General features: G+C 40.9%; 2 protein-coding genes across 2 annotated transcripts in view; both read right to left on the bottom strand.

Moving 5' to 3' along the window:
• Window positions 1-4,864, bottom strand: part of LOC107222691 (homeobox protein Hmx) — a 19,798-nt gene extending 14,934 nt beyond the window's left edge. The window contains exon 1 of the mRNA XM_015662156.2: window positions 3,594-4,864. Coding sequence (XP_015517642.1) covers window positions 3,594-4,087 — 494 coding nt within the window. The 5' untranslated portion in view covers window positions 4,088-4,864. The remainder of the gene's footprint in view (window positions 1-3,593) is intronic.
• A 32,513-nt stretch (window positions 4,865-37,377) lies between these two features.
• On the bottom strand, window positions 37,378-45,614 carry LOC107222688 (homeobox protein DLX-2). The gene is made up of 2 exons (XM_015662154.2): window positions 44,214-45,614; window positions 37,378-38,583 (listed from the first exon to the last, which is right to left on the bottom strand). The coding sequence occupies exons 1-2, from the start codon at window positions 45,166-45,168 to the stop codon at window positions 37,958-37,960; spliced, it is 1,581 nt and encodes a 526-aa protein (XP_015517640.1). The 5' UTR covers window positions 45,169-45,614; the 3' UTR covers window positions 37,378-37,957.
• Between the last annotated feature and the right edge of the window lie 26,475 nt (window positions 45,615-72,089).

Here is a 72,089-nt window from a genome sequence, read left to right as displayed (position 1 = left end):
ATGCAGGATTTGTTTAGAAAGACACATTTTTTGTAAAATTTGTAAATGCATAATTGTGCAAATCCAACACATTATTAATCACTTACATACTTTCTGTATCACTGGAAAAATTAATTTCCTAATGTTTTTCGTGATGATTTAGACAACTTTATAAACTTGAATAACACAAGCAAATTGAATAAAGCGCTGGAAGGTGCTAAAAGCCACAGGAAAGTTTTCATTTAAGTTCCGTTTTTGATAAACCGTCATTTAGCGAAGGGACCGGAAAGTTAAAGAGGTTTTTCCCCATCAGCTCGTACGTTTCGAATGGAAAGCCCCATGTGTATACGTCACAGATGTGCCGAAGAGGGAGCGAGTCGTCGCGAATATTACTTTGACGATTTCAGCTTTCTATTCATCGCGCACCGCTAATTATGTATCTGCGAACACCGAGGAACAGATTGCAAGCGTATATGCAAGTAGGTACGTGTAGAGTATTCCGTCCTTTAGCTAGTTGTATAAGAGCGTATAATCCGCATCGTGCAGGATGCGAACGTAGCTAGAGGATTTGAAGCGACGTTGATGAAGTCTGGAAAAGACGAGCCAACAACAGCGGGAGAACAATTGTTTCACTTCGCTCTCGACACACGTTAAACTCAATATATATGTACAGCATGATGCGATGTAACGTTGGGAATATTGCGATAATTAGTAGCGCCTCGATTATAATGAGTTTCAAATTTCCCGCCACTCACAGTCCGCACGCATTCACGTTTCCCGTATGCGTTCCACATGTACGCGAATTAAACATTGTGGTTTGTGTAGGTATATAATCTGCAAATATTTCCGCTTATAGTGGGTTAGAGTGAAATATACACATCGTTGCCAACGATAGATTATCACAGATTTACAAGAGAGTGAATCAATTTGAACATATTTTCATTCCCAGTTTCAGTATCACTGCAGTATCACTACATAATCCATGTTCGTGAAAGGTTATCATTCGATTCGTATGTTTTATCTAGCAGTCGTGTGTACTGCAGCAATTCACATTTCACTTCTTATTCCAAAGGTTCGACAGAGTTTTATTACAATTAAGTATGGAAATTGTACTCACAGTTCCAAGTAATTATATAAAAGAGAAGTATATTTAATAAAATTTTAGCGTGTGCAGTTCGATGCCAGTCTGTGTGATTGACACGAGTAATTTGGATGCGGCAAATTTCATGAAGAATTTATACTATTGCATGGTAATACATTGATGAGGCTCTAAGAATAAAAAACTGTAGCTAATGTTTACGATTGTAGTAGAAAGAATGTAAAACAAGTGTAGTTATTATAAACCCATGTAATACGTGTTTGACAAATTTTACAGACGCGTTTGAAAGGATCGGTAAAGTTGATTCTTTTAATTTAAAATATCATTTCGTAAGCAAGCATGCCAATTTGCACCGCGCAGTCTGCTCAAGCACTCTACTTAAAATACAAAATAGTGAATAATAACTCTGTTCATATATGTATATAACGAACCTTACCACGAGACATCGTACACTCACTTTGCTCGGATTTTTTACACCAATAAGCTGTCCGCTAACAGCCTTGCACATGAGTCTGTCAAAGAGCGGGCGTGAAGTTTTCAGGTTCGTTCATGTCAGCAGTGAATACTTAATCGCGTTGATAATATGTATGGAAATGTAATATTGTCCGATGTCAGATGTCTCGCCCTCGAGGTGCGTACAGCGGGAGTGAGTTTGAGGCCTAATCAAATGGTAAACGCCTGGAAAACAAGCAATTGGAACCATTAGGGCTTTGCTTGGGGCTAGAGGGTGCAAATCTGATAAAATCATCTCGAACCCTCTCGACGCAGCGCTCTCTTCCGCGAACCCCTCTCACCCGAGTTTTGGTCTTCCCCTCTCTCCTAGTAGACCTATCTAATGCCACCCGATGTAAGTAATGCAATGCGAGGGAAGCCGGATTCGTTGTTATTAAATGAGACAGCCTAATAGACCCATTACCGTCCGCAGTATCTCCCCCTATTCGGATCCGAGTGTCGCGTTATACGTGTCATCCGCAAATACATACGGGTGCAGTACGCTTCTTGGTTATACCAACTATTATTCCAGGGTGGTACTCGATACCCCTCCACCTCATCGATCATGCGAAATCTCTAGGGCGGCTGGTTGGCTGGTGCTTTTATTTGTCACTCGTTTGGGCATTTGGCTAGTGCCAATACGGACCACTAGTACACACAGTGGAGTCGATGGAGGCTGTATCTAGGTTGTGGTTTCTTTTGTCGTCTATTGGAAAAACGAAGCTGCATTCAGCCCCGGGGTAAAGGAACGGTGTAAGAATAAAATCATTTTGTCCGGTACATCGCACCGGCTAGTCACCACTGGCTCCATGGCGCGAAATAGTTTGTTCGAAAACTGTTACGGCTCCGACGTTTATTGTATAGTTATTTCAGCTATTTCGGTTCCTTGGCACGAGATTTTTGTGCTGCAAATACCGAGCGGACGAATATTAATATGCTCACTCGATGAATCGAAGACACCGGTACAGTATTTGAACAGATATAATTTTATGTGATATTATATCGTGTTCAAGAACTCTTTAATTAGGGTGAAATATCTAAGAATTTAATTTCAAACAATTTTTTTGTTCAGTTCTTATTGCTTCATATTTATAATTAGCTTTTGGTCACTCAACTTGTAGGCCTCAGTGTAATTTTTTTCGTTCCTAATCTCATGTGCTCCTACCGTTGAAACCATGGTCTGATTTTGGATGCAGGAATTTTTTATGGTTGCTGCTAGTGGTACGTCCGAAACTGAAAATAGTGTAACTTGTTCGATTGATTGAATAAAACGATTAATGGGTATCAGCTTCTTGAAACGTCCGCTGTATTTACGTTCGATTGGCTCTTAATTTCTGTCTAAGCTACCATTCCAATAACTGCGATCATTTGATTCTTCAATTTAATCCAGATAAGGAATTGATTAGTTCTCCATTACATTATTAAGGCACCTTGTGCAAAACAAGCCATCAATTTTTAACAGTGTAGGATAACTTCAACTTTTCAACTAGAAATCAAATTTGAATGAATTGATATTTCACCGAATACGTTGTCGTTTGGTTTACATATATAGTCAATATTCGTTCTTCTCAAATCATATGATAATCCAGTTGTATCAACGGGAATGACGAAGACCGTGACATGATGAAATGTGGCTCAGTTTTCACCAATTAATATATTTTGCAGATCGTGCTCAACAGGGTGAAATACCGGCATCTTAGAATAACAAGCTGCTATGAATATAGGATTCAGAATCAGCGAATGGTACCCCACTGTTTTTAAGCCATATTTTAACGAGATTTGGAAGTTAATTTACATTTTTGTAATGGAATATGTAAGTACAGGTAACTAAACAGAAGTTCAAAGTATAAAGTTATTTACTAAATCGTATCTTGTCGGGTCAAAAGTTTTTGGACAGCATTTTCGAACAAGAAACTCCTTGATTCTTTATGTTTAAGAAATTCTGAACGATTGTCTGGAGCCAATGGCTGTTATTACTACTTGATTGCTATCAGAACGAAGGGAACAAATGAGACGAACCTACCTAGAGAGCATTGCAAGATCCGTCGTTGCATGGCCCATCAAAGGGTTGCCTTCGGCAGACCCAAAACTCGAACTGTTCCCGTTGACGCCATGAGCCGAGCTGCCGGTGGTGAGACTTCCAAGCCTTGGCAGACCAAGAAGATGCGACGATTCGCTGGGCGAGGCCGAGGCAGTTTGTGGCAAAGTCTGCGGTGGTGTGCTAGCCTGGAGGACCTGACGAGGCGGCTGATCTTTCGGGGTAGGAGACGAGGCCGCGACGGCTATCGGAGACTCGGACCGTCCAAGGATGCTGGATATGCTGAACGAGGTGTATTGCGGGGTACAAGCAGGTCTCAGGGGAGCTTTGCCGCCGTTAATTGTACAAGAATTGCTTATGCTACAATTATTTTTGTCCTGAATGAGGAGTTCGGCCGGTGCCGAGCTACTCCGTGAACCCTCAAGCTCCAAGTCCTCCTCGGACACAACCGACACCTCGATTTCCGTCTCACCAGACATTTTATCACTCGTTTAGCAGCCGAATTATGTGGTAGTAACACACGGAGACACCAACTCTATTGTACTAAAAAATTGTTATACCGTTTCCTCATCAAACGCGGCGGCATTTTTACCTCTCGAATAGATTACGTCGGTTGACGAGTCGCAGACATTTGATTCGAACACATTGCACAGTAACTCACAACTAGAGATGTTTTTGAATCAATCAAAGTTCCAGAATCATCTGGACGGCCGATTGTCACGCGTTTCTTGATGTCACTCAACACGAGAACTTTGCGATTTGATCGTCACTTGTTTACACATAGAAAGGGATTAGCATCACTTCTGAAGAAAATACCATCACCGCACTCGTAGATCGGCAGATTTGATTTAGTGCTGATTCACCGTTTCCTGGGCCTCTTCGCACTATGATTCAACAACGTGCAACGCATATGGACAAGGGGTCGAGTCATGTAGTCCTGTACTACAGCTTCGTAAGCGATCAGGTTTCGGGGGTGCAAACCGTACCTGCGGTCAAAAGCGATCGAAGTGCTTCCTTCTCAGATTATCACCGACCGACCCCAAGAATCCGTGGTCCGGAATATTCAACTCGCGATGAACAGCGCGCTCTCAGAGCCTGCCTCCTCACGGGTTCGGAATCGCTTTAAGTGACCGACGATAGATACTGTTTGCGACTACCGGCGGAACTCGAGTATAACACATCGTGGTGAAAATCACGCACAAACACAAACCCCTCAACGCAGTAGTGTCCTGGTCGTGTTGTCGTCGTCTCGTGCTTCAGCGTCCCTCGTCGGGTGCTCATCCACGGGGATGCTAAGCTCAGGTCGAGCGAGGAGGATGCCGGGGGCGTGGCCATCCTTAGGGGATGGATTCGCCTCACCGCGATTCGACGCAAGGGCGATCGATGCTCCGCGTCTCGGCACCGGTTCGGGGGTAGGTTTCCGAGTCCGCCAATCACTGAAGGGAGGTTTCCTCCACGGCGCGGAGCCTCTCGTCGACTACGTGCAACGGTGTGCCGTGTGTTACTTATCCATTATAACACTCCAAGATCTTGATTCAAGCCTGTAGCGCGGCAGGCTTTTAACCAATTAGCCTTTATAGCCGCTGCCTGCGCCCCTGCCGCCCCTCTCGCTCACCCAAAGTCCCGTAGTATATATCCACCCGCACCCAACCAACCATCCACCTAATCTACCTTGGGTATTTGGCTATACCGTCGCCCGGCGCTCTGCAGGCTGCCTGTGTGTCCATGCACACCGCCACACGAGCCTCGTCTCCTGGTGTCGACCTAATACCTACCCAGTCTTGGGCGACGAACGCGTTACCAGATGATATTGAGACCCTCTCTCTCACTCTCTTCTCTACAATGGCTCTCGAGATTTACATCTCGGTCTAGGTGTTCCCGACAGTATCGTAAACCGCTGCTGGTTATACGGGGAATCCCCCCGATGTTGTTCCAAAATTATTTGCCTCCACGCGCACCTGGGACCCAATGCAGCGGACCGAATCCCGGGCTTCTCTGCAGTAGCGGAGATTGTTCTAAATACGATTGCTGGTAGTCCGTTTGCAGTGGCTCTAGCCTCGCGATATCCTCGCGACGTGGGTAGATACATAACGTGGGCGTGCGCCGAGTGTCATCGATCTTTTGCCGACCTTTTTCCTCACGGGCGAGGTAAATCAAAAACTTTAACGTATTACCTACCCCTGCTTTGACGCTGCGGGATGAAACGTTGTGATATCTGACCGTCTACGAACTCACTGTCGAAGGATCGATGCTCGGGAACTTCAGACTGAAGAGTAGCCTGCAAAATGAATTTTTTGCTATAGTCCAAAAGCGGGATTATTGTATTGTATGGAAAAAATATAATTTCATATACCTCTTGCAATGCGTTGAATTAATATTGCCAGATGGAACAGACGCGTAAGGTCTTTATGTTTTAACTCAAACGAATTATTATCCGCACCATTTTCTTTCTAGGCTGCCTCTGCAACGAGGGAGAGGCTTTCGGTTAATTTTTGGATTCACGAAATCCTGATATAGTAGAAGGTGCCCTCTGAAGTAATCGTATGGGATTAATAACGTCTGCGTTGCATGGATTTTCTCGTTAAGCCTTATAATTTCAGTCCATAAGGTAAATCTGGTTCACGCATTACGAAACACTGCCCGGGCTTACATGAATTTACGTTATTCATGCAGGCGATGCAATAATCAGTTTTTACCGACTGCGTTAAATGTCTTCTATTTTGGCTATTATTACAGGCTATATATCGCAACGTAAACTAGGGTATAACAACCGTATACATGAATTTTTTAACAAAAACACAACAATTCATTTTGATTTTAGGCAAAAATAAGAAAATGACTAGTTATATCTTTATTTTTGCACAAACTCAATATACATCGGTGCGTTTTCGTTCAGAATCGCTTGTAAAATCCGGCTGTTATTCCTTTTTTGCGTTTATGATCCGTGGGCTTGAATATTCAGACGACGTCCAAATCCATACCGAGTTAGTATTGCCACATTTACTAATTCAAACTTCAAGTACAGTCATAACTGCTGAAAACAAAGGATCGAACGTCTTATGATAAAAACGATATCTAGGTATAGTGACTGACAATTGAGGTGTTAGTAAAACTGAAAGTAATACTTAGCCAGGAAGACGATTTAGTTTTTATCCATTTACTTCGACCCATTTCATAATTTTATATCTCAGTTGGACAGAAGATTATTACTTGCAGTAGCATTCCAAGCGAATAAGGATTTGTTGCAAACAGCATGTGTTATGAATATAGCTCGAGCAGTATTTCACATTCGTACACTATAACATACCAAACAACGTGCACACTGCGGAGTGGGTAGAGTAACCTACGACTGTATTGTAAATTTTTATAATATTAAAAAAAAAAAAAAAACTTGCGGGGAGTCTACAGTCAATCCAAATCTCGCATCGGTGAGCAATTTTTCCTGGAAAATTCATCGACGACTGATGTTTTTATTAGTTTTTTTTTCATTTTACTCACCGAATAAATAAAAATCGGAATATTGGTAAAAAAAAGATATAGCACGAGGGAAAGAGAGGAAATAGAAAAGGATGGAGAGATTCGAAAGAGAGAGAGAGAGAGAGAGAGAAAGAGAGTCAAATGTTAACCAAAGCTCCGCAGGCCGCTTCGCTCTCGCACTCGCCCCGCTGATAAAGTATAGGGATATTGCCTTTGATCCTTCTACCATCGGCCAATACATTAAGCGCAATCACAATCGACGAAGCTAGGGCTCACTTTATTCAAAGACGTCACAGTTAGCCGGGAGTCTGTGATCAAACACGCGACTTTTGTCAGAGCACTAGGCATTTTGCCCCGGAGTATAAGGATGAGAAGCCGTTACCAGCTATAACGCACAATGTTGCGCAGCGGTTCCGTAGGAGCGGCCGGGAAGCAATGCGATGCGGGGTGTGTATCGTGTATACTATCGGCGATGGTTGCAGCGCTAGCGAAGAAGGCACACACCGAGTGCCAAACAAAGGAGCATCGCGCCCCGCGTACCGCGTATTTCGAACATATTTGTACCCTGCACAAAGCGCAGCCTCAGTGAGCCGCCGCTGTTGCTACCGACGACTAAACTTTTTCCCATTATTTTCATCCCCGTATAACGTTGAATTCCGGGGTTGGGTACCCTGTTCTCGTCACGTATCATGTAGCGCCTATTTATCTGCACTCCCGAAACGTATGCCCATGCACACAACGTCGATAGTGTAGCATTCCTTCGTTATGGTTATAATTCGCACAAGTACATAGAATCCCGTTCTCCCGTTACCTTCTGTTTCAAAACTATTCCAATTAAAATTTTTCAGGAATTTTCTCATACGTATGTTCATGTGTAACTACGATCCGTTGATAAACCCGTTGTAGACAATGCCTTCGTGTAGTCGAAATTGAACAAAAGTTACGTATTACTGTTTTCACCTAACCTGCGATTTTGTCGAAGTCTATACAGACCGATCAACCGACTGGATTTCAAGTGAAGTTACTCAATTATAAATTACGTATAAATTACATAAGATTCATTTTGCAAAGAAAGAAAAAGAATTATGATTGATTTAAATTCAATCTAATATTTAGAGTATTTTCAAAACGCATGACAATGTGCACATACCTAGATATTCTGTACGTCTAGTCTGGTAGTTCGGTACTCACCCACTAGGCGCGAGCTTCTCTCACAATAGAAACGCGGGGTCCCACAGCAATTAGATGAACTGTAGCCTCATTGGTACCTCTGTTTGTGTCGTTTGGAACTACTGACGAGTAGCTTGAGAGCACTCGTTTTACAATTAGATAAATTTTTTTCAATTAATGGAAATCATTGTACGATAATAAAAATATTTTAAGAATCATTTGCTGACTCGATGAAAAGTACGTTTTATTGAAATACTTCATTTTCGAGTTCACTGTAACCTGTAATTTTCACTACTCTAATATAATACTACATTCTGTGTACCACACTACCACTAATTTCAAACGAACACCCATTTGAAAAAGAATATGCGGCCGGTAGATTTAGAGAGTGTAGGTGAATCACTGTTACAGGCCAATTTGTATTGGGGCCTTAGCTTCTGGTGAGCCAGAAGCGTTTTCTTTAAGAAGAACCAAACACGGTTTGGTCTTCTCAAGTTATTGTATTACACACAATAAACACGCTGTCATCGAGCGTTGTAACTAGGTGGTGGAAGAATCGAGGAAACCGCACCAATTCACAGAGTATATAGGCATACAGATTTGGGTCAATTTGTTCGGGCGCTTAAGAGATTTCGCAAATTCTGTACATAATAGCTACTTGTACACTCGACTGTTGGCTATACGACACCACCCGATACACAGCACGTATAGAAATATAGACCAAGGTATTATTCTTCCAAAAGTATACCTGGTGTTTCGGAAACACTAATATGCACTGTCTTTTTAGAACTCGAATCATTTTCACATCTGAACGGAGCGGTATCAATTGGTAGAAAATATATCAGATTCATTTAAGAAACAATCGTAATGCAAGATTAGACGACGTCCAATTGCTCTGGGTAGAACTCGAAAACGGTGATCATAAGCCTTAGTATTCCACTTTTTGTAGTTCGTTTTATTTTGATCAGTATAATAAAACTTCACTGGGTGACGAATTAACTAATCTGAAAACCGATTAGACGGATTATAAAGAGCTTGGCTCTGATTATTCTCTCGAAGCGCTTTGTAGAGGCTCTGCACCGGTAAATAAATAGAAACTTGCATACCCGAATTTGCCGCTACTTTTCAGCCCACTTTGCCACATAGTGCGAACTACATACATAGCGAAAACATCGATACGTTGATGTTTCTACCAAGCGTGCAGTCGGTCAGCACCCTATATGATAGGACAACTTATACCTATAGGTATATCGAATGGCTGGATCTCGTCACTGTACGGGTGCATAATCGTCCGTGTACACACAGACACGCACACAAGTCTGTTGGATGATGTATAAGTGCGGTGGTATAGCGGAACGAAGAAGAGGATATACCTCTATTTTACTTTGTGTTCGGGGCGTAAGAGGATTATCTGCTCTCAAGAGAAGTAAGTGGTAGGTATGCTTCACTTTTCACAGGGGTTGCATTATTCCCTATTATACGATGTGATTAGTAAATGCAGGTAAGCTGCCGCGGGGGGTCTCTATTATGCCGACAGAGATGTGCACTCGTCCGCGAGCACACCCGACTCTTGGTGGCTTTTCTCATCTCTTTTCGCCCGGCTCTCGCGCGCCGCCGTTACCGCCGCTCTTGATGCTTGGTTCACTTCTCATGCTCTACAAGCCGTCTAAGTTACCGGCATCGGGACTCTGCGTAGGAAGGATACCTAGGTTATAGCTATGGCTAACCACGAGTGGCAAGCTTTTGCTTGAGTTGAAGTGTTTTCGAATAATGTTGATCGACTCTCGACGACCTAAAGTCCGATGGCGAGCACGTACGTCAAAGTCACCAGAAAGCACTCACGAAGCTTTGAAGAAACACTATTATATTTCTACAATAGAAAAAAAAACCGCTGTATATCACCGCTAGATACAAAGACAACAACACTGTATTTGGTACCATATATTACGTTTTGTCACGAAATTAAGTTCAGATTTTAATTGAGTGACTTTACGTACGTATAAATTTGGTTAGGTTTATTGTATGTATTTATTGCTCGTAAAGGTACGAAAATAAAAATCTGATAAAATTAAAGAGTGTTTAAATATTGTAATTAATGAAGTGTTAGGAATAATTTATGTCCAATTGTTTAAATTATTAACCTTACTTGTCCAAAATCAAGTCCTAAAGATACCAGATCTGGTAGTAAAAGTGCTTAAGCTCTTAGCTAAGTTGGTCACCCTGTCTCGGTCAAGCAGCTACTTATCGAGAAGGTGTTCAGGGAGTTTCTACCCTACAGACTCGATTCTCACATTTTTTGGGGTTACGTCTTCGTTTTTTTTCTCGCTCCATTGTTGGTCCACGATTATTGCCTTTCCAAATTTCTTTCACGGTGCTTCAGATTACGCGCTCGAGGATTTCCAGCACATTTAGTTATCCCTCGCCTCATCGGTCGGACAATCGAGACCTGCTCGGTATACGTTTCCTCATACCGTTCATCCAATTATAACCTTCCAGCCTGATACACAACTCGCGTAGAACGTGGTGCTCGATACCATGTGACCGACCATCATCGTACACCAAACGTTCTCGTCTTGTAGTTCCTGGTGTTGTTGCCGCCGTCGCTTCTCTTCTGTTATTATAATTACTGCTATCGCTACCCCGCTGCGTAGGCCTCCTCCTCTCCTAGAGGTTGGTAGGTAACACGACACTTTGCTAATGCCCATTACCCGAGGCTCGTACGAATACCGGTCATGGTTTGGGGTGCCTGCTACCCTTTGCTGCTGCTGCGTTTGCATCGATACCATAGATCTTATTGTTGTGCAACGCTCGAGCGCCCGACTGGCTCTCGATGGGATCACGTGTCGCGCTAATTTCTGAAGGACCCTTCACGCTCGGGGGGCACTTTTATAACAAGTATACTTAATACTGGCCGATCGTCGCCCCGCACTTGTTTATTTCGTTGAATTTCTTCCATTGTCCTATGCTTTCTTTTTCCCTCGCGCCCGTTATTACTTAATGTTCCATTTCTTTAACTTATTTTTTTGTGTTCCTATCGTACGTAGCAAACTCGTTATCAAATATTCATTTTTATCGTACTTTACACCGGAATTCACGCGCCGATTATCAATTGTAATTATTCTATCTTAACATCTTTCTCCGTAGGTATTTAAATTTACGGTTAATTGCCTTGGGCTAATTGTTCTAAATTCCTTTGTAAGAATTTAAAGATGAAACGGTAGGTAAAAAAATTTCAACACAACCCTCACCTCGGCCAAATTTGTAATACCTAATTACTCAACTGAATTCGTGAACAACTCAAGTTTTCACATTTCTCATATATCTTTTTGGTACATCGCAAGAAAAGAGACGATAGTCACTTTACGATCGGACCGATTGTCTTTTCTTAAGTGTATATGTACAATTTGAATACTTTTCCACAATCCAGCCGCAAAGAGAACGCCCTAAATTTATGATTTATCTCGTAAATACGTGTGTCGATCATTACAGTCATTTCAGAAATAGCCCCTCAAATAGTACCTAAAAATTCAATCACTTCGTTGTGGGGTGGACATTTTGCACCACGCTATTGTTTGCGCGGATTAGGTTACGGAACGATGTGATTTGGGAAACCGGTAGCTTCAATTTCTGCTGCATTCACGACCGAATTAGTGACTAGATCGATACAGGATCACGTGCCACTCTAATAACTAACGAGATTTTCCGTCGCGATTCGGAAACATCACTTGCCTATTTCGTCGTTGTTCATCGAGAATAAAAAAAACCCACACCAGCTATTGACAAATATGCGATTCGCATCTATTACCCTTTTTTTTTGGGATGCCTGTACAGATTGATAGTCGACCGATAAAATTATTCCCATGCAGATTTTTATCAAAGCAATTGAAGATCGCTATTATAATTACGATGCCGAAAAGCTGAGGATGTATTACATAAATAGAGATTAGTGTTTTTAATATTATTTCTCTTACACTAGCTGTGGTTCTCTTGTATTTGTTGATTACTATGATAGGCTGTCGTTGTATGTGACTGTATTGGTTGACACTCGTTGTACTTCAAATAGGTGATTTAAAAGAGTGACATAATTTTATGAATTTTTTAGCCTGCGGCGTACGCTGTAAACGTAATTACCGCTCCTTTGTTGTCCCGATTTGTCGGGGAATTGTAAGTACTTTCAGAGAGATTACTTTGTAATTTTTGAAATTGTATCCACGTACATTTCTTCTTTAATTTCAGTTGGTAAATTCAAGTTCTTGATTGCATGTGTTCAACTGATCGCTGGTTAGGTGTACAAATTAATTGGTACCATGAATATATTTGCCGTTGCTGATATTTATAGTTGTTTTCTCGAAAAAACTATTTTCAGTTGTTTTTGATATCAGCTTTGTTAATTATATTCGTTGGCTCAATTCGCAGTTCTAAGTGATAATCCGATATCACATCATCAGTAAATTGATTTAGAGATGATTAGACTTCCCTGAATTACATTGGAACATTATGGCGAATATAATTTTCAACATCAAGTTTTATTATGCAAGTTTCAAATAATTGGCAAGACTCAATTCAAAGGGAATGAAAATACGATCGTAAGCTGTGCAATTAGCGTTTCAGGTACATAAACTAGGATGGTACCAAATATTAATACCTCAAGTACTTGACTTTTTGTTGGAGAATATCGTCTTGAATATTTTGACTAATAACACAAACTCAACTTAACGGATTTACCTACCCTCGCAAGTAGCTTTGCAGAAGAAACAATTTAATGTCTTCCCCTCCCAGCGCTCATCCGAGCCGTAGTATCCGGTTACGTGGTGTTTTAAAAATCGAGAAGAAAACTCCCAAGGCTTAGAGGTAATTCCTGCATTGTTCAAGTTCTCTTCGGGACCACATGATTTTCTATGGTGCGTGGAAAGATAAAGGAAAAAACATTGAGAAAAAACGGCGAACAAGCGAAACAATCCAAACAAGTCAACAAGCGTAAAATTGCATCGAACGGAGCTAACGGATGGTTAGCGGTTCGTAAATTCATGCGCCAATAAATTTGACCACCCCTATGGGTCAACTGAGCTGGTAGTAATTAAAAAATCTTGCCAATGCTGAACGAAAAAAAACGAAAAAAATATCCATATTTTCCAACGATAAGTATTGTTCAATAATTTTTTCAGTCAACACAAATTTCGGGTCAGGGAAAAACCTTTTCAGACAACGGAGTTATGCAACGTATTTTCAGTTATTTTGAAATTTTTATCAAAACGGGTAAAAATTGTTGGCAGATAATAATTTAAAGTAAAAATTTGTGCAGTAATTAATTAGAACGGTTTCCTCGAAGCACTTTCGCGTGATTTAAAATGAGTGCCTTCATGGGCTAAAAAATTTAGTGAGAATATCGTTAGACTGTGGCAAAAAATAGAAGACGATAAGACACCATTAAAATCAACTTGTGATCAAGCTTGAAGTTAAACTTATGGTATTTTTTTATGGACTAAGAAAAGTAATGTAGCAAATGTTTTTCTATTCCACGATTGCATGATTTTTACATTTATTTGGAAACGTCGAAAAGTGATAGTACAATTCCTTGACGGGTATTAAAGACGGAGAAGAAAACGAAAATGTCGAGTAAGAATATTAAAGTCTAAAAGAAAATCTCTTGTAATCTTTATAAACATGCTTGTAACGATGGAAAGATACGCAGAAGTTAAATCTTATGCAGATCCCAGTTTTTTGGCCACTCATCCGACCATCTAATAACGCTCGAACGAATCACGGGAAATAAATAAGATATCCCATTCTCTTTTTTGTATACTATAGCATATAACAATCTCGATCTTAGTTTTTTATGATTTTGTCGGAATATACTGCATACTAAATAATTTTCAACTATACGAAATAGGGGTAAAATTTTTTGATAAATCGATTGCCGCTAATAATTTTGTAGGATTATTCTCACATTGTGGGAAATACGCATATTAAAAAAAAAAAAAAAATCAATTTCTGAAACATATCCACATCTCATAATCGGCCAAAAAGTGTTTCTTTACTCAAATGAGGGCATTTTAAGTTAATATTTTAATTTTAAAGTGAACAGGATATTTGAAACGATTGTTCTTCTCGGTTCATGTACAGTAATTTAAAGAATTAGTGAAAAAATTGAAATGCTAAATTTCCTGTGGCTCATTTAGCTTAGTAATAGCCCCGCACACTATGCATAATCTCGAGCCCCAAGCACAATGGTTTAGCGGAACGATACGACAGTCTAGTCTGTAGCTTCGTGTAGGGTAATTATTACAAAAGACAGCTGCGAAGAACCTGGAAGATACTCTGGCGTGACAAAATCCTTTCTGCATGAATTTCAATGGGTTGGGATCTAAGATTTCGATTTAGACTAAGTTCTTAATACTGCAGACTGAGGGGTCGGCGGATGGGCGAGACGTATTAAGGTGGATGACAACTTGCTAATCAGAAAATGTTGAAACGAGAGTCTAATAGAGAGGGAAAAGGCATCAAATAAACACACAGCGGGTTGGGCCGGCACCGCGTAGGAATAAGGTGGTGGCGGTGATGGCGGTGAGTCGAGTTGGAAAGGCGGCGGTAGAGGCAAGGGCGAGATAGGGCTATTAGGGTTTCGGTGTAGGCGCCGCCCCGGCTATTAGAGGGTTGTTTCACCCCGGGTAACCATGGTTACGCCAGAGCTTCGCGAAGAGATGCCTTTAATAGGTATCTTCTGCGACGATGTGAGTATTCCGGCGGATATACGCAAGCACCTACCGCGCTCCGATATAGCTATATCACAGCGTTCACATCGTCACATGAAAACGCATACTCTCGTCCCACACCACTGCACATCCACGCTACCAATATGTACCTCAAAACACATATGGGCTATTCCGACATGGGTGAGTGTACATTTTTTCACCCTTGGCTCGCCTTCTTTATGGCTAATAATCATCTTCCTCAATGATCCCATTCGCTGTTTCAATATTTCAAACAGAGGCTTGCGTAGTACAAAAAAAAAGAAAAAAAAAAAAAACCTAAAACGTTGACGTTCTTCGTAAAAATTCTATCGTATACCTGCTGAATTAACACCACAGGGTGTCGACTGATAATAGAAATCAGAAGAATAAACTGTTAACGTCCTTCTACAAACAGGGTCAGGGTGGTAATCACACTCTGAGATGATGCATTAATAGTTTAAGTTAGGCAATATTTACTTAGCTGTATATTGTAAATTATACATAGGATTTTTGAATGGAATAATGTAGCTCCATAGAGACACGAAAACATCTATTCGCGGATTCCAATCACTAATAGTCAATAATTTTTCTATATGCATGTACTATTCGCTTTAAGGAACAAACGTGTTTTCAACATTTACACACCTCAGTGGAAGAGGCTCTGCCACGACCGTAAATAAATCGGCTAACCTGACGAGTGGTTGCAGCTCATATATATGTTTGAAAATATCGAAAACTAACACTTGAATAATCAGGTCCAAAAATACACCTTACACTGCCGTCGGTAGAGAAACTTTGATGCACGATGCGGCGTGTGAAATACTGGTATACAAAGGTAAAAGCAGCCCATCCAGTGCAGAACCGTACGATTATCAGAGCAGGAACAGCAGCAGCAGCACATGTGCTCTCTTGTACACAGTAAATACCCACACCTACATATTTGTTCTCTGATTTTGACCTTTCGAGAGTCACACTAACAGTAGAGGAATTGCCCATATACACGAAACCGAAAGCTCACGGCTAGAGCACACAGACGCATGTTGTCTTTTCGTGTACAGCCATTCGTAGAAACGCGTAAGTGGATAACCAGTAAAGGTACGCGGGGTAGGTGTGCACAATTGCTCACATATCGACGGCGTATAGTTACACGAGGGGACGTAAGCGTGTGCGCGCGCAGCGTCCAAGCCCTCGAAGGCACCCACATCGGTATGCATTCCAACCGCCAACGTCAGGAAAAACCAAAAGTTGCGACAGCCAGTCTAAATGCTAATAGCCTTGTCGGATGGAAGTTGGCGGGAGCTGGTCTGGATTCGCATGCATACCTATAAACCGCGGGTTTAATCCGGTATAATCAGGAAGCACGTATAGAACCATCCCGGCGTGGGTGGAATCGGTCGATATCTTCCCGGCGAAGCATCGACAAGCCGCAGCCAGTCGTTCAGTAGGAATAATCCCGCCAGGTAAAACGCATCAAATCCCAACCAGCCACGTATGATTTGACATTGTATCCGCCTTACCGGGCTGGTCCTCGTCTAATTATTACAAATATAACAATCGGCTTTGAAGAGCCTCCCTTTCACCGCTGCCGTCATGCACGCGCCGACTCTTCTTCTGCAGTGGCTTCAAGAGCCTCTTCTCGAGCTCTTGAGCTCTTCGGCTCTCAGCCGAGAGAGGAAAGACCCCAGGCGATAATTTGCCGGAGCTTGAAGCACCCGATGCTTACAATTACGGTCAAGAAAGCGAGCCTGTAGGCTCTCCGCAGTGGACCTGGAACGGGGCCGATGACGTTGCCGGGGACGTACGTGCGGCCCGCTTTGGTCCCTGCAGAGATATTACGGGCCGTATGCCATCCCTGGTACCGACCTTCCCGGGTTTCTCCCGGGCAACGCTGAGCCGGTGGACATGTCGCGTTGGGGTGGCAGGGTAATTCGAGGCAACCACGCACTGGTTGCGCTCCGGCGAGTGCACATGTCGTACTGGCGCCGGCTTGTCCTGGATGGATGGCACTAAGTATCTTGTTGTGTCGGTGCGCGGGAGGACATTAGGCGTGAGCCCCAATCTCCATTCACAGCCATCCCATTCATCACCGGCATAACAACGGCTCCTCTTCTCTCTAGTCACTAGAGAATAGCTCGCGACTTTGCTTGAATGCTGATACCCACAGCGTAGAGTTGATAGAGGTGATCGCAGTTGTCGAAATGGACCGGGCATCGCTAATGTTATACCGATAATGTTCGATCGTTCGTCAACGGACATGTTATCGCCGTCATTAGTGGTTTTGGATACATGTGAGATGATACATGAAATCTTCGACCACATAAGTGATCGGTTTGTCATGAAACAGCAATGAGGTAATGTTGAATTTTCCGACAGTGAGACAGGAAATTTTATACCGTGAAAACGTTAACGAGTTTGCGAATATCATCCTTCGTCAATGAATATTCACAGGGTGTACACACGTTATAACTACGTGTCGTGTTCCCGCACGATACAGCAGTTTGCATGATTATACAATCTCTTTTCAAGTTGTGGTTCCATTGTATGAAATAATGCCTTTGAAAGGCGTTGTACAAAAAAATCCCAATTTTGCAGGGTCTCGTTGAACATGATTTCCAACAGTTGTGACGGCTGTTACGTGTATTCTAGTGTTTTGCTTGTTTGTACAATGAAATACTTTCAGGGATATCATCTTTGTTTAGTAATTATAATATCGAATCTTCTATTTTTGTAAACAAAACACGATCTGGTGTAACAATAGAGTGAAACGGAGCCCGTGTCAGTTATAGTGTGGAGGGTCATTCGGTATAATCTGTTGAATTTTTAAGACAAAATCGAAATTTGAAATTTGAAATGTCAATTGGGTCACGTGGGTACTGATGTGAAAATGACCTCTCTATAGATACATATATATATTCGTTACATCGTTTTCACTCTTCATAAACACTTTGCGCCACCTTTGGTGAGGTGGACACGATAAGATAGGAATATACTCGAGGTTTCGTTAGTCGCCTGATCTTTTTGTACGTTTACGTTTTAAATTCGCTTTGTCAAGGAGACACTTGTCGATAACCTCATTGTGATGGTTTACAATCTGAAAGTAATCTGTTCTGATTACAGTCTTGCACAAATATTGGAAGATGATGGTTCAGCAGGAACGGACGGAACACTCGAAAACTGATGTCGTACCCAAAAATGCATATTAATAGAATTTGTGGTGGTGAAAAAGTGCTGGAGACTTGACGGCGTGGTCTTTGCACGGTGAGACGTTCGAGAAAATCGTAACGATCTCAAGGAGAATTTTCGAAAGAATCAAGCGACCGGATGATCGCTTTACGGCACGCTGCAGTGAACGATTAAAGGATGTTCTTACCTACACCGGATTACGTACAAGGCTCTCTGCATTACGTGGGCTTGACCTGCGGTGGTCAGCTGCAACAAGGCTGCTTTCGCAAGTCTGTGCAGAATACAGAATTGCATCAATAGTCACAGTCTCACAAAGAATACCTTTCAGATTTACCGATTTTTTCTTTGTGAATCTATGCGCGCACTCCGTACGTACTCGGTTTGCATTTTTTGAATGCACCCGATTTTAGTGCTCGAAATACCTTCTAAGCGGTCCTTATAATGGGATATTTTGATGATCTTCACGCGGTGAAATCCGCGCGTCCGCCTCAATCGCGAGTAAAACGTGCACCCGGTTCGGTCCTGTACATTTTCTTTTGTATCTGGTGAAATCAGTCGAGTGTCTCGTTTGTGATATTTACGGTGACGGCTCTCAGTTTGTTACGGCTATAGAGTTCAGGCCCGGCGGCTCTTGTGCACTGTGGGAGGATTTGGCAAAAAATATTAGCCTTAAGCTCGAGGAGAAAACCGACCGCCCCCCCAGCCTTAAAGATACGAGCTGTTGGACACGCTGTAGCCTTCAGAACTGAATTAGAATGAATCGACCCCTCTTACTGCGGTCCCTTTCCTTATCATCTTTCTTCCGTCCTCTTTGCTCGGCTTATTTTCCAACTTCAGCCCCTCTGTCCTCCTATCTTTCGAGATATAAAATTTCCACAGTATTTTATCATCCCGGGTTTCCAGCTTTCCCGTCTCCGTCGCTGAGAGGGATGAGGGATAATCTTGGGGATTATTAGAAAAAAGAATGGTGTATACACCAACATCTTGTTTGCATAATCTGTTTCTCGTCGCCGCGTCGCGTCGGGGATGATATTGCTGCGAATCTTCCCCCTACCAATTTCCAGTGATACATGGCAGGCAGGGTTTATGAGGACTCCAATTTTCAGGTCATTTAATGCACGCAAACGTGCGTTGCTCCACCCAACAAAGCCAACTGTCAACATTTTTCTCGTGAAAAAAGTTAATGATTTTTTACTCCTTCCGAATCACATTCAGCCATTAAAATTGTCGTGATCCGAAATCATTGTCGCAGATTACGGACGTTCACTCTGGATGTATATTGTGTGTATACCTTGTTGTTATTTTGGCCTTACGCCACTAAATGGAGGGAAAATATTTTGACAGTTCCTGATAGGGACGGTCTGACGTTATATGAGGTATGTGCTGAATAATGTTACGGGGTGATGAATATACCCATTGTCTGATGCGAATACATAAATAAAATACTTATGATAAAGATGCAGTGTACTTGTCGTCTCGTCGCTATTGAATTCAGTGTAATATATGTATACGTCCGAAATAAATGTGTCAGAGAAAAATGCAAACACAACAGACATTAAGGGATTTTTATTACACAAAATAACGTATATATATACAATATATAGGCACATTCAGAAGATCACGTTTAGCGGGAATTGTTCAAGAAAGAAGAGCTTGAAGTACTGATTCGGTGTCTAGACTATCTTCATTGAATTTTTCAACGGTAATTGCAGAACCTACCTTCGATTTTCCTCCAAGGTACGCGGTATCTGCCTATCTTATCTGTCATCGCGGCACGCATCCTTTTTATCCAAACACATTTATTCTTTGTAGTTCGTGTGTTCATTTTTTGTTCGTACTCCATTCTTTAAACACCCTTTATACTTGCTTGTTGATATCTTGTAGGAATCTAACTTGAAAGAAGTTGGTTAACAGGCTACTTTCAGCGGAGGAGTTTTTTAAGTGGGAGCCCTGATAGTTATCCTTAAATTGATTAGAATTTTTTTTTGTATGCTATATTCTTCGTATGCTTTTATGAGACAGAGATCCATCGTTTCTGTGGATCCAATTTCAAGTTTGATGCGGTTTTTACACGCTGTATCCTTATAGTTGATAATCATCAGTTAAAAAACATCGGCGAAACAGTAAATTTTACCATTTTTACCAGAAGTTAGTAAACAATTTACCCAATCACAGCAATAGATGAACTTGAGTAAAGCTGTTCAGTGATAAGACGTTCGCTAATCTCTGATTACTCCAACGTTTTTCCGATGCGGTAGTTTAGGTTGCTGATTTCAACTATAGACTGCCAGATGTTGAAATCATGTTTCATAAATGATGGTTTTAGCGATTGCATCGTGTCAAATATGCAACTCCCAGGGACAAGTAACATATTTTTAATCCTTTTCAATGGGTAGGTTTGCAAACGGTTTAAGTACAGTTAATCAGGTAATTTTTTTGGCGCCTTTAGAATATTTATAAAAATCCTACATTTCAATTCAGGATAGGTGTAAGAAATCGATCACACAATTTGAAGCCAATGAGAGTCGGTTTGTTTATAAAACATTCGTCAAACACATCGGTATACAATTCTCAGAAGACTTTCAGATGCTCTAAATTTGGGGCTTGAGGACATTCCTGATGGACACCATGGTGTCAACGATTTTCCAACGACTGTTTTACTGTATGGCGAAATGATTTCATTCGCATTTTTCTACACATCTAATCGTACAAAATAATGTACTGCCACAAAATGTTTGCGTCTAAAGTGAAATGTAGCATGGTAACTTAAGGAGCTCTGATTCATACAGGCCGGTTTGTTAACACGTTTCTTTGTGTAATTCGTAAGACTGAGACTATGATTTGAAGTGATTATCTAAAAAATTGTTCATAAATTCAGTAAAAAATTGCATAAGGTAATATAAACATTGTAAAGACACTGTTCAAATATCGAGATTTAATTTTACGAAGCTTATATTTGGAAATTGTAAACGTTTAACAATACTCTGACTGTTTATTCTTACGGAGGAAGATCTTTTTTGATTCCCTTACGGCAATGTTTCAATTTGATTGAGTCAATTAATCGTAATATAATTTTGATGATAAGTTGCTATTATCTGCATTTCAAACTTTACATTTTGCGCGTCGATAATCTCGATACGTGTTTCAGTTTTAAATTTTGTAAAGTAAGTACAACTATTATAATTCCAAAAAATTGCAACAGCATTTTCGATTTGTTATTTTTGTTGAAGTTTTTCGACAATGAACCACCTTCTGCACATTATTTCGAATTGTCACGCAACACTATCTGTGTCTAACAGCACTCACTATTAGCCGATTGTCTCGCAATTATTACCTGAAAAAGATTCTCGAAAAAATGTCTATTGGCGGCTTTAAAACTACAGGTTTGGCAACTGTTAGTTTGGTACCTACGATAGCTCCATCTGTTGAGCTCATATAGGTTCGTCACTTCTTACGGGTTGAGGGTTAAAAAATCGATAAGCTACTCCGCTACCTTCGGTTAATTCGCTCCCCCATTTCCTCCGCCAGTGTAGGTTTTTAACTCTATCGATAGCTTTTACCCAAGTATTTTGTATATCATATTAGTTTGCCATGAAGGAGTGCGTATGTCCGATTATGTTGACGTCCATAGTTCTTCATTTTACTCTTGGATTGTAAGGTTTTTGTAGATATCGTGAATACACCAGTTTTCAATTCAGTTCAAAGAATAAAACAATTGCATATTTTTCTAATCTCACTTATTCATCTATTATTACTTTTACGTTATTGGGCTGCAGTCGTGACTTCAATTTCTTGGATTAATTCAATAAGCTACGTTTAACTTCAAAATAATTGTCGATATTTGAAATTTAACGGTTATTCCCTGCACCAGATATCTACATAATTATGCAAATATTCTAATTCCAATTACCTTATCACCGGCGGGTATCAATAACGCTTTGGATTAGCTGTCGGAATTACCATCATTTCGATGTCAATTGCCTTGCCCCAGAATATCGCAACAAAATTTTCAAGTCAACCTCCTACTTATCCAGATATCAGGCAACAATATTGTATCGTTTGCCGATTCGTCATCCACCCACGCACAAAATTATCATACCAATTGTTGATCTTTAGTCTATCGTACCTATGGCAATAGTTGGAATAATACTTAGCAGCAGAGCGTTAAGTGCCTTCTGTTTTCTTACCGACAGGTATTGATAACTCGTCAGGCTTATCGCCAGTCGGTAAAGAAGAAACAGCTTCAATTCCACGCTACTTGTTTGGACGCAGCAACATATGAAGTAGCTCTGCATTGCCCGACGAAATTTCATAAGAGTTGTCACGAAAGCTTTCAATTTGTGCTTTTCAGTATCTGGGCAGAATACAAAAATACTTGTCTACTATTGATAAGGGTTTTATCAAATTATCGTGCTTGCTAATTGTTTCGGAGAAAATAATTTCTAACAATCATTCTATGCGTATACTGCAAAAGAAACTCAATTACGAGTCTATCATCTAAGAAAAGATTGTTCTCAGTGATCGAACATAAACTATTTGTATTGCTCATTTTATTCTACTTACTGAAGAGAAATTGTTTTTATTTGTTTAATCAAATAAAACAGTGTTAACCCCTATTGCATTATCGCCAAATAGGGTAATCGATGGTATATATCTTGAGCTTTATACGAATTTTAAGTATATCAAGAATTGACGTTTCACCGCGTTGCTACACTCGTTGCAACTGTTTGCCAAACTGTAACTTCAATTTCAATAAAACTATCGCCATAATATTGTCGTGTGACTGACTTCCCTTATGTATTATAGGGATTATACGTGTGATTTGAAAAAGAGCATGATCGGAAGAATTATAATCCAAATTGCTTCAATTCGTTTTCATATCTATCGTAACAGTAAGTAACTGAATCCCTGATAAAGTCAAGATTATAAATTTTTATCAGCGACAACAACGGCGATAGATTTGGAGAATAATTCTGGAGTCAAGAGTCATTGAACAACAGCCGATTTTAATAAGTGTAAAATTGAGTTTATAGTGAACAGATATAATTATCACCCTTGGTGTCTGTTGCCTGGATGAGCTAGATTTTATTTACTATAGTTTTCTTGCTCAAGATGAAGTACTCGAAGAACCTCAATTTATAATCTTATTTTAGCAACACGTTATTCTCTTGAAATCCTTTTCGGAGCGGTTCTACTCGCTGTTCGTCTTCAGCCCGTCTCCAATCCTGTTTTATAAAGGATTACGAACTAAGCTGAGCATCTTAAGAGTTCGCGACAAGCCGAATCTGTAGTTAAGAGACTAAAGAAGCAAAAGAGAAGAGATTTGGATGGAGTGACTCTGCATTTGGCTCGAAATTTAACTAGATACGTATAAGTACCTGAAACCAATTTTACATGTTAATACAAATGGGATCGCATAACGATTTTATTACGCTTGTAAATTCCGTTACGTAAAAGCAGAAAAAATGCATTCTTACGCAAAGACGTTTGAGGCGAATATTTGATAAAAAAATTTGAAGTCCGTAATAGTGTCACAATTACCATTCAAGTTATAGAGAAGGTACAACGTATAATTTTTTTCGTATATCTAGAACACGTTCGTAAGGTATGCAAAGGACAAAGCGGTTTCTTACAGTAGAATTAGTTCCCGTTTCGACTCTTACTAATCACGAAATAATTCGGCTCATTTATGAAAATATGGATCCCAGCAAATTGGCAAGTGTAGGGAGTGAATCGGAGCTTGTAATGGATATCTGCAGGGTGTCGAAGTAACGACCTATCTCTTGTTGCAGATTGGTTTGTTCATCCCTACTTTACTTTTCCGTCGAGTTGCAATTGTATGGCAGTGAATTGTTGTCATGATCCCTGCGACGTGGGGATGAACGAGTGCCGATAGCGACTAGACGGAAGCCGACGAGGGGTGCTGAATAAAGGAATAAAGAGTCGGAAATAGATTAGATAAAAAAGAAGAAAAAAAAAAGAAACACAAGTGACTGGCGGAATATCGATAATTCTTGCGACATAAGCAGGTTATCCACTTACGTCGTTAACGAATAAATGCTTGGGGCATTCTCCAACTTCCTTCTGTTGCCTTTTCAACTTTCCCCGGATTTTGTCTGCGGGCGAAATTTCCCTGGATTTTGTCATGTTCAAATATTAATTGACTGTTCGCCGAGGTAGGCAAGTTAATTCGTTAAAGTCGTAAAAGGATGATTACTTTGGGATTGATGTTGGAATCAAGCCGGGTTTCGCGGCTTCCCATGGCTCGTTCACCCTGCACCCCTCGTAACCCTTTCGGTTCGAAAAGTGTAAAGCCGACGAGAATCCCTTGAAAATGGCGAGTTCAGCGCTAAGGCTGACGGCGAAACCGCGGAGACGGGAAAACCCTCACACCTCTCTCTTGCCCTCTTATTCTCTCCCTAGTTCCGATCCGCTCTCCGCGTAGCTGCTTCGTCGTTGTTCCCTTCATCTCAAAGCCACAGCTCACCGCTCCTCACCCCTATCCCAGAATTCGTAACTCTTCACCGAGGTGTTTATAGTGCTTTCCCTGTTCTCCAGCCCCCGTGTCTTCCTTCCATTGTACTTGCGTATGTAAAAAGGTGTCGTTTAATTCCAGCATGTGACATCAATTTTGAAAGATTTCAGTCGAACCTTAACCAGGTAGGCACAGCGTGCGCAGAGTCCATTTTTCGACAAGTCTTGAATAAAAACTTTAAAAAGGAGTCGAGGCTGCAGAGCGAAGAGCTTGCGGGGAGGGAGAAAGAGGGAGAGAAAATCGTGCGGGCGAGTGTGATAGTCGAGGCAATTAGCCGAACTCTATACGAAGGTCTAACGAATAGTCGCAAGCGTGTAATTAAGTGGTCTTACTTCCCGGAGAGTAATGCTCGTCGTTATTCCGTCGGAGAGGATAGAGCGAGGCTAGGAGATGCTAGAACTGTGGGTGGAGGAGAGGCGACGTGAGGTGAGGCGCTGCGGAACCGCACCTACTTTGTCGACCCTTCGTTCTCACGAAACCTTGGATCAATCTTAGCCCGAGCTTTTGGAAAAACAACGCGATTCACCCGCTGCTCTCCCTTCCCAACTTCTTGCTTTTTTTAACCCCCGCCCGCTTCGCCAATGCGAATAAAAAATAAACCGATTTGAAGCTAACTGCGGGGTGGCTTCGAGATGAGACGGTATTACGGTCAGAAGTTTTGCCATGCAATATGCATGTGTATGATACCGAACTTTATTCAACGATGTTTGGCGAATCTAACATCCGGTATACAGGAATTACACAGAATTCGTTCGAAAAGGTTCGTTTTTCGTTTATTTTTTATCATTTGTTTTTGTTGCATATCCCGCAAGATCGTATCCAGTTTCTATTACCACATTTTTTCACACTTTTGACATCTGAAATTACAAAAATTATGTCTTGTTTTAACGAATATAGTGACTCAAAAAGCAGTCAATATTATATTTCCAAGTATATTGTTAGGAAGTGAAAGAGTGACTATCGAAAACAACGTATTACGTATTAATTCTGATGACAACTGACGAAGCTTTTCTGACAGATTGCTCAATCCAGCATAATTACCCTCCGATCATTGAGATACCTCGTATGGATCTAGTTTTGTATTAAGATCATTATACGCATTAGGGAATTTGATCAGAACCACAAAACAAAACCTCAGGTGATTGTATGAACTTTGATAATGAGGGATATTGTTGAAAAATTATAAGTTCGCAAGGGATTTGATAACAAATGAAGTAAAAGTTGATCACTCTTGCGAAGTATGGGTTTTGATGTCCAAGAAAGCATGCGTCCTTTACATAATCGTGGATCTTTTTCGATACGCAACAATCTATGTAAGGAAAATGTATTCAATATTACGTGCATTACGAAATTACAGACGGGCTATCCAAGATTCAAAATTGTTCAATTCCAGACATCTCAAATCGAACCTTGACTTTTTTAGGTTTCCGTGATCCAACTTGAACGTGAATTTAATCCATAACGTGTGGGTAGGATACATGTACAACAATTTTCTAACTAATTGCAACAGTTTACTCATTTCTACGAAACGATGCCACTTGTACTCTACAAAGACGAATAGAAAATGCAGTGTACGGGAAATCAAGTTTTATGATTGGGGTGACGGTTTGAGAGACTGAATCCACGCGTGTCCTCTTGATGGGATCCCGACACATCTAAGAATGTAAGAAAGATGAAGGAACTTATAACTTGGCAAAAGGTTGTTGCGCCAGAGGTGCTTTTTGGGAGGATAGTGAAATAGCGATAAACTAAAACGGTAAAGATTGTTAGAAAACAAATGATAATAAATCGTTGAACGATAAGATAATATTATTCTTGATTTGACAGAGTGATTGAAGGTCTTCTCTTATTGTCGCATGAAGAGATACGCTTTATCTGATTTCACTGAGAAAAATTTCATTTGTTATATAGTAACTACAAGAATTCAGTAAAACAGGTATCGTTAAAAAAAACTATTTAAATATTGTTGAAATTACGAAAAATGAGGTGCATGTAACAATTTTGCGCTATTGTCGATCCTTTTTTGGTAATTGCAACGCAAAATCAGTTTGTGATGTTTACTCTACTTTTTTAGTTAAATAAGGCTTTGACATCAATTTATTGTTGCACAAGCATTAAATTTTCGCAACAGTTACAAGAAACTGTAGTAAGTGTGATCGTAATGAGAAAAAATAGTAACGGATACTTGACTTTCTGGTAACAGCTAGAAAACTAATTTTCATTTTGTACCTAGAACTATATTTTTCGATCGTGGTAAAAAATGAAATTAGTTAAGGACTGAGCGGTATCTGGAACTTAAAATTTCTCTCAGTGTTCAAACGCTAATATATTATAATATCATCAATAGACGATGTCTCATTCGCTCGATCGTTGGGAGAGTTTGTAAATAATAAAATACAAATTGCAATTTTTGTTCATAATTGAAAACGAAGTCGATTACATATTCCAATAGTTATTGGTTTGATTTAAATTACGAAAGTAATTTTGAATTTAAATGTAGTTAATTGAGGAATGTAATTGGATGCTGCCCAACATTGCTTTAATCCTCTCATTGTTCGTATTTTCGTGAATTTCTGCACGTGCATTATCACCGTCAATAATTCTTATTGCCTTGAGCTATTGGTTAAAAAAGTTATACGGAAAAACTTTTCGGAAAGAACTGCGGAACTTTTGGCAACACATGTCATCTGTGAATTTTACAATTTGTAAAAGACATAAACTGCTTCGTATGTAAATTTATTTCCAAGCGATATCCTTTTCTTTGACATACGTGGACTTTTCTGTTCGATGAATCTGGGAATTACGGGAAATATGTTGATTTCAACTTCTGGCCAGATTTGAGCAAGGAGCGTTGCATGTTACGAATAAGGCGTCTAAATGATTGGTAACGAAATAATTGGTATTGTAATATTGTCGTTATTTTGTTTCTCCTATATTAGCTTCATCTTCTTATTATTTAATTCACCACTGCTCCAGTGATAAAGTCAGAAATTCGTCTGTCGAACTTTCATGTTTTCAGCAGTGCGTAATTACTTGTATCTAATCGCTTGAAATTCATTGGACACTTTTCTTTTCGATTAAATGATTGTGTAACAATCGCGGAAGGTGGGCGGCTTAGGATGAGAATGAAGTTTGCAGCGTAAGCTGCAGCGCTGTAATCACACGTGAACACATGGTATTTTTTCTGACACTTGTGAAGAAAAGTTTAATTTGGTTAAGCAACGAAGGTGCCACTGACATCGCCTAAAATTGCAATAGGGTTAGGTAACTTACGCTTAATAACATAGTGCACAAAATTGAGTTGTTTGAAAGTGGACACGCAACAAAGAAAGCTCTAGCGTGTCAACGTTGAGCATTTCAATTGTGCGCATGCGCCTGTGTTATTTTACAGCACTGTTTCGAAATGAGGCGCTTTACGCACGCTCCACATGTTTCGAAAGTCGAACTTTCCGAGCATGTGTTGAAAAAAAGGATCATTTCTACTAAAATAGTGGCTGTCACAGAAAAGCAATTTTTTCGACTTAAAAAAGGTTATCACCCATGAAATACGTTTACTTTTATAATTTAGTCGATTTGTTTGTTCATTTTCACACGGTAGATTGAATATTTTGGTCAGGATATTTTATAGGTACAATAATTATGCACGATACCTAACTATCACTGATTTGGGTTTTAAAATGAAAGTTGAACGATTACAGGATTTAGTTGAATTAGGATGAAATAGATGATTAAGAAAGTTCGAACGGTTTCTGAAGGCAAGGTTTTCTATCCGTTTTCGCGTCGAGTGTTTTCAAAAAGGCTAACCGTTGAAACCACCCTTCCACAATCAGTGCACTGCATTTGCCACATGTCCGACGTTGATGTGAGGAGGCTACCCACGCCTTTCTTCAGCCTTTTGGACCCTCCTTATACCATTTTGTGACTACTTGACAATTTTCCTTACATACTAAGAAGAGACGAAAAGTGTTACCCCGTTCGTCGTGGTCAGGCGTAGACCCATGCGACTTTCGGAGAAAAAATAACAAGGCCATTATTTCTACAGAAATCGGTTCGTGGCGCTCAATTGCAGATCGTAGACTGCTTATTTTTGAAGATTAATTTTGTAGGTAAATGTCTGAGAAACAAACTGCCAGTGGATCATCACTCCTTCGTTCACAACTAAATCTTCCTTTCGACACGTCAATTGCTTCTCGAAAAGTTCATCTGTGAATAAAATTAGAAACAAACAATAGAAATTAAGAACACTAGATATGCAGAACGAATTGCGAATAACTCTACCCGTATAACAAGCTAAGGCCTGAGATTTACTTCAAACGATATTTTACTTTCCCAATAACAATAAAACGTAGATAATAACGTTTTTTACTTTGACTTCAAATAATCACGTTAAAATACAACAAAGGGCGTTAATTCGCATCAGTAAAATGTGCAGTCGAGTTTTTACGCGAAATTTTGTATTCCCTTTTTACAAGAACAAAAATAAAAAATAAAAATTACTAGAAAAATTGAAGTATAAATTTATTTTATACTTGAAATAAAGGTATAACTGCATTTTGAAAATAGAAATACGTTACTCAAACGGCCGAAGACGTCGGATATAGGGGAACATGGGTCACGACGGTCACCCTCGGACACTGAGATATTGAGATATTATTAGAGGTTTGTTAAATATGTGTTCATTTAAAGCATACAACGTTCTATTGGGACAAAAAAAATATATATATATTTTCTAAGATTTCAAACAAAATTGATATTATAGATAAAGGTCATTTGCTGCGGAGTATAATATTTTCGTGTCATACATATTTAAAAGGTTCAGAAAAAAAATAAAATTAATTTTTGGATGAGCCCGGAAATTTTTTTATTTTAATTTTGCCAAAATAATGATGAAATTATTCGAGATAAATCCAAACAACTTGTACTCGGTGATCGAAAGCCACAAAATTAATTAGCTGCTCAGGGGGTCCGTCGTGTCCCACGTTCCCCTAAATACGAAACAATTTGCAGAAATTGTAAAGAGTAGCATAGTGTAGATTCGCTCATCCTTGGCTTAAATCTCGTATTACCCATAATTAGAATTTTGGTAGCGAAATAAAATTGTTATTATATATCGATCTGCGTTGAATTATAAGGGAAGAGTTGACAGAACTCTCGAAACAACACTTATTGAGTAAGATCAGGCTTATTTAATGGACTTTTTTTAAAAATTTTCTCTTGTATTTCCTAAAGCGTGAGTGACATTCACGCACGTGGATAGTTAAAGTCAGATGATTCATTAGGTGGGTGAGATGAACCCATCTGAGTTACGGAACTGACTTAAAATACGTGAGAAGTATTTTTGCAAGCCCCAATAGTGTTTTTTCATCCTGCTATGTACTTCGTTAATTTATCCACCCCAAAAATGGTGAAATTGCATATCCACGGTTAGTCATTTTTTCATGAGCTGAATGGGAAACAAAGCGTTGTACAATCCATACAGTGGGTAGATTTACTCTCGACATTCTTCACAGCGTTGTTACGTAATTTTGCAATTGCATACTTTAATTTAACATGAGATCTTGTACGAGAATTATAACCGTTTGTTCATAACTTTATCTTACAATCGAAAATGTGATCCCCGTTTGCCATCGGAATTCGAGGCGTAAGATCACCTCTGAAAGCATTACATCTGGACTATAGTAAGAAAAATTTGAAGATCGTCAGTTCCTAGTTCTGGTGTCAAAAAGACGATCATAGAACGTTTTATCGCTATCTTGAACATTCTAATTGCGCATTCATAGACCAAGTTATCGCAGATTTGTTGTTAGCTCAGCTCGCGCGGATTAACTTCCGCAATATATGCAAGAGGCAGTATTTCTGGCCACGACACCATCTTTGGCCACACTCGTAAAGCGTTTAGGCTGATTCTAGTGTCATAAATTTAACCAATTATCGAATGGATCAGCAAACCATAGTACGTATACCTTGCAACTAATATTAACCCGAACTTTTTACACCTCAATTATTTAAAAACCAATGTTTGCAATTATCAAAGCTGATCAAACAGTTCGGTACCATTTGTGCCCACGTCCTCGTTCATATGATGTAATTATTACGGGCGCCACAAATGGATCAATCAATGCGGCCGCACACGGTAGGTACTGAGTTGGCTAAAAGCGGTGCATCCATCCTACTTGAATACGCGGTGTGTGCATTAAAATTTGATCTACATTCATCGGAGGTTATATACAACTAGTTGTGCGTCTGTACCTTACATAGCCTCGTAGGTGCTTTATACCATTCGACACGTAAGGGTGTGTACACCTTCCCTGTGAACACCTGAGACTCCGTTATGATATCCACCTAACACCGTCGGTGAACAGCCGCGGTGACGGAGTCGCTAGTCGGGAAGAGGCGGCGGTGTTGGCGGAGGTGCAGGTGACGGTGCCTGCAGGAGTGGGGATAGACTGTGAATAATGCAAGGCTGGGTAATGGCGCTATCTCTGCGCATCTTTTATTAAACGACCTGAACTCGCTCGCTCTCCTATAGGTGGCGAACGAGTCACGGGGTCGTGAGTGTGTGCGCCCTGACGGACCGGAGGGTTCTTCCCCCTCTCCCCCTGAGGACCCCGCCAACCCCACCAACCAAACATGAACGTCGCACACCGGGACGCTGCCCGAACCCGGTGAAATCAATGCCACTGTTTGCACTGTGGAGGTCGAACGGTATTATATACCACCACCTCCACCTCCTCCTTCTCCTCCTCCTTCACCCCCTCCTGGGCCACCTGTGCCACCGATCCGCCCCCGGTTTTCCCGCTGCTGCCACGGCCGCCTTGGCTTTCCCTCTATTTATATCCTCTCCGCATCGTGCTATTTGCCGCTGTGCTCTTCTTCTTCCTCTTCTTCTTCCGCTCCGTTCCCCGAAGCTAGCCGGCCTTTTTTCTATCTGCCGGGAGACAAACGGAGACCGTCTCACCGAGTTCTAGGCGAAGGGAAGAAAGAAAAAGAGAAGGAGGAGGAGGGTGGAATCGGGTATCTTGGAGGGTGAGGACGGGGTACCTACGCCTGTGCCGTAGCGGGAAAAGATAGCGGCGCGCTGCCGCGCACCCTCGATCAATCAATTCCGTACCCCGACCGCCCCGGTCTGCAGGTCCCAAGTCTACGCACAGGACCTTTTGTTCATTTCCATTTGGGCCAAGGTATTAGGGGTCGATTTAACTCCGGAGCGAGGGAAGGGGGTTAAGGAACTGTTTTATTCGGGCCCGAGTGTAAGCCAAAGTGCAGCCGCTCTCCGAAACGGGGCGAAGCCCTCCTCGATATCCACTCGGCGTGACAACTATTACACGCTCAAGTGCCGAATCGGCACCCGCCGAGTGAAGTCTGCATCTGCACCGAAACCCTGGGCGACCCGGCGTACTCTTTACGACGCTAATTCTTAATCTTCTTATCGTTAGCGCCGTATATACCCATGCTGACGTAAGGAAGCTTCCTCACGCCGGTTGAATCCTCCAACTTTGTTCCATGTTGCCGATCGATCGCTCGATATCAACGACCGTCAGAACCTGGGCTGGGGGGACAAGCTTATAATGTCATACTCGTGGCATCATTTTGTATAAATAACTGTGACGTATTTGTTCCCGTATATCTTGAAAGGTTGGTTTCAGTCCTCCATTTGCAAGAAACGGTACACAAAAAGATCGGATTATACTAATATCATGGTATCTGGTTGCTCCAACGTTAAACACAAAGCTGGCCTCATTTTCAGATATAATTCAATTACCTGCACAATTGTATCCGTGAAAGACCGTATTGACGATTATTAATTGGAAAATTTTAAGAAATCGGAATGAAATTTTTTTTATTTCACATGATATTTCCACATTCAAGTAGGAAAAAGTCACATGTTGTGAGGCATCTTAAGGGCTTGAGCTTATAATCCTATCCATTGGAAAGATTTTTCATAAGGCAAAAACTGATGTGTCCAAACAAAAATATTGCCCCCTTATGAAACAGTCTAACGTGTGTACTTGCAAAAGGGCAATCCGCAAACCACGTAGCTAATTTGAAGGGAGAGGGGGGGGCTTAGTCCGCGACACGTGGTTTCATAATTGATACATTTTAATTCATTTTCCCACGCGCAATAATAATATTACAGAAAGCTGGAAACAAATCTTTTCCTGTTATTAACGATTTGTATACTTCCTTAAAAATTACTTGTTGACTCATTTTTTAATGCATGAAATTTTCTTACTCAAACCACGTGCCTATCTCGGTGTTGGAAGTGTTCAAATTGAGCTACGTAGTTTAAGGACAGCCCCAAACTTCCACCTATGGGGCACATATATTGTACTTACAATTAATTACTTTTCCTAGTACGAGAATTGGGAAATAGAAACATCGTAATATCATACCTATAGCTTCAACGCTGTACAACGTCTTTGATGCTTCTTAAGTTCTTTTTTGTGGTGATATCGATACACATTACAAAGCCAACAAAAACTCAACGAACCCATCCAATTGATCAGGCACGCATCGTGAATTGACGCAATCGACTGTTCGCATGTCGAGTTTAATACAAACCAGTTGCGTTATTTTCCACCGACATCTGCCAGCTAACCAGCAAAAGTATAAAGTGGGATTGTTTCATGTATTATACAAGCCAAATATCTTACAGTATACATCTACAACAGCGTACAACACATTGTATAGTCGTATTGCGAATAAGGGTGCAAGGGAGGAAAACTGATGTGGAAAGAATTGGGGTAAAACAGGCACCAACGCTTACATTATTCGACTAATAATTTTGTCAAAATGAATTTCGTTCACCATTTCGATCTTTTCTTCACCTACGATGATATGGAAAATGATTACACGTCAATGTAAGCGAAAATCGTCCAGTTTTTCCTTCTCTTTTGATCCTAATAATCCCATTTTAGCAAAAACTGACGCCTGATTTTTCTCCACATATTTCTTGTTTAAATAATGTCGAAAACTTTAAAAATACAATCCTTAAGCGAGGTAAGATTTTTTTTTTTATCTCGCTGCCCGTTTCCCCCCAATTTCCTCTATACGTATACCTTTTCTGTGGCAGTGCCAGTGGTGGGTATACCTCCGTATATACCTAATGGGAATCTAAAGGAACGGAAGAGATAAGACTACGCCACTGCGGGGGTTATTTCACGCTCGACTCGACTCGGCTCTCTCGCACCCCCGCCCTCACCCCCGGCAAATCTACCCTAAGAATTAATTCGAGAGGATCGGCCGGCGGCTGGCCGCCCGTGTCAATCCGCCCCACGCCCTGTGCCATCCACCCACCGCTTACTGTCCTCGTGGGGTCGGGTTCGGCCCCTGCTGCGATAACGCAATCGCGACAGATTATACATTTCCCTGCCTCTCTTCTCGCCGTTGGTTCGTGCGAAGGTGCGGTTAATAATAGACACCTATCTGCTTTCCATATTCTGCAAATTTGATACCTCGTGTATAACGAAAACGTGCGGCTGTCTGTGTATCTGTATGAGTCCGGAATCTGTATACGTATAACGTGGCGGAGGGTGTAAGAAGAGATGAAGAAAAATAATGATAAAAATGATTGCTGATCGTGCCGCAGGGATATTAGTTCGGTAACATGATAAAATTGAACGGTGTCAAATACGACACTGTCACGTGACTCTAATTGGATGAATTACTAAACACCCTACACCACAACATGCAGTTGCGAATACCACTCCTACAACATCGCTAATTAAACGTGTGATTATAGAGAAAAGGTCCTCATTTTCTCCAACTATAACGACGTATTACAATTTTTATCGATCAGTTATTTCACCATATTTTTCGCAAAAGCCAGAATGATTATGACGTAGAACAAGGAGAAAGATGAAGCGAATAAAAAATGAATGACTTTTTATTGTTCTCGCAATAATGACATTCATTCACTAGAATCTTGATACTTTGGGGGCAGTTATTGATTTAATTAATTAAAAGTCCATTTTTCCAACAACGGCTTGAAAAGGTTTTAGTTTAAAGGTTCCCTATTTCCGAACAGTGCGGTAAAACAACATTAGCGCATGTGCACAATTTAAAAGCTGTATTTTACACACTAGGTCTTCACTTCGCGCATGCGCATTTTCGAATAACTTAAATTTACACACTGTGTCATTGAGCGTACGGTACCTAACCTCGATTCTATGTACTGTCAGTGTCATCTTGGTCGCGTTCCAATGAAACTTTCTGTTGCAGGTGTTGGAAAAATAGCGTGTGTCAAACGTGCGGCCGGGAGATATATGACTCGTGTGATGATTACATCGCTCGCTTTGGATCATGCTGCATTTACAATAGAGATTGTGCGGCTGCAGCACTCGTTTTTACGCCGCCAACTTCGAACTCGTATTCGTGTAGACGCAGTACTCATCCTTGCGGGTCACGCTGCGAGCTGCAAACTTCACACGCACCGCAAATTGCCCACTTTTCGCACTTTTAACGTCTTATACTATTTTGCCACCTAGTGATTCATTTTCTCATAAACGCCTTTGATTGCATTTTTCGTTGAATTATGTCTTTCGTTTCCTTGAACATACGAGTCTCTTCCCTTTGAGAAATTACGTTCTTTTATACCCGAGAACACCTTTCTGGAGTCGATGTGAACCGACAAACGGTGTAAACTAGGTCGAAAACGAGTCCTATGAATGAGATAAAAAACTGATGGGATGAAGAAACCAATACGATTCCCCGCGGTACAATTGAACAAAAGTCAACTGAAAGAGGTCAATGAGAACCGTCAAAGAACTAACCGACAAAGAGAATCCCGCCGATGAGTAAAGTCGAGTCGAATTGAAACATGCGGAAACAGTGAAAATTTTACTTTCCATTTTGATACATATTTTGTCGTGTAATGACCCTGCGCGATAAGTAAAATAATTTACCGTTCCATTTTTCGTTCACGCACGTTTGATGTTCAGTCCTACCCTCAAGAATGAAATTTGCGTTTTGCAAAATTATTATGACACGAAACATTCTCGCGGTTGCTAAAATGACCTTTCTGAGCAAAGCTTTCCTTTCGTGCGCCGTGATTTGACAAAATTAAGAACTGTAACGAGACACAAGAATCTCTATCCTGTCATTGAGTGTTGTTTCAATGGTTGATCACTGGAGCTAAGGATATCCCTTTCCTTTAGATCTAGCGCGCGATGCTTGTCGTTGATCGACAATAAACAATACAAGCTCAGCGGTAAATTGATCGAGGTGCCCTCCCGTATACGACGTTTCGTTTTACAGGAAACAAAGGGTTTTATAATCGGTTGCTGTACCTCCCGCCCAGACTACATGGAAATCATCAAAGGCTCCGATTCGTCTTTATCGGTGTGCCGCTCGACTAGTCTACCTAACAATCCGTAACGTTGCGTAACATTGCCTCGGTATAAGAGATCGTAGCTGCGACTATATGGAGGCGGTTAAAATCAGTAGTAATTCGTTAAATCCTGTACTAAATCGTAGAGAAAGGTTACCGAGAACAACGAACCAGCAACGAGGGCAAGAAATGCTTCTAATTTAGGTAGCCACATCAAGGGACTCAAAGCGATTTTCCGTCAATTTGGCGTGGCTAGCTCGGCCAGTAAGAAGAGAGCCCGACGGCCGCCGCTGTCTTTTGGAAACTGAGCGTACCAAGGCTCCGTGACCATCTCACAAAGCGGAGAATGTTCGTTACCAACCGCGCATCTAATGACTCACTATATATACGCTCTCGACAGCCGTGAATGTTGCAAGTTATTTCTGGGCCGGTGCTTCCGTCGAAGCGACGACGAAGAGTCGCTGTGCCAACCAGTCACCGCACCTGGGTGTCTTCTTTACAGGCGGAACAACGGTGTCTTCATTCGTATTTCCACGACCGTTCGACGTACGCAGGTATTCGAATACCGCAGACCTCGGACATTCGCGAATTAATACTCTGGTTAAATGCCTGTTACGCTGACTGCGACGAAATTTTTGAGAAACTTTAAGCGCGTATTTTCTACCACGGTTCGTTCAAAATCTGTAAGAAGCATGTGGAATAGCGGCTGCTACACTTTTGGCTACCTTTTTGTGCAACGGTTTCAGGACTAGTTATTTCACAGTCTTCCTCGGAAATGTTCCTTTACTTATTTTCTATTCGGTTGGACAGCTACGTATTTTCTTGTGCGTTTTTTTTCTTTTTTTTTTTGCAAGTTTTTTCGACGTCAAACTTCGAAGTAAAATGTTTCGAATCTTGGCATCGGAAATAATTTTTAATGGTAAATGATTACTACTGCATTAAATTCGACAAATTTTCAGAATAAACTGTTAGTTCAGTTCTCAGTTAACGATTTTGTGTACCTGTAATCTTTATATTTGAATCCGTTCCCGTATACAAAAAAAAAATATAAATTAATGAAAATAGCAAACGTTGTTTCGACCAAGACAACGGATAAGATTATAAATTCAGGAATTTGAATGCCAGTTTCTTGTTTGAATTATCACAAGAACATTGTCCTGAACCAATGCCTCGTATGGCAATTAGATTTCTTCGTCAGTTCAAGGATTATTAATCATGACTCGACTACCTGCTGTAAATGTACAAGTATCGTGAGTTTGAAGAAAATTATTTAAAACTGTAAGTTTCATGAGAAAAATTTTTACTATTGCACTCGTCGAAATCCCCTTCTAACAATAATAATAATAATAATAATAATAATAATAATATTCATATAATAATACTACTAGATGTAAAATTCACAAGTCTGTTGATCCTCGGTCAATATCAATTACATACTTTGAATAAAATAATTCATGGTGATCAATACCGCCATTTGAATTTATACATGATAGATAATAATGCCTACCTACAATATACACGGCGTGAAGGGGTTTCCCGACAAATTTTCATTCGTACGTACATAAACATATCATACGTATGTATGCGTGTAAGTATGTAATATATACAAGCATGATTGGCGTTTATTTTACAGACGGTCGATTCTTAACGAATATAGGCTTACCGCGTATCCCTCAAAATAGCCTATGATAATAATAATAACCTATATCCTAATAAATTTCGACACGCTTTGTTCATGTACACGTTTTCTTCTATATATCACTGTCCCACCTTACAGAACTAATTATCCACGGTCATGCTGCTAATTCTATAATATTTATATATGTATAATATTTATATATTCATAACGAATCTCTGACACGTCGTATTATGTTACATTCGTAGGGGGTTTGTTCAGAGGGAGGCTCGCGCCTTCTCGCAGTTGCTACGCGTGAGGGTGCGTGTGGGAATGTGAATGCGACAAGGTAGTCGGCGTCGGGGATGGAAGATGGTGACCGAAGAAGGTTGGTCCCGTGGGTGGATACGGCGTTGGATGGTGGTAGTAGCCCGGGGGCGGGGGATGGTGGGGGTGAGAGTGGGTCGCGAATAAAAAAGTCGGAGCGTACGGTGAGCTGTGAGGATGAGGATGCGGCGGTGTCGTGGGTACAGTGGGACTGTTAACGTCGAGACCCGGGTTCTGCTTCTTCCACTTTGTGCGCCGGTTCTGGAACCATATTTTGACCTGCGTCTCGGTCAGCGAGAGGGACAACGCGAGGTTCAGCCGTTCACAGACCGAGAGGTACCTCGTGGTCTTGAACTTGTTCTCCAGAGCGACCAGCTGCTCGTAGGTGAAGGCTGTTCTAGCCCTCCGCGGCTTGCCGCCCCCGGAGCCGCCCTGGTTCTGCGACGAGGATGATGACTTCTTCTTGCACCCGGGGTTACTCGACTCGCCGCCGGATGCCTCCTGCATCTCGACGTCCTCGTCCTCGTCGTCTTCGAGCTCCTCGTTCTCCGCCGTTCCCTCGTCCTCCTGACCGCTACCGCAGGCAAATTCACCCCTCGAGTCTCCATCTGGAAATTGTAAACGGCAATTCGATTTTGTAAACAGGGTTAAGAGCGAAATAGATGCTCCTGGGACCTTGCATGCTGCGGGAGAAGCGAAGAATCGCGGATATTCTAACGCCGCGTGAACGACCGTTTTGTCCGACTGAATAGAGACCTCGGCGAGATCGCGTAGCCGAGTGCAAATACCCGGGAGCCGCAGGCTCGAGAACCGGATAGTTATTCAAATGCCGCGTTCAAACATACGCGGGGGAAGAAAGTCGTACGTACGAATCGTTCGCCGTGTCGCCGGCGGTGGTGGCGGGTCAATGAGAGATACGAGATTGGAGATTCAATCAGTGCGCAGATGTCCCTGGGACGGATATTCCCTGGCCGCCTCTCCACGCGCTCGGCAACCTGGGGGAAAGGAAGGAGGGTCTTTATCCGAATTGGCATGGTCGACGAGGTCCGCCGCTCCGCGACAGTGACGGGGGATCGGCGACGAGGAGGAGGAGGAGGAAGGGCTTCACCAAGTAATGGGATTTGTATCTCGTTATCGCGCAATCATTCTTGCTTGGGCCCAGGCTACGGCTCCGTAATAGTCATAATGGTCTCTCTATGCTAGCCTATGTACCAGAGCTGTGGGTGGAGTCCCCCGCAAAGTGGCCCGCCGGAAGATTCACCTCAGTCGAGGGAAACTTAAGAGATTTATAAATGTAAGTGATACATGGAGGGTCGATAATTTTATGGAAATATAAGAGCGGCCAGAGTCATTACCGTTGTTCCCCGCCTCTAGACTAACCCAAATTATACCTAAATCTTCTTACGACCACCTAGTTTTAATTCTTGTCTAAATTAAATCAAATTCAGTTTATTAGATATCTTTTTGTCGCGGTAAAAGATTAGGTACTTCGATCCCAAGGCAATCACTTTTTTTTATATCCTATGCACGATCCGGTGTACGAGAGTATTAGTCTGGGTTGATCCATTCACCGTTATGCACATTTTAAAATTGCGCGAAGATTGACTACGATTGGCGTTTCAAGTTTAATTTTGATAGAAAAGGTCGCGATCGATTAACTACGGATTTCTTGTGAGTACGCTCGTATAAATTGGATCCGAAAAAATTCAGAGTGTCTTACAGATTAATTGGCACGATGAAAAAGAATTGGTCTGTACGATACGAAACTTCCATCCAAATAGAGCAGGTTTCACTGCTCAGTTGCTTGTGAATATCACTGTATATGCTTTCTTACCCCAAATTATAGAGTAGGGATTTGAATATAATCTATGTGAAATTTTATGAAAGAATCACGAGCATCGATGAATAGGTGCGACGAAAATGATTAACATCTACAACACTTGGTTTAAAAAGGGCGGTAGTTTATAGTAGTGAAACATCAATTATTCAAGATTAGGTACTCGGTTCAAATCTTGATAAAAAAACAGTGAATAAAATTTTATTATTATTATTAATCTTGAGTATTAGTTATGTCGTTTAGTGATAATCGATTTTACGTGAAATACGTCAGTAATCATTAGAAGATTTTATAACAATTAAATCCGCTACTGTTTAGAACTGTTATATTGTATTACAAATGCGGTAGGTGGTCAATTTTCAATGACTGTAAAGTTTGTTATAATCACACAAGTCCGATATGGTTCATCCGCACGTGTAGCACATGGTATTTGTTCCTACACCTGTGGAGAAAAGTTTGATTCGAGAAGCATCGCAGGTCCCATTGACAGTGAGTAAAATTGGAGTTTGGAAACTTACGCGCAATGACATGTGCATAAAACAAAGTTATTCGAAAGTGCGCATGCGCTGAGAAAAGCTCTAGTGAGTAAAATATGTCATTTGAATTATGCCCATGTGCCAACGTTATTTTACCGCACTATTCGGTAATCGGGCATGAAAAACGAACTTCCCGAGCAGAGGTTGGAAAGAATAAATTTAACGTCAGGGGTGATAACGTTATGAAAGTTCTTATTCGGATGTGCGCATGGACAAATGGACACGAATCGAGGAGCGAGAACACAGAAAAACAGGAGTATGTCAGCTAATGCTTGAAAAATGTTCTATTCAGCAGCTATTTTTATATTCTGCCGGTATAGGTAGAGATGTTATTCCCGTATCCAATTAAGAATGAATTATGGACACTTGATGGGGTCACCGTGAACCCACTACAAGAGTATAGCCCGTTGGAAAGTTTCAAGCGTCCTCCCGTTTAAACGATCAATTGCAATTAATAGTGCATATTAGCCATAATGATCACTGCACACAGCGTTGGTTTTCCACTAAGCGTTCAGTATTGTATACATCGTTGGTTTGGTTAAGTAAAATTGGTAACCACACTGTAGGTGCATTGACAAAAACCACAAATTATTATATTGCCCGGGAGATTAATTATAACCACATGTAAACTTGTCGTAACTCGAGCTTCTGCTCATGCTTTTGTCCAGATGATAGTTGTTGTTGTTGTCAAAATTGACGGAACAGTTCGGGGCTACTTGTATTTTCAATTCGTCTCATCAGTGAAATAGCAATGTCGCATTGTGGCGTTAAAGTTTTTCTAGAGATTATAATTTCGGATTGATGCAGTTTTCAAACAATTTTTGGAAACTACCAATACTGAATAAAACTTCACATCCATCACAGGAAAAATTGAAGTCAATTCACGAAATGTAGCATTTTCCACCATTGTAATATCATTACGGTGCATTGAAGGAAAATACTACCAGATTACCCCGACGGCCAATCACCGCGAAAAATCATCGCATGTATTGTTAAAACGATGCCTTAAAAAACTACCTATGTGCTACACTTTAGTTAACATTTAAAAGAATGTCGTTACTTCTGTTTCAGCAATCGTAATTAGCGCCATTATTTCGTTGAGTTGAGGTTCTTTATGCGACACGGCTGACACCGAACACGAGTTTCAGTTTACAATTAGTGTTGAACACGCGTCTTAAATCTGATTCACTGCGGTGTTTAACGAGTGTGTGGAAAACTGGTTACAGAATTTCTTGAATAGCGTTGTCGATTAATATTCCAAGCTTTCCGTAGATACGGTTGAACCGTTGACAAGAATTGGCGTTATGAGGGAAGTAGGTATAGGTTGGTAAATTGATGTAGCTCGGCGAGGGTGTATGTGGGTATATCAGCACGCCAGTAGCAGCGTCGACGGTGTAAAGAGCGTATAATTAATTAACTGGTTTAGAATTTGAAATCCATAAAGATCCCATCGTTCGTCGACGCAGAATGGGGGAAGCCTGGGATGCCGATGTTCCGGAGCCCGAGGGGTGGAGAGAGAGAAAAGCGACGCCGAGGGTGAGAGAGTCATTGTGATGCAGAGGAGCCAATTTTCTGCGCGGCTTGACGCGATACGATGCGATTATCATAACAACTAACAATATTATTCCAGCGTTGGCAGGATTGCTTTTGCTTCTCTGGACTTGATTTACTTTTAATACGTAGTATGCGGTATACTATACGGGGTGATCCTGCGCGTGGCAAGATGGATGAGCTTGCAGGATTGAAGCGTCATAGTTCAGCTCGAGAGGCCAATACCCTGCGCACCCCTTACACCTAGCACTCGGCACAAGGTGTGCAGAACGCGTCTAATCGATTCGACGGTGAATTTCGAACGGCAGAATGCATCTTACGACGCAAATCGATATACAAGAAGATGCGAATAGCCTGAGAGGATAGTGGGAAGAGACAATGAGAAAGTCCGGATAGCTCCTTCGGGTGCGCAGGGACAGAGATGTTGCCTTGTGGGACGATTCGCTACTGCGGTAATGCCGCTCTCTCCCGGGGACGAACGCGTGGTTAACACAGATTAGCGAAACGATTCGTCAGGCGCTGACAGGTCATCCCGCATCGGGTGGTGGTCGACTACTGTTTATTTTCCAATCCTTCATCCTTCCGAATTTATTTGTCCTTGACACGCCGTGATTCCACCCCGAAGCGGTGCTGACGTCTATACTTTATATAGCATCGGGCGTACGTGGGGTCTGATATCACCGTGATTTCAGGGCCATGTCTATGGACAGGTGACCACCCCGAGAACGTGAGTGGATTTCCATAGCACACACCTTCGTAAATTCGTCACACGTTTTAACTCAACCCTCATTTTTAAAATCATTTTGTAAGGTTTTCAGTGTACTCCGATGCCATTACTGGAAGGATGTGTTTATCCTTACTTCAGACCTTCGTGCCAGGTACATAGATTTTTTAGGTTTGGTGGAATAGAAGACATTCTGATCCTGATCAATGCGGACAGCGATATCAAAGTTATCTCAACAGTTTGTAATAGGTAATTCAATATCTTCCAGTTCACACCAAAGCCAGGTCAACACATTTTCACGTCAACTGTTGCAGTAAAGCTCAGTGCATCATATGTACTGAAAATGTACACCGATAACCATTTACGTATACCACGCAGGTTAGTTCTGTTCAATCCATGGCTTGTGGTGATTCTCGTTGTTTTCTGATCTGAATCCACATCCTTCACCCAGATTCGTCGTATCCTCAAGCAATGTAGGGTCCGCTTAACAGGTGGTCTACATTGTGCGTATACCGTACCTATGAAACGAATGAACCATGGTTGACGACGGAATCAACCCCTTATTCCAAACATATCGCTCGGTGGTCGTAACTGGATGTAACGATCATTCTGCAGCGAGGGAGCCGCCCTCATGATACGCGAACAAATTGGTTAGGTAATTAAAACCAGACCGCGGTAGCCATTCCTTGGACCGCGGCTGCCGACCGTTAATTCGAAAATCCAGTATTCACCAAAAATTTTTGTAGGTAAGGAATGACTAATTGCATAAAAAAGTGCAGCGACCGGGAAAATTATAGAGATTTGTGAAAAATTAAGAGGTTATTTTTAAAACTAGATTTATATAGATAGATTGCCTAGTTGTGAGTATCAGTTAATACCAAAAGCAAATCAACGAACGCATTTTGTCTCGGGACCCTTTACCGCAGTGAAAAAATCTAAGAGAACCACGTACGAAAACAATAAAATATTTATTCAATAATTGGTATGTTACGTAGAAAGACGAAATTACCTGTTCTCATACGTTTCATAAGTGTACACATACTGAGAGAAACGAACGTATTATAGAAATTTGAAGTATGTAAGTAGGTTATTTGCCCACTGACTTACTTCATTTGACAATTCTGCACAGTCGATTTGACGATTTTTTGTAGTATTCTGTTTCTGTTGATCTTAATACGTAAGATTACAGTTGTCTCAAAATGTTAGGTTTAGTGAATTTTCCGGTTAGGATGTTATTATTTCGACGAGATATTTAACTCAGTGACATTTCAAGAGTTAAACATCAGATATTACGTGACTAATAATATTGATACAGCGTCACACTGATGTCATAATACGTTTCGTTATGTAGTCTGTATTTGTATTGGAGGAGTAATGTTATCGATGTCATAGTATTAACTATACAACCGCATGGAGTTAGCGAGTGTTCGACAACGTTATTTGCACTACTAGAATCGCACGGTATAAATCCGAGGGAGCAGAAGTTGTGCATTATAAACCCAGCTTCACGTCGCGGAGGGATCGAGCATTTCGCACGGACCCCATGTCCTTATAAATAAAACTTTTATACGTTGGCGGTTCAAGGTATACCTTCATGGATGCTGCTGCCTCTTCGATGGGTTCGGTGACCGAGGTGCTGTAGAAGTCTACCTCCGGTGAATTTGTTCGGATCTAGAATATTTTCGACCGAAAAAGCGAGGCCTCTTTTGTGCTGCTGTACAGTGTTCGTTGTGGTGCTAGTCGGGGTCGTGGTGGCGGAAGGCGTTGGCGTCGTCGTGGTCGAAGAAGCGCCAGTGTAGGTGAGGTATCGGGAGTTGTGGTTGCCAGCGGTGCCCTGGTGCAGGCACGACAGTGCATGGAGATGAATGGAGGAGTCAGGGGTGCCTCTGTTTGCAAATGGGCTGCAGCCGATGTTCGCCGGGTGGAATTCCGGGTCCCTCGAAGAGTGGGTAAGATCGACGGGGCTCGGACTGCTGCGATCAGGAGAGTGGCAGACGTCGACCTCGACTTCCTCGTCGTCGTCCTCGGGCTCCTCAGCGTCCTCCGCGTAGTCCTCGTCCATCTCGACGCGCTCTACGCGTTCCACGACGTCGGTGTCATCCGCCTCTTGGCGAATCTCCATCTCCGACGCGTCCTCGGAATTAGCGTCCAGTTCCCGGATCTCGCGTCGGCCGCGCTCCGTCGCGGCGTCGACGAGCCCGTTTCGACCGACGGCCGACGTGCCGTAGAGAAATTGGTTGTTGGCGTGGACTTGGAGGACAACGGGATGCGGATTTCTCAGCTCTGGAGACCCCTTGTCCCTGTGGAGTGAGGTACAGGGTGCGGTTATCAGGAATGTCGACCCGGAGGGATGCGGCCTGTGGACGCGTTTCTCCGTCTGCATCAGATCCGCGGTAGGGGAAGCGCCGAAGGTTACAGAGTGCTCCGCACTTTCCGCTCCGACTGAGTCCGACCTCTCGGAAGTAGCCTCCGGCGTCTCGGGGTCCGGAGATGATCCACAAACCACTGCAGGGCTAGTTATCTCGTTATCCTGCTCACGAAGCATCGGTCGAACTTTTGTCCAGAACTTTGTTGCCGGTCCCTCTAGCGGTGCCTTCGCATATCAACCCGCGATTACTGCACCAAGATCACGACGTAAACCAGGGGGCACTAAAGTTACGGTGTATTAAATTTTCAGCGGAGCACGCGCCCGCTCGATACGTTCACACTGTTCACAGAATACATCACTGGACACACCGCAGAGCCGGATTGTTGCAACAAGTAAATTGATCAATCGATCGATCGATCGATCGAGCACCGTTTACCACACGGGGATCTTGATTCCGTGAATGATGAGGAAAACGACCGCATTGTCAGGCACTTAACCGACCTCGCCGGATCATCGATACTTGAGTCTAGTTTAATACAAGAGCAACGCGTCAGTCCGCGCCGTTGGTAAGAATAAGTAGAGCTCGGTTTCGCGTCGAGCAGCACACCGTGGATTGCCGCCCAGTCAAAGCCTCTCTTGGTGGCGTGGCTGTGGCCTAGTGTGGTGTGGTTAAATGGGATCTATATAACGTATTATTAGGTCCGGAAAGTGGCCGTCGAGCATGTAGCGCTGGGCACGCCCATTTTATGGGCGGGAACTCCGAAGAACCGCCCACAAATTTAGCAGGCGACGAATGAACGCCAACGGAACAGGACTTTCACCCCCGCCGATTTTGAGCACGCGAGAACACTTGACTCCGACGCTCGTCGGGGGTGGATAATACCACATAGCGCCTATGTGCGCGTCCTTTATATAATGCGGTGGAGTTGTGTCGCCAGGTAAAGTGGTTTGTCTTTGATTTAGCCGCCGCTGCGGTGTCTCCTACGTATCTCGGCGAGATGTGGTACACACGAGTGATCACCTACGTACACACGCTTACGCCTTCCTGGATTATTACATATAAATACACACGCGCGAGGATGATTATTTCATAAGACGACGCGTATGTACATGTATTCGCAAAGTGGGCGTCGCCCTAGGTGGAAGGGAGGGGCGAGCTACAGGACGCTAAGAGATACTGCATAAGCGAGGATATAGCGGTGGAGACCCTTAACTCTGCAGCTCGATGTGGTAGTGTTTACTCGACCTTTTAGGTAATTGCCATACCGCACCGTACAGTAATAGCGGCTTGTGGCTCGAGGTGATAAGTAAGACTCCTTATTCCTAGGTTATAAGATCGTGAAAAATGTGATAACGCATAAAATTGGACTGCAGGACTTTAAACAGTCGGCCTTTCTTCAAGTTAACCGCATAGAGAAACTCTGTTTTTTTGTCAGTAGGTTGATTTAAGAATAAGAAGACATGTAGAAACTCGTTATATACTCGATTACTTCGTTGGTTTGGAAATGTACAAAACCATATTTAAGTCATGTTCGAGAAGCGGAAGCAGGTATAGCAATGTTGTTAGCACTATGATAAGGTTCCAACAACGAAAGTATCTGTAACTATAATTGCCTTACGTGCATTCTTCTTTTCTTCCGAGTTTCTCTTTTCTACTCCTAATTTACATGAATATCCGTGATTATACTCGAAACTCCACAAGCTTACTACTGCAGTTCGACAGCCAAGATTAAAACGATCTAATCGTCCCTGAAGTTTGAACGAAACAACCCTCGTATTTTTTCTCTAGCTCTAACTTTGCTCACCATGCATGCACGCATGAATCGTGATATGATTTCATTCGAATTCGACTTTTGTCAATGCGTTTCGGTTATACAGGTGAATATTAACCACAGAGGACTATTTCGAAGAGAACTCTGAAACACTGAAGAAATCATCCCTATTATCCCAACCGAGTCGCTTTTCATTCTAAATGCGTAAAGTGCCTTTGATAAGGGAGTAGGAATAAGCCAGATATTGCGGGAGTTGTTATAAAGTTCGAGTAATTAGCAATTTAGCAGGTGCGAACCACGGGCGACAAAGCGAGACATCGTCAGCGGGTATAAACAACAGACGTAATACACACCGCAGACTTCTCGAAACTTTACGTTATATCCTGTACAGGTATGTCGGTGTGACACACACGCACACACATACATACACTAAAGCGAATGCTTATCATTATGTCGAGCCGGTTGTTTCCTCCGTGCTTTCGAAAGCACATCCATAAGTATATGTACATCAACCCCGTACGCTGATCCCTTGCGAAATGGAGCCGGTGCTTAATCGACACGGATGGATCGCAGAATCCGCAAGCTCGATAGAAAGGTTCCTCAGCAAATGGAGCGTGCTGGGCACGCTCGGGATATTTCCAAGGCTTGCATCACGTTTGCCTGCCTAAGCACATTACACACACACGCGTGACCGTTCTCTCCGCATATTTATAGGTACATTCGTATAAGGGTAGGTGTACTGTACACGTGTGCAAGGGGCGCAGTGTCTGAGCTGTGCTATCACGTATACATATGCCGGTGTAAGGTAACGTCCTGCAAAGTGTTGCGCATTGATTCGCAGCGGCAATTAGCGTGACGCGGGCAAACGCAACGCGACGCGGTGCAACGTGTCGTGGGGAATGGGGGGAATCGGGAACCAGAGTGCCTGCAGGAGTCGCCAAGCCGACCAAGAGCCGTGACCGATCCGAGCCCTCCTCGCCCGAGTGCCCACCACCCCTGTGCGCAGGAGAAGGTCTGCAGGGGTCTACAAGGGATAGAAGATATTTGTCACAAAAGTTGCGTTTGTCAGCCGGTGAGTTGGTCACCCCAAATTTTCACGGTTCCGCTGGTACGCACGCCTATATATCGTAATAATTGGCCAATTAAAATTTACATAGAGTTTATTATTGCGTCCACGGTTCTGGAGTGTGGGACGTTATACCTACACTTTAACGTATTACATCAAATGAATTCGCACACATCGATCTTATATCACTGAGAGAAATTTTTAGTTCCGGTTACCACTCAGTCCTTAACTATTTTCATTTTTTACGACAATTGAAAAATATAGTTCTAGGTACAAAATGAAAATTTGTTTTCTAGCTGTTACCAGAAAGTCTAGTAACTGTTTTTATGCTTTCTCATTATGATCACTGTTATTATATTTTCCTGTTACTGTTGGCGGAAATTTAATGCGTGTGCAACAACAAATTGACGTTAAAGCCTTATTTAACTAAAAAAGTAGAGTAAACCTCACAAACTGATTTTGTGTTGCAATTACCAAAAAAGGATCGACAATAGCGCAAAATGGTTACGTGTACCTCGTTTTTCGTAATTCCAACAGTTTTTTTAACGATACCTGTGTTACTGAATTTTTCTAGTTACTATAACAAATGAAATTTTTCTTAGTGCGTGGAGCACCGATCTCTGAAAAATCCCCATGAATCACATCGGATATTTAAAATTCATTTTCAACTATATGAGAAGACCCTTTTTTCATCTATGTATTGTTTATCGTCGTAGGAAGTTCTCATCAGCGACAGCGGAACTTGAATTAAAGAAAAAAACGGACGCAGAGATTAAGTTATGCAACAACGTGGACATGCATGAGGAAGTTAAGGCCGTAAATTACAGAACTAAGTAGTTCCGAAGTGTAGAAGTAACGCTCTAATATTTTCTGGCTTGGAAGGGCATCCTAAACGCACCGTGAAGAGATCGCCGTTTGTTTAATCACGCGTGAAAACGGTTTGGCTATATACTTGCGCAGCACGACCCGAGCATTTGGCGTCCGATCAGCTATATCCGGATATTTGCCACTCCTGCCAAGGTCTAGGATTTCAAGAAACGAATTACAACTGCCGCCAACTGAAGTCACAAATCTCGTCGACGCAACTCGTGACCACTACTTTGATTCTCGATCGCAGGTGCGTATTGCACCTGACGTCAGTATTATACGCATATTATGCATACGCGTATGGAAAAAGATGTACGCGTACACTGGGAAAAATTTCAATTGTTACAGTAACTAGACAAACTTCGCAAAACAGGTATCGTTAAAAAAACTGTTTGAGTATTGTTGGAATTACGAAAAACGAAGTACACGTAACCATTTTGCGCTATTGTCGATCCTTTTTTGGTAATAGCAACGCAAAATCAATTTGTTCGATTTACTCAACTTTTTTAGTTAAATAAGGCTTTAACGTCAATTTATTGCTACACAAGCTTTGAATTTTCGCAACAGTTACAAGAAAATACACTAACAGTGATCGTAATGAGAAAGAATAGTAACGAATACTAGACTTTCTGGTAACAGCTACAAAACTAATTTTTTATTTTGTTCCTCGAACTATATTTTTGGATTGTAGTAAAAAATGAAAATAGTCAAGGACTGAGCGGTAACCGGAACTAAAGATTTCTCTCAGTGTGACAAGAATCAGGCAATTAAATGGTCTTGTACGATAATCCGTGAATATCGGAGAGGAAACGGAGATTGATTGATTTTCACCGAAACATGTGACCCCACGGACGATAGAATTTATTCGTGCGAAGGGTAATCCCTTCGATCATTTGAGACATCGAGTATAGGCCGCCTCGGTCCTGCGATTCGCGTACATATTATACACAGGCGTATCGACAAACGATTGCAGTGCGTGTAAAAGCGAGGCAGGGCGTCCTGCGGGATGAGAGAAAAAAGAGGGAGAGTCGGGCATGTGCGCGAGGATCGAATCGTCCCCCAAGGATACGATTACGTCTAACGATGGATCTATAATGTCGTATTAGGAGCCGCGTCCTGCAGCAACGAAAGGAGACGGAGAGGAGGATCCGACGGTGTAGGCGAGAGCACCGTGCAGATATCTATCGCTCGTTCGCCTTATTATTGCCACGATAGGACATGGTGTCACCGTAACCTCCCCCGACCCCTGATCTAGATCCCCGAGGGATCTACTAACTCCGTACAATGCACCGATCGGCACCAACTGTCACACCGTATCCTTGCACCCTGAACTAGCACGCGAATATCGCTACTGACACTTACATACATATATATATATATATATATACTTATGGTGCAGTATCCTCGATTCGCGGGTGCTTTATGGTGCGGCAAATTAAAAGATTCCCTACTACTTTGCTTTTCGAGATCCCCAACTGCACCCGGGTCGACGCGAAAGTGAGAGTACGTTGTCTCATGGCGGATGTTATACCGATGCATTAATACGCCGACGAATCTCCATTCGTCATTCGTTACAGCTCAGTAGAAGGGTATATCATATTTGTGCACCGATCAGTATCTCGGCACTCACTGATCGATCCGCGTGAGCATTTTTATCGTCTGCAGTTTTTTGACAACTCGTAATTTCCTCTCGTGGAGTTTCGATTTTGAAATTCGCGATTGATCTGCCAAGTTATACACTATATACATATATAATATATATACATACACATACTGTTTAATAACTGGTAAATCATAATATTGGCTGCACAAGATGTGTACATCTGTCTTGATTTATAGGATTGTCCTAAATCGATTTGGAAAATCGTTGCAGGGTATTTTATACCTGTCAAGCATCCGAAGATACCAAAAATAATTGATTGTACGTGCACAAGTTACTGCATGAGAATCTTTTCCGAAGCGGTGAAAAAATTTGGTAGAGGAATCTACATTTTTCGTAGATAATCGAGTGACAGCATGTTTTTTGGAATTTTGTTGTGTTCTAATGACGACGACAAATGCTTTGTTTCAGATAGCTGACAAGGAGTACTTGTAAATACATTAGGGTGGCCTTTAACATTGGTAGGATAACATTTTTAATGATTTTTAAACGTGAAATCCGCTCTTAATTTTAATATTAACCCGTGCCCCAAAGGCCCTTTCAAGGAGTTAAAATCGATTAGGAGTGATTATGAAGGTAAAAAATTTGAAAAAAATAAGTTTTACATAGTTATTCCTGCGAAAATCAATATCGTTATTCGTATTTCGACAGCATTACTTTTTCGAAAATATAAAAATAATCGGATCAAAAAACCACAACGCTAGATTGGCAATAATTATGTTCGAAGATGTTACATTGATTTTCAGCTCATTTTTGTATAAGTTTCACTTTTTTTCACATAAAAAATTTTCCTTAAAACGTTCCTTATTTCTGCTTCTTAAATTCAAATCAAATAATCTCTCATTTTATCTAATTAAACACGATTATTTTATACGTATTTATTAGCGATCAATAACATATCAAAAATTCAGCTTTTTATCTTCACATTGCTGTAATGTCCGTATCACCTTAAGAAATTCATATAAATGTGTGGAATGCGGCAAAATTACTTTTAGATTACTTTGCGTTGCCACAAAACGTTATTTAATTGTTTATATGCATATTGATCAAAAAAGTTATAAAAAAAATCGATTTTAACCTCTTTAAAGGGCCTTTGGGGCACGGGTTAATATTAAAATTAAGAGCGGATTTCACTTTTAAAAATCATTTTTTAGTATTCCGAGTCAATTTAAGGGGTAAGATTTATATATATTATGATTATATTATATATATGATTATATACATATATATATGTAAGCCAATAATTAAATTGTTAGGAAGGAATGAAGATTAGGGTGATAATCTACACATGTAAGATGCAGTCAACAACTGAAATATTAAAAATATGTACAAATTAGTGAAATACAGAGATATTACCATTTACTAATAATCTTATAGCTAACCTGAATCTATACAATTGCCGATAGCAAACCCTTGTATACATCAATATAATAACATTGATGCTAACAGCTCGGAGTCTTGTTACATACTGACTCTCACACGCGTGTCAATAAGCGACGCAGCCAAGCTTGATTACGCACAAGCTTACATATATACATATATACATATATATATATATATATATAATCAGTGAAAATCAGGGGAGTCTTATTCTCGTGGCTACCAATAACTCAGTGTCTCGCAACCGCATTCTACAATTCCTCGAATTTCCTAGCAATTACTATACCAGTTAAAAATTCAAGCGTAGGAAAATGAGACTGGATAGCAGGGTAAGTTGAACAGAGGCATATTGACGGAAACTGATCTTGGTTGCGGCGTATGGAAGAGGGAATATTAGTCTGTCAGTCACTCATCTGTTCTTGCAGTGCCTTTTTCACAGTGTCAAGTGACAAGCAGGCGGCGTACCGGCAAGAGAGAGAGAGAGAGAGAGAGAGAGAAAAAGAGAAAGAGAAAGAGAAGCACGGAGAAGGATAAAGAGAGTGAGAGGGAGAGGCGTGCCCGTCAGGGGTGGATATAATTTGTCAGGAAATCACCCAATTAGCCTTCCAGTTATGCGGCCCAACAGATTTAACCAATTAGTTAAGCTATGCGAGCCCTAATACATTCCTAGCCCGAGCAAGCAGAGAGAGAGAGAAGCCGAGCGACACGTCGCGCTACTAATATTAGGCCCTCGCGGCGGCGGCTTGTGTGTGTTTTTGCGTGAGCAGGGGTGCTTACATGCATAGCCATGGAAGAGAGAACGAGGCGCGAAGGAAGAATCCAAACGACGCGCGATTATCCGCCGGATAATATTGCGTGGGGAGTTTGTAGACCAGTAAGTAAGCATCGGAGGTGGTAGTTTTAGGTGTGAATCCGGAATCTTGTTTCAAGGCTGATTCGATTACGCTGAATTCAATGGTGATAATAATCTTGCAATCAACCTCCGATATCGTTGTAAAAAAAACGGTTGAACCCGTTTAATTCGGAGCGTAATAAATTTGTCAAAAAATCGGTGAAACGATAGTTGTTGGGGACGAAAAATGAAACAAAAAAAAAAAAACGTAAAACAGTATTCCATCTTCATCTTCGTATCTTCGAAAAGAAACGAGAAGAAAAGGAAAAACCATTTAAATGACAGCAGAGAAGGGGAGGAGGGGGGGCTTATGCGATAGAGAATTTTCATTCGCCTTTTTCTCTCTTAATTTTGAATATACAAAGATGAACACAGAATACTTATTTACGTTTTTCTTTTTTGTCCCCAACAACTTTTGTTTGGCATATTTTTTGATCAAGTTATTAGGATCCAAATTAAACTCGTGTAGCCCTTTTTTTTTGTAATGATCTCGGGGGTTGATTGCAAAATTACTATCAACGTGCAATTCAGAGTCATCGAATAACCCTTAGATTAAGTTCCCTGATTCATACCTGAAAAGTACACGGAGAAAAATTTCATTTGTCACAGTAATTGGAAAAATTCAGTAAAACAGGTATCGTTAAAAAAACTGTTTGAATATTGTAGAAATTACAAAAAACTAGGTACGCGTAACCATTTTTCACTATTGTCGATAATTTTTTTGGTAATTGCAACGCAAAATCAGTTTGTTCGGTTTACTTTACTTTTTTAGTTAAATAAGGCTTTAACATCGATTTATCGTTGCCTAAGCATTAAACTTTCGCAACAGTTACAAGACAATATAGTAACAGTGATCGTAATGAGAAAGAATGGTAACGGATACTGGGATTTCCGGTAACAGCTAGAAACTAATTTTCATTTCGTACCTAGAACTATATTTTTCGATTGTGGTAAAAAATGAAAATAGTTAAGGACTGAGCGGTAACTAGAACTAAAAATTTCACTCAGTGTACTACCTTTCGATTTTTTTCTTGGCCTATTGCGTTTACACGATACGTGATATGATGGTCATGCCCATACATGTGTGAGATTCCATTCAAGTGTGTGCCACTGGATAGAAACTCGTCGTAACTGAACTCTAGCGTGGGTATGAGGTACCTATGTATGCGCATACATCGTCATAATACCTATACATCGAAAGTGGGTATGACTTCGTAAATCTATGTATAGTCACTTATAGGTATACATATATGAAACAGAAGCAATTTGTCTCTTTAATGAGGTGTCACCATATCCATATCACTGCCTCTTCTATCTACTCTGGGCGGTGGTGTCGCTGTTTGTGCCGGTTGATCTGATTGGTCCGTGGCCTGGCTGGCTTACAACGTACCTAATCCCGGTTCTGACTATGCATAAGCGATATTCGTATAACGCGTTTATTCTTATCACTTTATTCGGTTTTCCGAATTGACAAATTGTGAAATAAATTCAATTTCGGTCGTGCCGTAATAATTGTGATTCGTCATCCAAAATTGACGACGATTGTTTAGAAATGAAAAAAATCTGCTTCATTTCGATATAAAAATATTCCAGTTTTACAAAAATTTTATTCAATCTTTGTCGACTTTTGTGGTCATTTATATTCTGGACGTCGATGAATTATAGTTTTGTAGTAAAAAAATTGTATCGTTGAAAATTTTTTGCATGTTTGGATACGTGTACCTGATCGCGAACACGAAATCTGTAGAATATAAATAATACGCTATAACAGAAAAAGAAAAAATATAATCTTTAATCATGCGCGCTGAATTAAATTTAGAGTTTCGTTTGCAAGAAAATATTGTATTTATGAATATTTTTCACAGTCCAGATGACATATTTTTCCAGTTTTTTCATCCAGCCATAAATCGATAAGTTGAGTTTTTTTTCTTTCTGTGTAGGTTAATATCACTATATGCATATATACGCTCACGCGTCTTACCGCATATATGGGTTTATAATGAAGCGACAGTATAATTAGCTGTAGATCTTCAAGGGATATATAGAAAAAGTTAATCGTTCGAGCGGAGGAGTGTCTATTTTTAAATATGTATAGTGACTCGGATGACAAATGACTGCGGTAAAATTAGAAATTGAAGAGTAGTTAATGCGACGCACTTAGTTCATGATTAAATCTTGTAAAACGATCGACGCAAACTTCCTCGCTGAAATATCAAATACAATATTGCATCATTAACCTAACAGATCGCCTAACTGATTCCTCAATCACCCTACTCACTTATATTTTCACTGGTTCTTCTAGTTGCAAAATCTGAAGACTCGTGATTATAAACGGAAAAGTTGTTCGTTTTGGTGTAAAAATATTTCGCATTCCGATTTCAGTGAAACTTGCAAAATGTATCGTGGTTTCTACAAGTTGGTTATTTTCATTTAATGCGTTGAATTTCACAGATCCAGACGAAGAGAAAACGAGTGACAATAAGTAGAAATAACTCACGATCAGTTGTCAATAATTGTATCGCGTTTCACAAACGATAAAAACAAGCTGTATCGTATAAATGTTTTAAATGTAAAAAATGGTACCCAGGTTATAAACATTTATTTTATAATTTTGTCAACTCATAAGTGTTTTTAACAGTTATTGTTAAATAAGTGTCATGCGAGGCGAAGCGGGCTGCAATAACGTAAAATTTTCTACAACTTACAGCCTTATACGTAAAAATATATCCAAATACCATAGAAAATGGAAACAAGGAAAGAAGCGATGAATCAAGCTCATGGTATAGTGTAAAAATTGAGCAAGCGTGAATATCTGTATTTTAAATACTGGGTGATTTTTTATAAACGTTTTAATATAAAATATTTTTTGAGATTGATGAGCTTGCGTCGTTTGTGGTTTTCAGCTGTGTCTCCGAGTCAAAAAAAGCTGAAAAATTATTAAGTGTCATTCGGACGATGCGCCAAATTTAAACATAATATTTTAACCGTCTCTTCAGCGAGCGCTGCTCCATCTCAGATGATAGATTGATAAATAAATCAGATTGTTTCAACTGCACTCATTTTTAAATTTTAAGTCATCTGCACGGAGTTAAATCCTGAAGGAAAAAGAAAATTTACGAGTTTAATCTAACGTAGAATTCGTATTCCACCAGAGTTGACAAAAACAAAGTTTGGCCCTATACTTGCAGTTATTCTGACGATGAGGGCTGGAAAGCCTTCTTTGATCTGCGATATTCGCCAAGAGTCGCAAAGATCTTCGCGAATAAGGAGAACAGTTTTACTTCATGCATCTTATCAACATTGACGCTAGAATAATATTGAAAAAGGACTAATACAAGTTTCAGAAAATAAAATTCTGTAAATACTGCTCCGATCCGGATACCCTTTTTCACAAAATAGCAACTGCCAACGTCACAGAAATCTAAGTTCAAGATATTTTCCAAGTCTGGCTAATAGCAACCAAGACTTTCATTCATTTACTATTAACATTATTGCAACTGAATTGAACAACCTGGCTTGATTAAAAAAAAAAACAACTATTTAATGTACAGCAGAAATTAATCGGGACGTCTCACTCATAGTATATTATTTTCCGAATAATTTTGCCACCATCTACTATTGTATTTATTTAATAGGACTAGCCGAGAATATTTTCTACTCTCGTCTTCCATCTGTCTTAGGAAATCTTAATATATAACGTGGACGTACACTAATTTGTATGATTCTTTGTTTTTGAATTAAACAAATAAATTACTACTACTACTTCTACTTCAAGCATCGTTCCGCAGATATATGAAGTAAACCATAAGAAATTCCCATAGGAAAAAGTAGGCAAAGTCCCAAGGGGCCAGAGTCATTGGCACTGTGTGGACCTCCGAAGCATGACGAAAGTATACAACAGAGTTGCGGCGGCGGCGGTAATGAATTAATGCTGCAGTCGGATACTCGGTAGACGATTAAACAAAGGGTGAAAATTTGAAACTGAGCACCACCATGCTTACACCCGTTTTCACATCGCACCACCCAATCGTACCGTACGAAAGCACGGCGCGGAAACGCACCTCGGCAATCACGACTCGCTAACTCGAGCCTCCGTTTCGCCCAACCACAGAGCGACGAGCCGTTTCTCTTCGACTCACTCTGTGTGCTCTTGCATACCTACTTGTGGTGGGCGCGGGGAAAATGCGAGGAAGAGAGAGACGAAGGGAGGAAGAGGAAGCGCTTTACATAGGCATCGTAGGTATATATCGGGCATTCTGTGCGAGAAAGAATTTCTAGTTGTGGTTCCTAGGCAAACCTTGACTATTTTTAGGTTTTCCTATAACCGGAAAATCAAATTTTTAATCGAAGGAACTCAAATTATGGAAATAATGAGGAATTAAGGGGTAACACTGTAAAAACGAAAGAGCAGCACTTCTTTGGACACTTGTTTAAATGAAAAAACAAGGTAATATGATAATGATATTTAAGGAAATTATGGGGCGTATATTTAAGTGTAACACGAAAAATTATTATCGACAAATATTAAAAAATGGCGACAGTGGAGCCATTCTTGCGAGACATTCGGCTCGCAGTGTAAGTGGTGTAAATTTGAATTTAGAAAAAAAAAACTGCTTAATCTACATGTCGACAGCTAGAGAAATACGTAGGGATTTTTAAAATATTGATTTTTGTGTAATTGGCGAGTATTTGAATGAAAATGCTGAATTTTTGACCGAAGGAAGCGCACTTATTTGGTAATAAATAATGTTTAAATTAACTTATCGAAAATTCCCAACGCATTTCTGTAGCTATTAATATGTAGATTAAGTGATTTCTTTTTTTACAAATTCAAATTTGCACCAGGTACACTGCGAGCCGAATGTCTCGCAAGAATGGCTCCGGTGTCGCCATTTTTTAATATTTGTTGATGCTAATTTTTGGTATCATACTTGAGATATATATGCGTAATAAGTTCCTCAAATATTATTATCCCATTATCTTTTCTTGAATCCAAAAAAAAAAAAATTGTGCATATTTTAGGTTTCTACAATGGTGTTACCCCTGAATCGAGGTAACTGAAAGCGACAAAAAAAATTATTGCACAGCACTTCAAATCACTTGTTGAAGAAATCGCGCAGCTGGTGTTGGAAAATCATGAAAATCGTTGTAATTCTGGCGATAAATGCCAAATGGTTTCAAATTATTGAAATCCTATTATTTCTATCTTAATATGTGCTTTCATTTATTTCAAGTTTACCAAGCGATTTGCCATTGTTTTAGTTTTGTATCTAATCCGGAAACCACTGAACATCGCCTAGAACGCTGGGAAATCATTAACATCGGAAATGAATAAAAATCATTTGTTGTGATAGAAATCAATGAAAATCCCACGACAAGTTTTTAATCAATTGAAATCACTCAAAATCTATTTTAATGAACCGAAATTATTCATTTGATTTGGAAGAGAACGGGCCCTCGATCGTTTAATAGTGGAAACTGGAGGAAATTCAGCATCACTGCTTGCGTTTGAACTCATCGAGTAACATAAAAATGGTGCCTAAAACTTCGTACAAATTTTTACTTAAGGAACAGTGCATACCTATTACGTTATGTTGTATAACGTCTACGCAGAGTAAAATATGATTTGAACGTGATTTTAGTGTGACTTTTTTGGGATATATTAGTTTTTATTGTACCAGCTATCACACGATAATTATTGTTAATGCTGTTTGAATCCACTGACATGAAGATGCATCTACATCAATTGCGAGATAAGCTTTGGGGGTGAAAATGAAAATAATATATTCGCTTGAATATAAAATTCGTATAACACATAAATAAATAAAGTGGAATGAATTTTCAGCCATTAGAAACTTGTAATGTAAGCATTGAGAGCAACAATCATAGCGTGGAATCAGTAATTGATAAAACACAGTATCTACTAGTAGAAACATCGAGGTTTCTCTGACATAAGTTATTTTGCATTTTATGCCGCAACAGAATAATTTGGTCCCACGCTTGAATTTCAATAACCGTTTGCTTGTGATCACAAGACTTTATACGTGCATCTTTAAAGCTATCATTTTTTTCGAGTAGTTGAAAAGAAAAGCTCATTAAAGACTACAGGAAAAAACCTTCATTGTGCTTAACAGCCGTGAGGAAAGCTTCAATTCCAATATTCTGTTATCAGGTTTCCGTTTATGAAATCAGATTTATATACTGAAGAAAAATTTAATTACAAAAACTATTGTGATTTTTGCTTAATATCTACCTTAAAGAACGCATTCCCCTGAATCTAACGAGATGTTTTTTTGAAATAAGCCACTGATCAGGTGCCTACCATCGAACGAATTCACGATGTTTATACTCATATACATAGTGATCCAGCTTCAAAGGCCCATGTAAAAAATGCGTCTGAACAGCTGAAATTAGTTATAACCTATTTCCGAGGTTAAAAATTGAATCCCAGATAAATAAAAAAACGTGTACTACAATTCGTAAAAAATCTCTTCGTCCATTATTAGAATTTAGGCAAACTATTTCGAGTGCTCTTGTCTAGCATCTTGCCGCGAAACTTACGGCACAAATCCATGGAAGGTGCAGGTAGACGAAGCGATGTTGGTATTGGCAGGGAACGGGCCATACAAGCGCGGTTCTCGGGCGCCGGCTCACCGCGGGGAACATCTGATATGTACGTAACGGTGGTGGCTGGGGGTCGGGTGCTGTGGGGGTAGTTGGTCGGGTGGTTCGTTCGCTGAATGCGGTTTAATATTAATGGGAGCTGATGATAAGCAGCGCAAACAAGCGTCAAGTCTCCGGGGAGAGATCTGCCTTCTGTTCCCGGCGTGCACCGCGCCGAGCTTTGTACATACAGTAGGAGATGCTTGGAACACGCACACGTATAAGCCACGTTCCCGTAGCGGCAACCGCGGCTCCGTTTTGCGTATCAACCTATATCTATAAACACATTTCCAGATGAAACTGAGCTTGGGTCAATTTCTTGACGAGAAAGAAGTCATAATTTAAGCCAAGTACGGAAGGCTCGGTAAAATTCACAAATTTCTACTTATATAATTTTACCCTAAACCATGATCTCTTTTGCTCTGCTTGAATTTAATCCCAGAGAAAAATATAGTTGTCTGAGGTGATATCAACATTTTACAGTGAGGGTAACTATTTTTACAGTATAGTAAACTCTCACAGTATATGGGAAATTATAATTTTATACGGTTTTTCCTACACTGAGAAAAGTTTCATTTGTTATAGCGACTAGAAAAATTCAGTAAAACAAGTATCGTTAAAAAAAACTGTTTGAATATCGTTGGAATTACGAAAAACGAGGTACGCGTAACCATTTTGCGCTATTGTCGATCCTTTTTTGGCAATTGCAACGTAAAATCAGTTTCTTCGGTTTACTGTAATTTTTTAGTTAAATGAGGCTTTAACGTCAATTTATTGTTGCACAAGCATTAAATTTTCGCAACAGTAACAAGAAAATATGTTAACAGTGATCGTAATGAGAAAGAAATAGCAACGGATACTAGACTTTCTGATAACAGCTAGAAAACTAATTTTCATTTCGTACCTAGAACTATATTTTTCGATTGTGGTAAAAAATGAAAATAGTTAAGGATTGAGCGGTAACCGGAACTAAAAATTTCTCTCAGTGTAGCAATAGTAAGACGAAAGAATCGAAATGTTTTACTTGACTTGAAACTGCACTTGAAGAAAAATACACAAGTTGCTTGAGAAAAGATCCACATTTTCATAGTTTGGACGACTATTCTAATACATACGAAGTGTGCTAAGCCCTTACACCGTTTACGAAAATTCATCCATAAAAATAATCCAATTAACCATAAAATGTGGAAATCCCTTTTCAAAAACAGCGTGAATTATTTTTCATCGGTCAAGCAGCTGACTCCGAGTTATTTTTTGTATAAGATAGGCCCAGCCTTCTCTCTGCGGGTGGATGAAAACACGATTTGCGTATCACACGTATCGCGTAGTCCGCGAAATAGCGACAACAGCGCGACGCGCGGGACGCTGTTGCAACTAATACAGATGGAGCTGCGGAGCCAGCCGCAAGTTCTACGGTCCACGGGGACCGCGAACCGGAGGCTATAGCGTTCGGGGTGTATCACGAGCGATGATATGGTGTTGGAAGGGGGGTACATACGTACACCGCGGCGCTCGTGTTTACTCACCAAATTAGAAAACGATCGAGGTACATACATATAACCGTGCATTACACACACGGTCGAGCCGAGCGTCGAGGGGCGAGTATCCCGTGTCGATTCCTCCCCTGCGCCGAGGACTCGTTCCCGTTCTACCGCCCCCGGTCGGCTCGGTTCCCGCGATCGAATTGACGTTGCTAAGTCGCGGGTGGGTGAGAGGCGGCGAAGTTCGGGGGAAGAAACTACAGACGATCGTCGACAACCTTCGAACAATTTAAACAAGAAAACCTTTCAGTGTACGTGTATTGTGTATAAGGTATGTATACGCGATTTTATATACGGTGTGTATATTTAGGTATATAGATTTGTCCTTACAGCGCCGTTTTCGGTTCGTACATAGCCTTGGGTTGTATGAGCGTTCACCCTCCTCTTGTTATGTTACTTAAGTAATTCGTTCATTAATTTAACTGACGTAACGAGCGGCTCTTTTCAAACCCCACTCCTCGGTACGGCTTGCTCACTTTTCTTGACGATAACATTTATGAACTGATGGTGTAGGTGAAGGTGATTTGATATTAAGCACATACACTAACTACATCGGGAAAAAAGAGATGAGTGAAATTAAAAAGAAAAGACAAGTATGTAGCGCATAATTGTCACGCAGAGCTGTCCAAGTACGGGAAACACTAATTAGCGTGGGGCATTATCGAGTATCTCGATGACTTACTTCACCGACTTGAAATTTGGTATTAGCAGTCTTTCTCATGTGGTATGTAGTTGAAAAATTTATTGACGGTTTTTCTCCGTCCTTTTTTGAAATTCTCACAGTGTGCAGGTTTTTTTCATATCGAAGGAGGGATTAAAATTATAGTCAAAAAAAGTGTTCTATTTGATCTCGTCCAATAGCCCTCTTCGAGTTATTATAATAATAGATTCCTTACATTACAAGTTTATATTAAAAAATTATGTAACGCTAATTTTGAAGATATTCGCCCCCCCTCCCCCATGAGAGCATTACGTTATATTTGAACGGCGTCTCAGCATCGAAAGAACTTTACTAGAGACCTATTTTTTATTGCTTGAAAGTAACTTTTTTATGTCGCAAACGGTTGCTAGGTAACAGATTTGTTCTTCAATGAGCTTATTTGAAAGGGCAAGTTTGTAACAAAGGCAACGACTAATTCGAATGTACATTTTTGTACAGCGTATTGTTCCAGCTCTGGTGATATTCCAGTTATCGCACATTCGTAATAAAAAGTTTGGGGTCTTTTCATCGTTACACCGAGGTTGTTTTCCATAGTTTATTGAAGCACCGCGCAATGTCGTGTTTTTCTATATACCGATTGACAGTCACCCACTACATTATATTTTCAATAATCCCGGAAAAATCTAGACATACAATTCAACCTTTTTTATCAGAATACATATTCAAAATGATGACACCCAATGGAATTTCATTCATCAGATTTTGAATAACTCTGTTTATAACTACGCTTTTCGTACAGTGATTTAGAAAAATGGCAATGCGTTGATATCGAACGCGTTATATCGAAGAACTCTTTCTCTTTAGAAAATTACTATATTAATTTTCGTTATTCGAGTCGATTACAAAATTTAATATACTGATTTGGAAATAATGTAATCCGTTTAATGTAAGAGTCTGATAATATGTATGGGCCGTTCCAAAAAAAGATATCAACTCTGCATTTTCACAGTCACTATGCGACTTCTTGTAACTCTACCTCGATTATTCCTAAACTCGTATATTTAATTGTGATTACGGATAAGCAATAAAGCAAACATTTACATGTAAAGTCTCTCCACGTACAAACACCGGCCAACTATATTTATTCCAGGGCGATGCAAAAATGGTAAAAGTTCTCGAGACATACGGTAGTGTCCATAAAAAATCAGGTCTCATTTTTTTATTTTTATTTTTCATACACATTCCCGCACTTCTGCGTCACCGACGTAATTTCTTTATTTATTAAAATTACGGTGCGAGTTTATATCATGCATGTTAGCGAACGAACAAACGTGCATGGCGCAGGCAAAAGACGAAGGGTGGAGAGCGGGCGGGCGAAGCTCATATCGTATTAATAGGCAATCTGGGCAGCCGAGGGGTGTCATAAACTCGAACCCCTAATACTCGGCTAAACTACCTCGGTTAAATAATAGAACTCCTCTCTACTATTCGCTAACTCCTCCTATCTCGTCGCTACTTCGTTGTCCTTTTGCCGTTGCTCGCTCCTCGTTTTCAACACTTCACCGATGCAGGCAGGGCGATGCCTCGATAATACTTAAATTATCGCGGCTCTTTATTACCCGACAATATCCATCCTTGCCCCGTAATTGCTTTGCAGACACGTTGCTACACCACTCCTGTAAAGTACGGCACATTTTTAACCGGTTTATATCGGTCCATCTCATTGTCAGCCTTTTCCACTGCCCAGGGTATATAACAATAATTCAAATCCGATGCTCTCTGAAAAAGCTCGATTCATTTGATTTATTATACGTTTTATTATATCAACGTACATGTAATTAAATTTCCGAAAAACGTACACAAAAGTAAGCAAAGATATTTCGGAAACTGTATTTAGTGGAATTTTTGGTCACATTCTTGGCGGTTTTCTTTTTTTTATACCGGAGAATCTGATCTTAGATTTTTACGTTTTTCATAAATTATAAACATCTAACTCACGAAAATACCGTGCAACTATTCAATTACTTCAAGTAGAAAATTGAATCTCAATATTTATAGCTCCTGACGAAGTATTAAAAAATAGAATCCTTCGTGCGAGGTACTATTTTAGATTCTGCACTTTTGCCCCGATTTCATATTTTAGAAGCACTGAATTTGGATTAGTTTGGAACCAAGCTTATGTCAGTTGCGTTGAAATACAAATTGTTCATATCTGTAATAACTGGGATTTTTCCTGAAATGAATTCAATATGAAAATAAAAATGAAGATAACGAGAAAAAATGTATAAACATCAGATTCGAAACAGTCTTTTTAACCTTGACATGTATGTCGGTATGATTACGTGCGCTGCGCTTATTTTACAAATTCATCAAAGAAAATCCCCAACTTAAAATGACACACTGTGATCAATAATTCTGCAAAGAGCTCGAGCACGTTGATACTGTGAACGTTCAATTTAATCGACTCAACGAGATTCCGGTTCAACGCATTATACAAGGACTGAAAATCTTTACGCGCAATACCCATGATATTTTAATCATCACGCTTGAGTTGCAGTCAAAGGACGTTACGTGCCGCTGCAGGTCATAGGTACACAGTACATAATATACGTGGGAATACGCTTGCCAGATGCTACGCAAAGTCTGAAGTTTAATTCGAGTCAAGTTTTGAGTGGAAGTAGAGCCTAATACACCCTGAATTGGACAAACAGCGCACACTTGGCGCGGTTTTTTGCTGACCACCTCTCAAACAGTGAACGCTCAATCAGGACGGTCAGGATCCAACACGCTGAGTATATATCTATGTATGGTAGACAGGATCAGAACGAGAAGAAAATACTCAGGCCCCACGTCGAATAGGGTCAGGGTATCGGAGTGAGATTTTTCCGCTACACGTGTTCAGGATGGTTAGTCGAGTCCTCGTGCCGCGGGTAGCTACAGTTATCAAGCGGACATTTAGGCGACCGGAGATTACCAACGAGGATAAATTGATTAGCCAATAGTCAATAGCCAATAGCCAATAGACGGTGGGCAATTTCGTTTCATCCACCGAAGTTCTGTACCTACTGATTGGTGGGTTTGCCTCGCGTCATAGACAATCAACCTCTCGTTTATAAATACATCTGGTATCCGGGTCTCCGAGAGCAAATTTGCGTTATAAGATGTTCGAAAGGTAGCATCAAGAAATTTTGATGTTTGCAATTGAAATTTTCTCAACGAGTACGCGTCACGACGATGTGAAGCAGTTGGGGAAAGACGTATTATCAAGTATTGTACGCAGTTATTTCTGTAACCAATGCGCAATTATATCGTAATTTTTATAGCGCTCGATGTCGTTGATCCTTTTGATAATCGTACCGTTAATTCTTCGCCGAAATACGGCAATTCTAAAACCATCCGAAATCTGAGCACGGTTTCGATTTAGATGCTACAAACGAATGCCCGAACTTTTCTTTTTACTAAAATTGTTATCGATATATAATTTCTCATTTCATCACGACTTAGCATGAAACAATTATGTCGATTAACCAGCACGATTAGTCAAATATCTTTCCAGCCGCTTTACGTGCGTATACCACGACAATCCAGGAAAAATACAAAATTTGTAACGATGAGAGTGATCATTAGTAATAAAGCAACGATTCAAAATGAAGGTGTCGAGGTTTTAAAGCAAATGGAATTGGCACGGAATGCATAAAAAACGCATTTATTCGTCCATTTAGTGTGCTGCACCATTAAAATAAATTCAGAATCAGTTAACAAGCGACTCCAGACGAGTTAAACGGTCTATAAGGTTGTTTCTAAATCATTGCTCGGTAAAGGCTTAAGCAAACGAATTAGGTGTCGGATTGCGTGCAGTGTTGCAATGACGAAAACGACGTCCAGAAAAGCAACGGAAACGAGTTGAAAAAAACAGTTTTGTTGACGGGTATGTGGGTATTCGTTTCGAGGTTATATGAAGGTACCATCAACGAACAGTCTCGGTGCAAATTGTACGACTGCCCGAGGAAGTACTAAATTTCTCCTCTGGACTACCAACTAAAATTATACGCTTTTACTAATCTATTTTGTCCACTACATCGCCTCTTTGCCCGAACTCAGCCCATCACATCTGTGCCTTCAACCTCCACCTAAATACATGAGTTCATATGGAAGAATCTGAGCTCTCGTCTTCTTTCCTTTTTATTTCCTTAATTTATTTTCTCCCTAGCTGCAGTCAATTTTTATATTTCTTTTAAGAAAGGAATTTCCATTACGAAAAATTTCTATTTCGGTTCAGCATTTCGTAGAATTTATCAGAAATTATAATAAATTTTTCGAAACGAAGATAGTTTCAAACTATGTATCTATTGAAATAATCCGATAAATGTCCCGTGTTAGTTTATTATTATCGTTTCCCTGACTTCGGATATACTTGATGGACAAAGTGTCACTGCTACCGTCTTCCGTAGAGCCAGTGATGGGTTCTTGGTCATAAATCCGAGATACTTGGCTATTTGTGTAACGTACAGGAACTCCGGGTGGATAATCTTGTTTTAGGCTGATTGGCTGATGATCTGTTGGTGCCGTTAACTTATCAGCGAATTAGTTTTCCAACATTCTAAATAAGACACTCATACGTTGGCAGGTAACACTGTTAATTATATGGTAAACACCGATTTGATGCAATCGCGTGCTGATCACATTAACGAGTGACAAACGGACTGCATGGGTACTTGAGATTCGAATACGCTGTCGTGTTGAATGAGTTATATGATAGTGATACATGTATGTAAAAAAAAAAAAAAAAAATGAAATCAAAAAATAGCATAGCAACAGAGGTTTGCCAACCGCTAAGCCTGTCATTTTCCATCTCGTTGACGCATCGTCGTCTCAGATGAATTTTCAAGAAAGAAATTGACAACTTACTCCCAAAAATGGTGAGTCAGCTTTTTAGAGGACTTCTTTTATTTCTCGTGCTACCTGCGTAGCACAATCCAGGGTCGAAAGGTAGCTAAAGAATTCGATTAATGATACAATGAACAGCTGCGAGTACAATTTTATTGGAAATCAGAACTGAGAGGCTTTAGCTGGTAACCTTGCAAAAGTGTGTGAAGGTATTCCGTGGTCTGCAAGTAATTCGTGCCAGTAAGAAATTAGAGGCCACTCCATTTTAGTCGAGAAAACTTAACGGCGCCCTTTTTCATCGACCCGCTTAGTGTTGTCTTAGGATTTCGGCAGTCCCCAATAATTAGCTAGCGGCCCATCCCGCTTGTTTATTTGTTCAAAACTACCGCGAGCTGAGACGAGGAGAAGATCACATGTTCCACAGTAGCCGCGTAGGCTAAGTATAGATATATTTGCAGATGCGGCACGTCAGTCAGGCCTTTGTATCGCAACTGTACCAACTACGCGATGCATGCGCGTAAACGTGAATATATATATGGTATATCAGTACCGTGCCGCATAGCGTTAAAGTACCGCGGGCAAAGAGTGGGAAGGATGAAGTGGATAGCGGAGCTAGAAATTGGAAGAGACGCGGACGTAACGGAAAGGAAAGGAATGGAACGAGACGAGACGAAAGTAGTCGTGTCGTGTAAGCGAGAGTTGGAAGGAAATCATAAAGTGCTCGACACCTCGACTCTCCTGGACAAACAAGCGCTGTCGCGCGCATCGCCGAAAAGACTAGGCCTGGTCCTACCAGACCAAGAGGAAGCCCAAGACGAAGACCTACAGAACAAGAAGAAGAGGACGAAGGAGACGTCCATTAATCCCGGAGCGCGGGAGCAGCGCAGCAGCAGCCACCTAAATAATAATTCTCACTTAACTAACTTAGCTAACTAACTAGTTCGGCTAATAATACAAACGACTCGAGTGGCGGAGGCGGGGGTAGAGGTTGGACTCCGTCGTTTGAGCGATGAGGATCGGTGGCGGTTGCGACGGGGGTTGAAAGGGTGGCTGCAGGGGGTAAGAGAGGGGGACACGTGAAATGGAATGAGAGCGGTTTCGGAGGAATGAGCGCGTCCGACGAGGCCTGAAGTCAATTTGTCGGGGAATGCGCTCGCTGCAACACGTGCGCGCCACTCTCCTATACCAGTTCTCTTAATTTTCACTCTCTTATTCTCTTATTCCAGAGACCTGCAATTCGATCGGGAACCCCCCCCCCCCCACCCTTCTCACACTTCCATTTTCCTCGATTCTTTTCTCTATAGTTTCCTCAACCCTTTTTTCCTTCGTACCGTTAATTCGCTCTACAACGTATTCGATGAGATCGTTTGAAGTGACCATATTAGCCGATCAGTCGACTGAACGGACTGATACAGTGACTCTCGAGTAGACAACTCCAGTTTCAACGTGGTGGGAGCATAGCTTCAGGAGCATTCAACAATTTATGCTTGGATTGAAATTTCGTAACACGCTCCAAGTATCATGATCATTTCAGAGCAGAAGAGTTCAAGTTTTTGAACATCACCGTTAGGTTAGAAGACTCATTCCGGTGATTGTCTTCGTAACTTTATGACTTCAACAAAAGGATGATCTCTACACGACTTTCACGTGTAATTACCATTCGTCAACTGTACCATCACAAGTTGCAGTGTTTTGACATGCTCGGCGATCGATCTAGAAACTTAAAGTTCGCACGTATTGAACACGTTTTCGAGCAAAGTCAAGACACCTGCCAAAGTTCGATAATCCTTTCGGTCAATGTATACGTAGGTTACATGGTAACAAACGGCGTGTTGTGTTGAATTTACTGCCTAAATAAGTAATTATACTTTGCATTTCAATCAGTAGGATAACCTTCGATGATTCGATACTTCGGTAACAATTAAGGAAAGCAGGCGTTACAGTAGAAAAAAACTAATTGTTTGTACAGCCCCATTGTCCAAACCAGTTCGAAAATGAATAACTTCAGTGTTTACAGCAATCCAAAAGCCGTGTTGATCATTTTCTCGGACGTCTCCTTAGAGACCGAGTGTGTCGATCAGAGGGTCAAGATTTCCGACCAGATGGTACCGATTAAATATGCCGCGGCGTCGACGATCGGCGGATGACTTCGACGGGAGCATTAATTACATTCGCCGGTGTCAGAATACAAACGAACATAAACACACAGTCAGGGCAGTTGTGTTGGAAAATCCCAACGGATGATGGTAATTCGACAAGATCGAATCACTTATAAATGAGAATCCCGAGAGGGTATTAAATCTCCGCATCTAATGTTTACCAACAGGGGATGATCTTTCCACGGTAGTACACCATCCACGCGTGTCAGTGGAAACTCTCGCACATGTAACAAGCACGCATGTATTATTCGTGTATTTGCAGGGGTGAGGGTCCTCCGTTGTATACTTGCTCGGTAAAAGGGTGGTCATGGCATATACACCAAGTATGCATTTGTGTTGGACTCAAGGAGGTGCGTTTGTGTCGAGGAGGAAGGTCTCTGCGCCTGTACGGACACGTGGATATGGGCTCGTGTACAGACGCGATGTGTACATGTGTACTATGTATATACGAGACGGCATTAGTAGGTATTAGGTGTTGGCCTGGGAACAAGTGCACATGCTATGATCCCATCCCTTCGAGTTCAGATAATTCTTTAAGTGCTTCCTACCCCTCCTCGCCTCTGACACCCCCGACACCCCCGACATCCTCCCAGCCAACCGCCAACCTCCTCGACCCCTGACCCATCCACCCACAAGAAACTCTTCCACCCCCCGTGAAAATCGCTCGACATTTTCGGTTGTTCACCGACGACTGCGCTTCGTCAACGTTTTCATGAATTTAAAAACGATGGATGTACCCTCTTGTTGGTTATACCCTCGATGTGGGTTTCCGAACTTCATCCTTGTATCAATTCGCGACCGGCGACCGAGATCTTCAACTAGATACTATAAGAGGGTCAAATCTTTTCCGTAATGTCCATTGTTTTGTATATAATAACGTTTTTCGGTGTCGTACATCGAAAAAATGTTAAGGAAATATTTTCATTTACGTTTCGGCCCTTTGAGGGGCAACCTCCTTATAACTAACAATAAGAAAATATATGTATTATTCACAATCAATATCTTTAATACAAACTGTAATCAATGCGAGAAACAAATTTACAAGTCCTTTAATACTTACATTAGTTTACGTGAAATTTAAATTCGGAAAAAATGACAATCCGTCAGTTCAACTCATGTTCTGGAGAATAGGCAGGTCATCAATTACAATGACATAAACTAATTGAGGTTCGTCGATCTTGTTAACTACATTCAACAATACTACAACAAAAACTTTGCAACCCATGCCGGAAAAAATAAAGTGACGAATATTTCTATTTGTCTGGATTCTTCGGTACTATGACTAACGTGTTGATATTTTTTCCAAAATTCGAAACAATTTTTTGACGATTACCGGACTCTGACGTGGTCGAAGAGAAAAGGAGGGAATAAGGAAAAATGCAAGTTGACAAGATCGACGAACCTAAGTGTAGCTAAGCTAACGTGATGTCAAGTTCAATCGTATCTATTGTTTGTGTAGACACAACACGACATAATTCATGGACTATTAAGACCAACCAACGTTCCGGGAATAGAAAATTGGGCTAGGAATAGCGGGAAATTTGAAAAATCACATGAATATAGCAGGAAATTTTAACATTCCTTTGGGATTTCAAGTTTTCCAGACTAATATTTGTCATTCTTCCAATACTTATGTCTACTTTTGTCAGAAACTAAACGTATACGTAAAAACTGTGGCGTTGAATTCGTTTGTATTGGATTTAGAAACATTCGACACGTGCCCAGATCTTTTTCCAAATTCTGTGAGATTTCCGTAAGAAGTCTCTGAAAACTAAAATCCCTCAAGATTCCCAAATTCACCAGGTTTTCCCTGCATACACAACAACAACAACCTGCGTACATAAGAAAAGTTTTCAATAAAAATTTATTCGATTAGCCATCTTTTACCGAACGATGGTCTTCAGAGAACGCCGACAACGAGGATATTTTAAATAGCAAACCGTTTCACACGATGGTTGAAAATTATCGAAATAGTTAGCTGATTAATTAATAAATTTTCAGCACTGCAGTTTGAATATATCGGAGCTGCATAGTCTAGAATTAGGTGTTTCAAAGAACAGAAAATGCAGCATCTATCTGTTCTATCGTAATTTGTGTAGTATCTATTTTCAACCACGCACCTACCCACGATCTCGATGCTTTGAAGATCTTAAGGCTAGCAACGCTGTCTACTTTGTGAATCACAGACGTGTAATCTACCCATGTCGCGAATATACGGAGTACTACATGTGAAATGCAGATACACGGGAATGTTTGAAGCGAAGCTCCGAGTGCTTTGCATATTTCAGAGTCACATCCACAGTCGAGAGACTTGGGCTTGGACTACGGGGGTAGGAAACGAAGGATGAAAACGCATTCGACATCTGTCTACGATTACGAAGTCTATTAAGCTTCTTGGTTGAAAACGAAATTGGGGCGGAACAAGTGACGCTCGGTACAGCAATATCGCTCTTCGCCCGTTCGAGCGCGGCGAGAGACATCTATCGGCCAATTTGTTTGCGCTGGAGGGAAGCTTGGGGGAAACATATACCTTCTCAATGCGTCGTACTTCACGCCTCTGTCTTCCGCAGACTGCAACGTGCGGCCCCGTTTCCCCGGAGGGCCACCCACAGCCTCGCCAGCATCTGGAGGAAATTAGCTGCTAGCTACTAAACCATTCCAAAACTACTAAGTGAGGAAAAAAGAACTTTCCTCTTTCTCTTTGATCGCCCGTAGCCTTATTCGTCGCCCTCGGACCCTATCGGCCATACATCATCTGCCTCGTAATATACAAATTGATGCGTTGCGTAAATTCTTGGTACCGGAGGTGAAATTTTAATCGTGTCAAAGGTACGTTGTCGTAAAGTAACGATAATACGGAATGTTGTTAACCCCTTGTAGCCCCTTGTGACATTTCTGTAACAAACTAAATAAGATCCTAAAAAATCCATACGGAAGGTATTATTTCAAGTCCTTAAATGCTATTTATTTGAAAATTTATAATTTTGGGTTACAAGGGGTTAAGGTCGAAGCATTTCTTTACACAATTAAATTGAAATATTTTTATAACGAAGTTTTATCTTCCGTTAGCCGGAACGAACTCCTTCATTGCACCTATTTTCGTATAATATCATCTCGGCGAAACTGCAGGCAAGACAAAAAAGAAGGGGTCCAGAAATAGGAACAAGTTCTGGAAAATGACCAAAGTTTCCAGAGCCTTTTCATTCCTAAATGTTCAGTCACTTATCTGCAAAGATTGCAAGACTTCCAAACTCCTATCTCCGTTACCTGCAGCGTTTTTTCTTCTTCTCTCATTTCGCGATTACATGGGGCGAAATTTTTTTAAACGAACAGGTAACCCGCTTCTACAATCGTACCAAAATCGGAATAAAAATAATGGCAGTGTAGCTACGGTAGCAAATAAACCTGCCTTAATTAGTGAGTGTATCTTGGAGAGAGCGCAGAATGTTATTACTATCGCAATTACGAGCACATCTCTGCACACCTCTTGACTATAACGTATACGTAACGCTTTAGATGGGACGCCAGCGGTATCGCGTGGGGACGCATT

Source organism: Neodiprion lecontei, chromosome 1 (genome assembly GCF_021901455.1).
Source record: "Neodiprion lecontei isolate iyNeoLeco1 chromosome 1, iyNeoLeco1.1, whole genome shotgun sequence".
Classification (NCBI taxonomy): domain Eukaryota; kingdom Metazoa; phylum Arthropoda; class Insecta; order Hymenoptera; family Diprionidae; genus Neodiprion; species Neodiprion lecontei.
The sequence above is the reverse complement of the archived record's forward strand: the minus strand, read 5'-3'. Positions and strand labels throughout refer to the sequence as shown.

Excerpts from the sequence above, each read along its gene's own strand:
- LOC107222688 (XM_015662154.2), bottom strand. The coding sequence starts at position 45,168 with ATGCTTCGTGAGCAGGATAACGAGATAACTAGCCCTGCAGTGGTTTGT. Across the intron at positions 38,584-44,213 it reads AGGCAGCAGCATCCATGAAG|ATGGAGACTCGAGGGGTGAA; the intron begins GTATACCTTGAA and ends TACAATTTCCAG.